Source organism: Thermobia domestica, chromosome 9 (assembly GCF_964235325.1).
Source record: "Thermobia domestica chromosome 9, izTheDome1.hap1.1, whole genome shotgun sequence".
In the NCBI taxonomy this organism is placed as follows: Eukaryota; Metazoa; Arthropoda; class Insecta; order Zygentoma; family Lepismatidae; genus Thermobia; species Thermobia domestica.
In genome coordinates, this window is record NC_137462.1 from 260,925,892 (window position 1) to 260,986,839 (window position 60,948).

Below are 60,948 nucleotides of genomic sequence, written 5' to 3' on the forward strand. Positions count from 1 at the left end.
TCTAACTCAAGAAAACTTTTCTTTACTTACAGCAAAGGACTCATACAACTTTTACTCTCAATATGCCAGACTTATTTGTCTGATAGATTTTATTTTCGAAAATTCGTGGAAACTGATCTTATTAAAGAAGGTTTGGAGCAGGTAATGTTCACTATACCGTAATAATATGTTTGTAAGTTAAATGCATAATAATATCTTTGTGGAGCGTAAGAATTAAAAGTTTGGCATGGAAGTAATATGATCATTGAAAATTTAATGGAGAAAGAAACAACATTAGTAGGAAAAATCTTTCTTGTTTGGGTTACCAATTATAAAACACTACTATTTAGCCATTTACGATTAGCTACCATTTGTTAAAAATAACTTTGATAGTCATGAAATTTAGTGTTTCCAAATCTCAAACGGTTGAAGATAAAAAGTTGAAAATGAGAAAGTAGAGAAGGAAACGGAATAGGACGCACTGCATGAAGCATGTAGTTTATCCCATAATGTCTCTTATCATGAGGCACTGGCATTACTCGAAAAATTTTATAAGGGAAGGTAAGCCATTTTATAGATCATTGAAAGATAATGAAAACAGAAAACAAAAACAACTTTTGTAGAAAAAATGTTCCTCTGCAGTATCATAAACCGAATTGACTTCATTCAGAATCCTTGCAGAACTGGAGAAAACGTCCAGTGTTTATAGACTACAAATGGTTAAAATAAAAACATTAAACAAAATTTGAGATACTGATATCTCAGAGAGCACATTTAATGAAGTATGCTATTTATCTCATAAGGATACATACCATAGGCTACTATTATAATTTTAATTGAAAAGTACGTCTTCGGTAAACCACTAAATTGAACATTAAAATGCAGAAGCAGTTGTAGGAAATGTTCTTTTCTGTGGGCACTGTTAATGAAATAAACATAATTTAAATGTGTGTTCTTGGATAGTCAGATCACATTTTCAATGCGTATAAATCACAAACTGCAAAAGACGGAAATATTAAACACAAAGTAAGGTAGGTAACCACCATAATGTGCATTGAATGGAGCGTGATTTTTTGTTCTAGAAGATCCTCTACCATGGGGCACTGGGGGATTGTTGAACATTCTCAATTGGAAGGTATGTGATTGAATACATCATCGAAGGGAACATTCAAAACAGAGAGCTTTCCTAAGATTTTCGTTTTCCTGTAAGTAATCTCTTATAAAATTACTAACACACAACTGTGAGCTCTTTAAATAAGCTATTAAATAAGCAAACAATAAATAAGCAAAACTTTTAAATAAGCCTTTAAATAAGCAAACCTAATCAGCCCTATCACAACAAAATTCAGACGATCAGACAGTCGTTCATTTTAAAAGTGTATTTTGCGAAATGGAACAGAAACACAATTTATAATATGGTATTTTCTCATTTGGAATTTTTGAGTAACCTCAGTATCACATGATAATAGACCTTTTTTGAGAAAAGCAGTACAATTCATTCTATGTGCCCTATGGACCCACTTTGGAATAATTTTGCTTCCATGGGCAAAAAAGTTAATTTTATAAATGTCCCTACAAAATTATGCGTATTAAGTTACTACATATGGCGAACAAACAATTGATGCTGACGTCCAAACGTGATCAATCAATTTACCTTAACGTGGATCAATTACACGTTCATGAAGGGCTAATAGGTAAAATTGTTAACTTCTTACAAATTGTGTGTATTACGTTACTACCTGTGATGATAAAACTATGGTTGTTGGCGATCAATCACGATCAAGTGATCTGAGATAAACACAATAAGGTTTACTTCCGTGAGGGCGAAAGGTTATTTTGTTGTCTTCCTACAAATTATGAGTATTACATCATGAAGCATGGCGATCAAATCCAAACGATCTATATAAAATTTGTGATTGATTTTGCTTGAGTGAGGCGAGAAGGTTAACTTGTTAACTCCCTCTATAAAATAGGAGGCGCGGTGGCTCCGTGGTAAACCGTTCCCCTCCGGTGCTTGGGGTCCCTGCTTCGATCCAGATCGAGCCATGTGGACTTTGTGGTGCACAAACACCATGCTATTGGGTTTTCTCGGGGTTCTCCCGTTTTCTCATACTTTCTTCATTCCACCATTTTACTCATTTCTCATAATCACCGTCTCCTTTAGCCTAACCGGCCTAACCATGGGACGTAAGACCCAAAGTTTTCATTTCAATTTCCCTCTGTAAAATATGAGTATTGCGTCACTACGTGTTGTGATCAAACTATGGTGGTTGACGATCAACAGCGACCCAACAATGATCGAATGATCCAGCATAATTCCGATCAATTTTGATTCCACGGGAGCATTCAGGTTAATTTGTTAATCACCAAAATGTACCCTTGTTATGTCCTTATCCATAGTGATTAAAATGACGACTGCTGGCGACGGTACGCGATCAAATGACGATCAAACTCAAATCCGATTAATTACAGTTACATAGAGAGTTAATAGATTAATTTGTTAACTCACTACAAATTAAGTGTATTTCCTCAGCATGCCAGGCCATATAACGCAGATTATTGGTGATAGTTCGCAATCAAACGACTATCAAACGAGCTGGCATAATTTCAATCAATTTACTATAAGTTCAGCGAAGAGTTTAACTCTCTAAAAATATGTGTATCACGTGACCATGCATGCCGATCAAATAGTTCTTGACGATGGAGCTCGATCAAACAACGATGAAACGTTCTGGCCCGATTCCGATCAATTTTGAATCCATAAAGGTACACAGATTTTCTCGTCAATCCCGTACAAATTTATACCTATTTACGTCACTATGGGTGGTGACACAACTATGATTGTAGGCAATGTAATGCGATCTACCAACGATAAAAATAATCTAATTCAATTCCAATAAATTACTCTTACATGGATGGACAATACTTTAACTTGTTAACCTTAAAACATTATGCGCATTACATCACTACGGGTGACGATAAAACTATAATTGTTGCCTAGGATCTGACTCAAGCGATCTCACTCAATTTCGATAAATTTTGCTTTCATTGGTCGAAGAGGTTAACATGTTTAGTTCCTCTACAAATATTGCATGTTATGTTACTACCCGTAGCGATCAAAAGATGGTCGTTGGAGATCAATTGCTACCATACAACAATTTAATGAACTGGCTCAACTCCGATTAATTTTGCTTCCATTGTGGAGATAGCATGTTGGTAACCTTGTTAGCCTTCGTGGACGAGCTCAAACGACGATAAAACATTTTGCCCCAAATGGGATAAAGTTTCTTTCCATGGCGTGTTAGGGGTAACTTATTAACTCTCCTTGCAAAAAATTATACGTACTTAGTGATGGGCAGTGGGAATATTCCCGGTGGGAAGGAATTTAAAAATGGGAATATTCCCGGGTTTTTCCCCTGGCCTATAAATTCCCGGGAAGGAATTTATTTCCATTTCTTAAATTTATCTTCCAAATTATAAGAACCATGTGACTAATTACTTTATTTTAATATATTATGATTTAATTCTAGGTTTTAAAGAATTTGGAGGTTAGAAAATTAAAATTATTTGACGGTACTTTATGTAACTAATAATATGATTTTTTAAGTTCCATTTCCATTTGCACTAAAAAGTAAGATATTTGTTTAGAAGTGGGGGGCCAAAACTAGCAAAAAGTAGGTTGATTTATGCAAGAAATGAGTTGATAGTGATGTTCAAGTAGTCAAGAAAGTATAGAACACATTTTTTTAGGGCAGTACCGGATTTATATAAAACGGAAAGATAAGTGGAAGTGATTTATGTGAGAAAAGAAAGTGAATTGTTGGTAACGAAGATAGAAAACAACGTGCCATGCGGGGCTCTAACCCGCCTTCATTCGCTAACGCTCGCTCTGCAACGCTGTCTGAATTTAATGTTGGTAACGTAATTTAACGCATGAAACCATAAAACAAACGCATCGGAATAGAATACCGCAACAAAGTAGGTGCAAAAGCTAACCCCAATGCTAAAGAACAGCCAAAATTAGCAAAGTACTAATTAGCAAATGATGAAAAGGAACCATTTTGTAAAGTAATTTAGAATTATGTAGAAATAGAGACGAAATACTATTAATAAACCCTGAATAACCATTACTGATAGACGTCGGTCTCTCCTCTCTCTTACTCGAATTTCTGAAGAAGTAATCGGACTTCTTTTACATGTGTCTTAACGTATGGAATTTCGAGATATAGGTAGAATGAAAGGTCGTGTATGATAGTACGTGCTAAAATATAAAGATAAGTAACTTCAAGTTTTGTGAACATAAATATGTATGCACAAATGTTGATAAATTGGTGAGACATGTATCTTCTAGCACTTACCCAATCTAATTGGTTTATAACATTTATAAATTTAATGTGTTTATAATATTAGTAATAGAGTCAAGTTGAGCAAATCCACTTACATATAAATTTAAACTGTTACTATATTATTTTCTACATGTTTTTTTCACACATATTTAATTGTTAGAACATATTGTAAATACATACGTTTATTCGTACTCTCTAAATATAATAAAGTGTTAATAAAGTAACATAGTACCGTTCAGAATATACATAATAAACAATCCCCTGTGGACAACAGTAATAATATGCTGTGATATAAAAATTAATTCAACTTTGAAATGATAATATAGTAATAGAATGGAATTTTCTTTCTGATTGAACATAAATTCCCAGAATAAATTCCCATTTTGGGAATCTTCCCGGGAATATTCCCAGGGAATATTCCCGAAAGATATCTTCCCGGGAATTTACCCATCACTATACGTACTACATCACTACACGAGGGGATCAAAGGGCAGTTCTAGACGATCAAACGTGATAAAAAAAAGATGAGGCAATCTGGTCCAATTCCGTTCAATTTTTATTCCATGGATGCTTGCAGGCTAACTTCTTAACCTTTTACAAACTTTGGCCTTGTTAATAAGTTTGGCCTGTTACGTCACTATACATGTTAATCAAACGATGGCTTAGGACCATCAAACGCAATTAAACGACTACCAGGCAATCTGGTCCAATTCCGCTCAATTTTTATTCTGTAGAAGCTTACAGATTAACTTGATAACTGTTCACAAATTTTGGCCTGTTACGTCATGATACGTGTTAATCAAACGATGGCTCTTGGCTATCAAACGCAATCTAACGACGATCAAACAATCTGGTTTAATTCCAGTCAATTACGCTTACATTGAGGCCTTATAGGTTAACTTGTCAACTGCTTACAAATTTTGCGTATTTTGTTAATACGAGTGGTGATCAAAGGCTAGTTGTTAGCAATTAAACGCGATCACGCGACCATAAACGATCTAGATCAATTGAGTAGAGGTGATTTAAATTACACTAACCAAGATTACTTTACCCTTCGAGAAAACTATATAAGCATTTGGACAAACTATATTAAATGTCCATGTATTACCTGAACGAAGGACCTATTTAACTAGAAACTACTTTTAAAAAATTGACATTCTTGCAAATGCTTCTGCTATTAGGGTTTTAAGATTGCTTTCTTGGCCAAATTAAGAAACAGAAACTTCTAACGTCTTTAGATTTCATGTAACCACATGAACCATAGCTTGTCTCAATTTGCGAGATCATACATGTTTGCGAAGTTTACCCAGAAAAGAAAGTATTTGACAGTTGACAAATTTTCTTTTGCCAATTACTCGGGAACAAATTAATTAATTTAGATCTTTTTGTTGTTATTCTTAGAACAGTTATAATTTGATAACTTGCCAAAATCAGTACTCTAATAGGTTAATTTATTGTTATGTTTTTAGGGAAAAACTGCCAACTGAAAAATCCTTTCTTTAGTGACTGTACAATGAAAAAACACAGGTTTGAAAATATACTAGCGTGGAATAAAGAACCATATTTGGATTCACATGAGAAACTAAATTATATAATAATACTACTTTCACAAAAAATAATAGTTTTGAAGCATTTAGACTACATGAGACATAGCCCTAATCCTACAGAGTAATGTGAAATCTAACTACGTAAGTCCTGACCAGAATTCGAACTCGATTTAGCTACTAGAATGGTATTGTAATAAAGAATAATGATACTGCTTACAGAAAAGTAGAATTATCTTTTCTGTCAGTTTCAACGTTACTCAAGATGGTAGCTTACGATTCGTGTTCTGCCTTTCATTGGTTACAAGTACTTTTATTGTGCATGCTCCTCATTACCATTACTTATCTATTTTTGAACTACTATTTGAGCCTACACCAAGGAAATGTTTAACGTGCACAGAAAATTATCAACAATTAATAAGAAGATATAATAAACAAGTAAACAAAAAAATATGGAACTATGACTCTTTCATCTTCATTTACTAACTTCTGGCCTCTCGAAGAGTGCATAAGAGATGTACGAAACGACTCCTTATACGGCTAGTTCTGATTTTGTCAATAGATATGTAACAATGTATAAGACTACCTTCTAGTAAGCAGTAACTGTGTAAACGTCTTCAATTTATCTTGAATTCTGCTAAGATCATCAATACTCTTAACTGAAATACATGACTGTGTATTATTTTAATTAATCCATCATTTCGTTACAGCTTTATTCATATAAAAGTAATCTGCATGTACCACTGTTACGCGGATATCAGTATTTTCATCATGAAGTTTTAACACCCTTAGGATTTTGCTATACTTATAATATGTTGGCATCTGAAGACATGTTTACGAATGAGACGTAAGTTTTAAGTATTTTTTTTTATTTTATAGAATTAACTTTGAGAGACACTTCAAAAGCAATGCTCTGTAGTTTTAACTATAGTAGACTCCCGACAATGCGTTCTATGTGTTAGAATAGCAGGACATTAAAAAGCGGCTAAAAAATCACAGTTCAATAATTATTCACTTCTCGCCCCACACGCACCAGTTGAAGCATGCTTTCAACTATAAAAGCCACTATCATTCACATTTTCTGATCTCTTCGTACACACCAATATTAATAAATGTTTGATATGTTCTATGATCAGAAACGTGCTGACCCACCGCGACATGTCCTGGTGCGCCCTCCGAAAAATCACATTATAAATAAAGGAATACGTTTTTCTATAATAAATTCTTACTGTTATCCATAACAAGTACAATGCGCTCTTTACAGAAGGCGCCCATTGCGAAACCACATCAAAGATAAATGGTTTTATTTATTTTTCTGTATGGCACAGTTCTGTAAAATGAATATATAATGTTGCAGTTGGTAAAGAACCCGTCAAGTGTACAGTGCGACCTTATACAGCAACGATAGTCTGCAAAATATCACATTATAAATGTTTTTCTTTAATTCTTCTGTATACCAGTTTTATGTTGTATATTCATACAGTTGTTACTGGCAGAGAACAGGTGGAATCACTTTTCAAAAAATATGTATGAATCCAGTAAAGCAATTAACATGTAGGTCTATTTGGTAAGATAATATAGGATTTTTCGTGTTACTACTCATTTATTGCCAAAAAGCTTTCAGAAGCTAAGCGCAATCGACATTCTGCAATTTAAACAATTCAAGTTTTTTGAAAAAGCTCTTTATTTACAAATTTTATTCTTCCTGTGTATTCTAGAGTAGTGTTCGAATAATCAGTTCCTATTGTATCTCTAAAATATAGCTATATTTATTTATTGGTATATATATAGCTTCGTTTTGTTTGACAAAAAAATTATTACAAGAGCTAAAATGTATTTATCTAGTAAAGACGTTTTCACAGTTTAGCTATTTACTTCACTTTGTTGGCTTTAATACATACCGTAAAATGGGGCCCGTATATATATACAGGGTGTAACTTAATTAATATAACAAATGTCAGGACATGATTCCTGATACCGAGATAAAACAAAAAGTATACACCAACATGGGTGTAAAAATACATCCTTTCGGCGCCTTGATCACCCGAAAATTTGTCGGAAAAATGTAAAAACATCTATAACTGAAGGAAAAACTTCGGAACGAAGTCCGGTAAAACAAAATGTCTATTATTTTTAGTCGTAGATTCCATTAGTGTACAATCGGATATAGTGCAGTGGCGGCGCAACGATGACTCCCACAGAAACTAGAGTGTTCCTTTGAGTATTTTGTCAAACATTGAATGAGGGAAATTAAAAAGAATTAAGTACAAGATTTCAACAATCACAAATAATAGTGCATTGTTCAAGTTAGATGAACACTTAGAATTCGAAAGAGAGATACACATGCGTGATTGATCTTTCTTGTGTCAGTACAGAATAAACTTTCGGAAGAAGGATTTAAATGAAACTAAGTCTTTAACGTATCACAGTTATATCTTCTAGGCTAATGGTAACGGATGATAAATGAATGGCATCTTGTCCAAGTTACGAGTGTGTGAAAATGAAAAAAAAAACTTTGACCCAGATTAGGTTTAAAACGATTGTGCATAGGACAGTCACGCGACATGTAAAGAAACATAACATGTATTATCCAAAAATGCAAAGATCATGTGTGATGAACGAGTATACAATTGATTCTCCACATGACACAGGGATTCATAAATATAGCGTGACTACATATTGGACCAAAGTAACATGCATTAAAGGGTTTACTCCTCGTAATATGTTATTACGTGGAATATGATACTTCTGTGCATAGAAGCACAAAAATAGACAAAACACGAGATGATGTACACGTTGTATAACGATACAAAGAAATACGCTGGGACACTATACTTCATTTACCTCTTAGGTGAATCTTCTTCGTGGGATACTTTCGAGGGGATTTCTTCCTTCCTTGGTGTTGGCAAACCGCCCCTTACCCTTGAGCTACGAAAAACTGCATTGCTTTTGTGAATATACCAAATTAGCGTCCTAGTATAGAACACTTACATTTTGATTTAATCGCTGCTGGAAAATTGTTCTAGAAGAAAGTTCGTTGAAATTACATTAAAAAAATGGAAGAAGTCTTTCTTCGACGTTCTTATGTACCTTGGAGTTGGATGGAATACGTACACAGAGGAAAGAATGTGCCACTTTTGGGTACACGTAGCTGCACGTACGTAGCTCATAGTGCTTTCACTAATGGCATGATGGTTTGGTCGCACGAACTATTTTCCCTTGTGTGTCAAATACGAGTGGCTCGCAGAAGGCTGTCTTGCTGTTTTGTTGTGAAATGGTGCCAATTAGCGTGGCAGTAAACATCCACGCAACTTGTGAATGACATACATAGTACGATGCTCTGGTGTTAGGTGTAGAATTGCTATATAACAGGATAGGAAGTGTTTTGTTCAAAGGTAGGGAGTTGTGTCCAGGTATTCACGGTCGTGTAAAAACGTAGACTTGGTGTATAAGTAAAATTCATTGTGTTAATCTGTACGTGCCTGCACAATGCAGATTACCCTGACCACGAGCTGGCAGATATGCACCTCATTTATGGAGTGTCAAGGAAAATAGCCCAGAGGCGAGGCATTTATATCGCGACCATAGCCCTGAAAGGAGAGTAACTTTCCCTGTATTTTTCCACGTCTCCATATTCGCCCTCGTGAGATAGAGTCTCTTCAATTTCCCCGACGTGAAATCGGAGGAAATCGCACCGTATGAACAGTTGAATTTGAAGACAGCGTACTGGGAATGATCAGAGACCGTCCTGAAACTAGCAGTAGCCATGTGTGTGTAGGGCGTAAAAGTGCACATTCAACTCTAGTGAACGATCAGCAGCAGAGATTTATTGTGAGCGTGTGGTGCAATATGGTGTATAATTTTGTGGTAGAACCTTATTTATTATCGGCCCGCCTGTGTGCGAGTACGTATCTTTTTTATTTTTAGGTAATCCTCTACCAAAATTATTAAAACATAAGAGAGCAAACCCGTGAACATAAGAGAGTAGAAGTAATCCCAGCATGACAGTGCGTCTGCACATTTTGACAGGAATATACATACCTACCTAAATGAAACATTCCCAAAACGTTTAGAGTGGGAGAGTAGGGCCTGTTTTATGACCACCTCGTTCGCTTTACCTCACTCCCCTTGATTTTTAAGGGTATGAAATGCCTTTTTTATGCAACACCGGCCACGAAAGCCGAACAAGTTGCTACTCGAGCTAATATAGCTGTCACAGTCAACTCCGAAATTTCAGTTGTGTTTGACTGCACGCGGAAAAATTTGCTTCGCCGATGTCAAGTTTGCAATGCGGTCACGGTCGACAATATCAGGCTGTGAACTCTTATTCTTCACAGCTGCGTACACATACTGCATTGCGCAAATGCTGTAGAAAGTACCTCAGAGTATTTCAAACTTATCCAACGAAAGATAATAAATCGGTAGTTTGAAACTGTATTTCTTTGTATCATTGTACGTACAACACGCGCAACAGCTTCTGTTTCGTCGAGTTTTATTGCTTCTATGCTCAGAATTATTATCTTCCATTGAATTACGTAAAACGAGGAGGAAATCTTTTAATACAGCTTACTTTTGCCCAAATTGTATTTCATATAATTTGTGGGAATTACTGTTGTCATGTGAGGAACACCTTTTACTTCGTTAATCACACATGATACTTGCCGTCTAACTGTCGTATGCACAGTTGTAATAAACGTAATTTAGATTTTTTCATTTGCACACACTCTTAACTTGAACAGGAACTCGTTCATTTATCGTACGTTACCATTAGCCTAGAATATATAACTGTGATACGTTAAAGACTTCTTTTCATTTAAACTCTTCTTTCGAGAGTTTATTCTATGCTGAGACAAAATATATCAATCACACATGTGACCCTCTGTGTCTTTCAAATTCTAAGTATTCTAATTTGAACGATGTATTGTTACTTTTGATCATTAAAATCTTGTACTTGATTGTTCATTTTCCTCATTCAACGTTTGATAAAGTACTCAAAGGAATACCCTAGTTTCTTTGGGAGTACCCTTGCACCGCCACTCCACTACATCCGATTGTACACTAATGGGATCTCCAACTAAAAATAATGGACATTACGGAATACGGACAAAATCTCGCGGCCGAAACATCGCCGCCCAAAATCTCGCCGGCCGAAACCTCGCGGGACAAAACCTCGCCGGGCCAAAACCTCGCGTAGCCAATACCTCGCCGCCCAAAACCTCGCGGGACAAAATCTTGCCGGGCGAAAACCTCGCGTGGCCAAAACCTCGCCGCCCAAAACCTCGCGGGACAAAATCTCGCCGGGCCAAAACCTCGCCTGGCCAAAACCTCGCCGCCCAAAATCTCGCCGGCCCCAAACCTCGCCACCCAAAACATCGCGTGGCCAAAACCTCGCCGCGAATGAAACTTTTCTTTAAAATTTACCCAATGAGTTTCTTAATATGCAATTCCACATTACAAATAATAATAATAATAATAATAAGAAGAAGAAGAAGAAGAAGAAGAAGAAAATATAAAACATCGTGTGCGTGGGTTTTCTCGGGTTATTCCCGTTTCCTCCCACTTTCTTTATTCGATCATTTCCTTCATCCTGGTCATCTACGTCTCCTTTAACCTACAGGACATAATAAAGAGGCGTCGTAAAAACTCATATATTATTTCATACTTTCATAAATATTATTAGATTTTTGTTGAAATTTTAAGTTTTTGGATGTTCCGAAGTTCACGAAACTAACCCCGTTAGTTGTCATTACTTTCCTTATGCAGACTTTCGTTCCCTATAGCCAGTTTAAAAGCATCCTGTCGCTCTACCTTCACATTGAAATCCTCTAATACAGAAATAGAATTTTCATATGGTATCGCGGGACTTGGTCAAATACCTGTGATACTTTTCCTGAAACAGCGTCTTTTACACCGTCATCCTTATCATCTGTTGGAACATTTACATTTTGGTCAGGCGAGATTTTGGGTATGTCGATATTTTGGGGCGCGAGGTTTTGGCCCGGCGAGATTTTGGCCCGCGAGGTTTTGGCCAGGCAAGGTTTTGCCCCGCGAGATTTTGGCCCGCGACGTTTTGGACGGCGAGGTTTTGGCCAGGCGGGGTTTTGGCCCGGCGAGATTTTGTCCCGCGAGGTTTTGGGCGGCGAGGTTTTGGCCAGGCGAGGTTTCGGCCCGGCGAGATTTTGGGCCGCGAGGTTTTGGGAGGCGAGGTTTTGGCCAGGCGAGGTTTTGGTCCGCGAGGTTGTCGCCGCGAGGTTCTGGCCGCGAGGTTTTGTACCCAAACCGGACATTACATATCGCTCGATTTCAATCTGACATTTTGTTCTCCAGCATGGTTGTTTTCCATATTTCCGAAAATTTACGGGTGGTCATAGCTCAAATGCATTTCTACAGCCAGGTTGATGTACAGGAATCACCTCTCAAAGTTTACTAGATTAAGTTAGTATATATATATATATATATATATATATATATATATATATATATATATATATATAATACGTATTAACGTTTATATGGGCGACGTTTTGGTAGGCTTGTCCACCGCCCTCGTTACTATCCCAGCACGGGCCTGACTATAATATGCATTTTGAATATGTACTTGTTGCAGAAAACAGAGGTCCAGGAATAAAAATTTCGTAGATATTTTAAGATAAATTTTACAATGTTTAACTTCATTGTAGGAAATAAAAAATAATAAAAATTTGCAATTTTAAAATGAAATAGAAACTTAAATTATAGGCCTAAATTATTGAAACTCGTTTCACTTCATTGGTAAATAATTAAACAAATGCAAGAAAATAAGCCTGGAAGGGAAAAAGTTTATAGTTCTTAGTTATTCAAAGTCCTTAATATAGGACTTTTTTTTTTTTTTTTTGCTAAGAGGCGTTTCTATAAAGGCAGCTACGAAAGAAGTTACATTAAAACACATTCTTACTTTATTAGGGAGTCTTTCCTTTTATTATTTCTTAAACTAAATCGGATAGTATGGAAGCATAAACGTCCCACGCTGAATAGTCCGGTGTCACTGCATATCAATATTTTGTTTTATGTGTTTACAATTTTTACATGTATCGAAACGTGCTTCAGTGACACAGAATTATTTTCAACGTAAACACCATACATTCGTACAATCTGTACACTATAGTTCTGGCCATACGTGTGTAAGACAATGTTCAAAATACGTCATAACAGGGCCATTAACGTATCGCTTTACTTCACGAAGGGAGTTCTTGGATACACTGAGAAAAATCCGTTCTCCGGACAGCGGAATAGTGTACAAATATATGGTATCCTCTTCCTTACTATAGAAATCAGTACGGAGCATACGTTATCCGTATGCTACATAGGCACTGCCCTTAGATGTTACATCATGCCGTTGCAGGATGTTTGCTGACATCTGTTTTCCGTATATCACATGCATATACTTATGTTACATTCCTCAGCTATATGTTATGTACGTCCATTTGTATGTGAGATCCTGACCGCTTATATTGTTTCATACGGAAAGTTCGTATAGATGAACATTTATAGAGAAAGTATTATAAAACATGCATTTTGAGTTATACGTCTGCTGTACGTTAAGTCCAAAAACTACAGGAATTACGTATGTAACGTATCTTTTTAAGTACGCCACCTACAATTTTTTCTCAGTGTGGCAATCATTAGGCACATATTTTTCAACTGAAACCAAGTCAATATCCTATTTACATTTGTTCAGTCTAAGCATCGATGAATCAATATTTATTTCAGAGTTACATGTTAGTTAGCCAATACCATATCGTTCAAACGATACAAGTCAGAGTAGTACAGACAACTCTTGAGGTCACTCATCTTAGAATTTGTGTAACCAATCAAAATTTAATCATTTATATAGATCAATGTCCTCGGGAGTTTGCAATGGGTTAGACCCCTATTGCTAATGGTCGAGAGGGAATTTTGTCTTTCTCATTAAATTTAGAAATTTACTGGAAACTAGAATTTTGAAGGAATCTATTGATAAGCACCTCGGTCTGTTTGAGGTTGTAACTTGTTCACTGGAATGGGCAAAACATTACTAAAAATGGATTTTTTAAATGGTTTTCGACGTTATATATCCTTATATTGTGTATTTACGATCCTATGGAGTGCCAAGTTGCTCTGTTTCATAGGTTTCTATGGTCACGTAGTAAATGTAAACATAAAAAGAAGAAATATAAGATTACAGTTTACAGTCTCATGATTATTGCGTTTAGAATAAGGAAGACAAATGATTGTGATAAATAAATGATAATGTAAAAGTTTGTGGAATGAGAATGGGGAGGAGACGAAATTACCCGAGAAAAGCTACGGACACGATATTGTTAACCAAAAACTTACTTCGGCGGGGATCGAACTTGGAACCCTCACAATCCAGAGGTAAGCGCTCTACACTCTAGATGCCATGCCCCCTAAATATTTTCATGGTCTTGTAAATGTATCCTCTGTGATGCGTGTTTATAATTGTATGGATAAGTATATCATTCTCATCGATGGTTGCCTAACACCAAGTGGATGTTTAAAGAAATGGAAATTTAAGACTTTCTCTGCCACACAAAAGAACTGGATCGACTTTGATATGTATCACAGAGGTTGCTTCTTCCGTTTTCGGCGTCAGTGCACGTGATAGCCACACCCAAGCGAATCTGGAATCTAGAAGACATATGTTGATGTTTCGAATAAAGTTGACCATAACGTCCAAGCAGAACATTAGAAGAAAGTCTTGGCCTAACCCTTAGTAAAATCATATTTGTCACCATAATTTGGGGTAGGTGGGTGGGTAATCTCAGAGTTCAGCCACTTCATGGCGAGCTCTGGGTATTTTCAAAGCATAATAAACTACGTAAATAAGCAAAGCGCTGAACAGTAATTGACGAGCTTTACCAATGACAAAGTCAACTCTTATTTGTTTTTTCTATATCGGAAAATTATCGAATAAAACTTAAAGTAAAAACCTATTGAAAAACAAAAATAGGAAAAGGTATCTTCAGTGTAAAGGTGGCAATTTTTAATCCAAAACATAACTAAATAGCATAGGAAACCGTCCGTGAAGCACGAATTTAATACATTTGTCATAAACGAAAGAAAGAACTACCCTAATGCAGAAAAATATATAAAATAGCCAAATAGTGACACTTTTGTGAAATTGTTACTTGTGTTGCATAACAAAATTATTATCTAAATATCAAGGTCGATGTACTCCACCTAAACGACCTCCAAAAAATCGAAAAACAATCAGATGCCATCTGCCTTCTCAGTCCCTCTCCCTCTTAACGATAACCATGTGCTGCATAAAGGGAGTAATGGATAATTGCATAATTTTCTTTTATCTTAATATTTCTTCAATGTATGTGATTTTAATGGAAAGAAACCATAAGTAAAACTTAGTAAGACTATTGAATAATACATATAAATTGTAAATGTGTAATTGTGAAATTCAAATTATTTCCTGGAGCAATGATGGTTTGCTATAGATGAATCGAAGTGCTTGTAGATTACAAACTGCTTGTAGAGTGGTAGCCGTTCTTTACTAATATTAGAGTAGTAATATTATTTTTGCATTGATCACAATCTCCTTCTGGAATGTTAAGAAAATGTCAATAGCAGAAATTGTTATTTAAATAATTCGAGCATAACTCTATACTGAGACTACAAGAGGTCACCTCTAGGTTTAATAGGGAAATCGTTACTCATGTAGTAACTTTGGGCCAAATTCATAAGATGCAATTGGGTTGCTTTAAATGCGTTAACACTATTATGTATGTAACTGAATGGGTACAAATTTGCTAGAAATTTTAAGATAAAATTTCATTTTTGGAATTGATTCTTGTTGACTCTCAATAATAAAGCAAAAGATGATCATTTCATAGTTTGGAGTTGGTCCGTCTTAGCTTTCAATAACAAATTGATTTTATTTTGCTTTAAATTTTCTAATCTTGACACATCAGTACGATATATTTATTAAAATATGACATTTTACAAGTGATAGATTCGTCAGAACATAGTAGTAGGTAAAGGTTCTTCTTGAGGTTTGGTCCCTCTAAATACTAATGTGACCACCATGAGAAACGTTCATAACTGAATTAAGCATAATAAATATTTCCAACGTGTAGATTCGTATCCTAATGTTAATATTTGAAATGTGAAATACACTATAAGAAATCTTTCTAAAACATATGTAATTTCGTACTCACTGTAATTTTGAACCTATCTCTTTCAGAGTAACATACCAACTGGATGAGCAACTGCCACGAGTAGTTAATTGGAGCCTCGAAGGTGGATATACTTATAACTTGCCTTTCATAGATTCAAGCCCTTACCCACGAACTGATGAAGGACCGAGATCCATATATCTCACCATCCAGCACTCAATAGATGAGTTAATTTGTATGGATTCCAACCCAAAGCATCAGGTTTAATGTTTAATATAATAATTTATTTTTATTTAATGAACATTATTCTGAAGAAACACTCTACAGAGTTGTTAGAACTTGGATTCTTATTGAAATTTCTAAATAAATGTAGTCGTATCCCCTTCTCCATGAAGAACGCTTTATACGTACAGTAGAGGGGTAGTAATTGTGTAAAAACTTAGTATTCTATGTATTCTGTATTCTTAGTATTCTATCATTGCTGACTTCTTTGGGTGTGTGTATCTATAGGTGAAGTCACGTGACATAAGATGGCGACCTAACTGACATTACATGAAGGAGGCAAAGCATTGGATAATAATCTTCTACCTATGACAGTCATAAAAGTGTTAATAAAGGCTAATATACCGTACGAATATAAAGTTCAATCAAGAAATGTTACATCTGTGTAGGTATGCAATGTTTCATACAATAAATATGAAACATATTGTAATAAGTCACAAAAGGAGCCCCACAAACATAGCATTGTTGTTGACATTCTGAAAGTGTAAACTTTTATCAAAATTGCAATAATAATTTTAGTATTTGGGGCTTCATGAACTATTACACTTCTTGTTTTCGTGAAGACTAGAGTTATTAAGCGTTCCGTAGTTAACTCTTTGCGGCATAGTGAAGCATTTTTTGCGTCACCGATTTATTAAGCGATGTTGCATAGTGATGCACTTATTGCATCAATTTGGTGAACGCTCAGCTGATACTTGCACAGTGCTACAGATTTTGAATCAGTTATTCGATGTAGTTACGATGTTTGTTACTAGATAGGTCGTCTGTTATTTTCAGTCAATTGTCATATTCTCGCGTTTTGTGGTTCTGTTATGGTTCTGAATGCATGCAGTAGGTTCGGTGATACAGTGAAACCTCCCTTAACGGACACCTCTCAAAAACGGACACCTATATAATAGGGACACAATTTTTTGTCTCGGCAAAATTATATGATCCCTTATGGAAAAAAAACTCCCTTTTACGAACACTCTCAGATACGGACACGGACAGTCCTTTTTCCCCAAACGTTTCAATAACCTCTTCATAACGGACAGTAATTATTCTCAGTTCTGCGATATATTATTCCTCACAAGTATATCAATCATGAAGTCTAGACCTGGTGAACCATCACACAGAACAGCTTCAAGCTGAATTTGAAATTATTCTTTTTCTGCCAGCAATAAACTGCTTTCTGGTGGAAATATTAGAAAAACTTCAATACGCGATAACACTCATGCAGGGTCAGTCGTATGGCCAAGAATTCTATGCGAACTATGTTCCCTTCCCTAACAAATTTAATCCTTTTGCCTCTGGGCCTTCCTTCTTCCGGACAATTTCATAGATAACAAAACAAACATTGTTTTACAATAACTTTTTCAACGAGCAATGTTTCCTCTCTTATTTTTTTTTTTTTTTGAAAAGCAACATTTTTCTTTTACTTATGATACGGGAACAAGTCTAGTTGGAGTTTTCCCGGCATCCTTTTTCACTTTCTCTAAGAAAGTATTCTTTGTGATTGGGGCTAAGCCTATTACTTAGTTCCTAACACATCTTTTCAGAAGGTTCTGAGATTTTAAAATAAATGAGAAACGCTTACAGGGTTATGACATGTACTTAAGAAAATTAACATACCCGCATTATATTTTGCAGTACCGGGATACGAATATATTAACACATCCCCCAGCAATAATATTATTTAAAAAAAAAAAGAATTTCTCCTTCATCCCTCCCAGTAATTCAAGTACGTACTAAATAGAGTATTTGCATACCGTTGTGAGATTAAATTTCTATAACCTCACTGTAACGGACACCTCTCAATAACAAAAATCCATGTCCCATTAGTGTCCGTTATTCAGTGGTTTCACTGTAATTAGATTGGTAATGTTATTGGTAATCATGCTAATTTGTGTATTTTGTCTATGAGTTCTTGTATTTTAGATTCTTGGGATGTAGTGCAGGTGAGGTAGAGGTCACCCGAATTAAATTCGTGATTTTTTTATGTTATTTATATGGTTTACCCAATATTGTTAGGGTCGTCAAGTCTAGGAGGCTTAGGTGGGCGGGTCATGTAGCTAGAATGGAAGAAAGTAGAAACGCTTTCAAAGTTTTGACTGGAAGACCAATCGGAAAACGACCATTAGGAAGACCTAGGCGCAGATGGGAGGACAATGTTAAGATGGATCTCGCAGAGATAGGAATACAAAGCAGGAACTGGATCCAATTAGCTAAGGATAGAAGTCAGTGGAGAGCTTTTGTGAACACGGCATTGAACCTCCGGGTTCCATAGGCCATAGAGTTAGTTAGTTAGTTAGTTTTTTTTATGTTATTTGTTGTGATGCAAAAGTTGCATTACTTTGCAAGAAGTCGAAAAAAACTATATTGGTTATTTGAACGTGTGTTTCTCATACGTCGCAAGTTACGTGTAATATATTCATTGATGGGATTAAGAAAATGATAGAATACAATAACACTAATAATGTAATCGTGGGGCAGCTCCGAGGACACAGTACTACCACAGAATATTTCGTTTCTAACAAAAGTCTTAAGTTTTCAGAGAAAATATTTTACGCGTATTTCATACATAGGTACTGCGGTCAAATGAGGGGGATCGCGGAGAAATGCCGTCCTTGCACTTCGTAAAATAACTTTGGCGTCCTTCCACTGCCAAAGAGAAATTGTGATGAACAAAGATAGCCCAGAGGCAACTATGTGACGTAATATGCGTTCTATTTATTTCATAATACATAATATTACATAATACATAATTTCATAATACATAATACATAATTTAGTTTTAGATAAAGTGCATCATATTTATGGAAAGGTATTAGTTTTGTTGCACACTGATGCAATAAATGCACCCCAGTTTGGCGCCAATAATTATAAACTATGATAAAATATATTATCGCTGTAATTTATAGGGTCTAATATATTCAAAAATACATGCGATTTATATTTACGAAAGAATTCTTTTTCGCGTGCAACATGGGGGTATGAAGAAAATATTTCTCCGTGCTGCATAGAGTTAACGCTTTGTTCTTTGATAGTACAAAGTATGAAGACTATCACAGTTTTATAACAATATTATATGTGTATTTATCAATTTCCAGCTACCTACTTGCTACTTTTCACTGAAAATAGCTCTTTTCAAAAATGTATTATCTTCAGAAAATCAGTGTAGACTAGCAAGACATGCAAATAAATGCAAGTAAAACCCTTATTCCTGGTTTCGTAGATTCCTAATTATACTCCAAGGTGTTTGCCGTTTCGTGTGCTCGTTTCAAATTTGCTGTCATACCCTATGCATCAGAAATGTGATTAAGGCTACGATTTATTACTACAATTACTACAGTTCTTTAAAAAATGTTAAATCGTTTTATGTATTGGAACACTTCCATGAATAACTTTTTGTCAATTTAGGTAATTGTCTGTTGAATAACTTGCGCAATTTTCTCTGGCAGTGACAACAAATGATGTTACTTTACGTATATAAGCAACACAATCTCTATTCGTAAGATATATTTCAGTTCCTTATGGTATTAGCATTCATTCGTTGCCGGGTAAATTACTTGTAAAATTTCTAACGCGTTACAAGTTACTTTACTTTCACTTAAAACGTAATGCGTTAAAGCGTTACTTGCTCCAGAATAGTAACCGTCGCCATATTTCGAAAGTAACACAAGTAACGTGTTACTTTTAGGCCCAATACTTTGAATATGAAGAAAAAATGTTCTTATTATTTGAATTTTTCCTACTATTAGTACCACGAGACCCACTATTATTATTATTATTATTATTATTATTATTATTATTATTATTATTATTATTATTATTATTATTATTGCACATCTAGAATTTCCCCAATCTTCGTAAATGTTTAGAATTGTAGGTTGATAATAGTAGCGTTGCTATATCCTTTCATCTGGATAGTTATTTTATTGGAGATTTGATGTGTTTCGGTAACTTCATAAACGCAATATTGCACGTCCTGAATCGCTTATGTAAAAACAAAAACAAATTCTTACTTTACAGCTATATAAACATTTTCTTATAATGTAACACTGACTAAAATACCATACTGCGTTAGAGAAAACGGATGCATATTACTACTCTGCTAAATTAATTGTATAATAGAATTAATAATAATAATAATAATAATAATAATAATAATAACAATAATAATAATAATAATATGGAAAATTTAAAATACAGAATATACAGAAGCATTACACTACAACCAATAAAATGAGAACACATGAACTGGAGATGAATCTAAACTTATCAGTAACGGAATAGTCAACCTAATTCTAGGATACGCAAACTGATCTGAAAGAATTCCAGTATCATATGACATCAACAAACTATTTTCTAGTAATGAAGTAGGTCTGCTCATCAGTCACAGTTTATTCTTATTAACACCTTACTGTACATCTTTAATTCTGGCACACATCAAACATATCCATAGTAATATATATCAACTATAGTATATATATCAACTATAAACAATGTTCTATTATTGAAATGTCACACTGCACTGTAAAAAATTGTTCACTTCTTGTACGCGTAAACTGCAACGACTTTTGATCACTTCTTTTTACATGTATATGCATACGTGTGCAGCAGGAGCACTGCGAAGAGTGTACAAAACGTGTTAGAAATGTTCATGACTTACACCCTTGGAAGTTTTGCACATTTCTCACACATTTTGTACACAATTTGCAGTCCTTATATACATGTAAAAGAAGTGATCAAAAGTCATTGCAATTTACGCGTACAAAAAGTGTAGGATTTTCTACAGTGCGTTGCAATATTTGTAGTTGCTGTAGCATAACGTGAACATGTTTGTTGATAAATAAAAGTATTTGAGAAGATATATATCTATCTATCTGTCTATCTATCTATATATATATAACCATAATTCTTAATTATTGATTTATAATCATATCCTGTAAAATAGTTTACAATACTTTTACATCGAAGTTTTGACGTTTCGGCGCTTACTACTTTCAAACTAAAAAGAGGACACCATAGAAAATCACTATATTATTGTCACTATAACCAATAAACACATTACAGCTAATATTTCACCTACACTCAATATACATTTCTTTATTTAATCTATTGAGAAAATGGAATTTTATCTTTTTCTTACTTTGTTACAATTTATATGGTTTACCCAACATTGTTAGGGTCGTCAAGTCTAGGAGGCTTAGATGGGCGGGTCATGTAGCTAGAATGGAAGAAAGTAGAGACGCTTTCAAAGTCTTGACTGGAAGACCAATCGGAAAACGACCATTAGGAAGACCTAGGCGCAGATGGGAGGACAATATTAAGATGGATCTCGCATAGATTGGAATACAGAGTAGAAAATGGATGCAGTTAGCTAAAGATAGAAGTCAGTGGAGAGCTTTTGTGAACGCGGCGTTGAACCTCCGGGTTCCATAGGCCATAAAGTTAGTTAGTTAGTTACAATTGAGACATTTTTCCAACTTTTAAACCTCCATAAGTATATTTATAAGTAGAATAACACTATACAAGAAAGCAGAATTGAAGAAAGCATTAAAAGTACGCGTAAACAAATTAACATTTGGACAATAGCTTAATCACAAACGTTTGTGTATGTGCTGTTTCGGTCTACTCTAGAAATTTAACCATTAAAATAATTTTAAAAAAAATAAAAAAACACATGCTCCCTCAAATTTGTGGACGAACTCGTTGTTAGGGGTATGAGGCTTTGTGTATGGAATGAGTCTTGAGTAATACCTTAGGGTGGAAAGTATTTTAGTATTAGAACTGTACTAGAAAAAGCGAGAGAGATAAGAAGAACTGAGAATGGTTGCTATGTAGGTATGAAAATATCAAGTTAGTTGTTTATGGAATTTAGAGATATATCATGTTAGTTGTTGTTATTTTGGAGCTTGTTGCAGAATAATGTTGTAAAGTGATGAACAGAGTTAGGTGAAAGAAAAGAGATATAATTAGTTAAGAGATGTGATGGTATTCAGAGAATATGTTATTGTAGAAGTGTGAAATAAAGAGTATTGTGAAAAGTACATATTCTTGTATATGAGCAGTGAACAGGAATGTCAGAAGCTTTAAAGAAGTTTATAGAGTACTATTTTAGGCAAGAGTTTACCTTAACAGATTCTATTAGAAATAGCTCCACACTCCTGGCTGTTGATAAATATTTCCCGCCGGGGCACTTCAGACACTATTATTTAAATTCTGTTCACCATCACCCTCAGCTTTTAACAAAAAGTATATTTTTTATCTTCGCACGTTAAATATTTTCGTTCTCCATGTTTATACAGACAATACCAATCAAAGTAAACTAGACCACCATTGCATTTGCACTTCACTCACTGAATGTATTTATTTCGAGTTGTCAAAATCTATGACAAAATCTTCCAAGTGCTTGCAATCAGTACACGTGATTTCCCCGACGCAGTTCTCATCTTCTAAAGACAGCAAGTGGCACTAAGATCTTGTCTGTTTTTCTGTGTGTCGGTGACTGACTGTCGGTCACTGACATAGTTCATGCTCCATTGGTCCGTTCTGAGAAATTTACTTGCAGGAAAGAAACATTTGTTTCCGAAAAATGTATACATATATTGTAGTTACTCATCCGAAATGTAACGTAAAAAAAGTAACGCAAACTAGGTACATTACTTAAAAATTTGTAACAAGTTACAGTTACGTTATTTGCAAAGAAAACGTAACAGTTTACTAAGGAACGTTACTTAAGAATTAACGCATTACTTCCGTTACGTTTGTTCCTAAGACTGCATTCAATTTAGTTTAGTATTAGATCACTGTTTCTGCGCTCGTGCCACTCTGCATAGCTCGTAACGGGAGATTAGCTGAACTTTTAACCGTTCTCAACTGCTTAATTCTGAACAAACAACACTCAATATTAATTTTGACCAGTTGGCAACCTAATCACTGACTCCTTTGCATGTAATGAATACACGACGAAAACAGGGGAAACTCGCTAAGCATTCATTACATACAATGGGTACAAACATATCTGGGATGAATAACGATAAAAATATTTCATCCTTTCAATTTACATTAACTATCACGTGAAAATCATCCCACTGTCATCTTAAGTACGACACATTGTTTCTAAAACCTGGAAATGAAAGCGTTATAATAAATTAAATCATGAATATGTTTGTATTCTTAATATTTACACTCGAACTTTTCAACTACAAGGATGTTACATGCAAAAGATTTACATGATTATCATTTGATATTAGAAATATATATTCTATTACTAGATACTATTTGACTCTATTTGACCATTCCAATTTTTATTTCAAAGAAATTGCTACTTTGAACATTCTAAAATGTGCGACGAGTGGGCTTTTCAACCGCCCTCATTTGCTGAATATGATCTGAATATCTCCAGATTCACCGCTGTGAAACTAAGTAACTCAAGTACAGCTCAGTACTTATATCACCTTGTTATCGCTACTGGCTCATCATCAATTTACCGCGAACTACCGAAAGATGTCTTCCATTTAATAATATGTTGAAAGTATACTTGTATACATTAACTTCAACGTACGTAAATCACTTAAATGATTTTTAATACAAGAGCTTAAATATATCAAAAACACAACTCGTTGTACATTTTGCTCCCTTTTACGATTTAAAAATTGCCAAAAGAAATTAGTAAGTTGCAATAAAATAAACGAAACCCGGATGGAACACCAAAGAATGAGTTTATTTAACAATGTGTATATCTGTAAAAACTATCTGGAATACATATCTTAAAAGTGTTTTAAAAATCACTAAAATGCACTCAAAAAGTAGTTGATAGGGATTGCTATCACAACGTTCAACATGTACCTGAACTTCTAATCTATCTGATGTGTATACGTTTAGAAACAATTGTCACACTTTAAAACTTTTTCACATAATCATCTTAGTAAATATTGGGTATGCTTAAAAATAGAACTGGTGTAATGTGTAGCTTTGGTATTACCATAATAATATATTTTTGTACTTTAACTATGACTTTTAACTTTTTTCCAATTGTACCATCGCTTACAACTATCAAACTTTTGTCACTTTTTATAGGATTAGTTTGCATTTACTAGGTATGATTAAATAGCAAAATGGGATACCTTTTTTACATAATCTTGCATTTTACATAATCTTGTTTTCTCTTGGTGTCAGGAATCACCTCCCAAACGTTGTCGGTGTTGTTTTGAAACACGGTGTATGAAGCTTTTAGCTACCTTTGAATGAGTTTTAAAAAACTGTGATCTCAATTGTAGCGAATGTGGTTTAGAAGTCTTCCATTGTTCATATGATAGATTAAATTGTTGATTTTCTTTTCCAGGTTATGTTTCACAGTCCATGGGAGTTTCCTACAATGGAAAATACTCTGGCGTTTGAAATAAATAAAAGCACGTACATAGCTATCACTCCTTCTATGACTGACACTGATAAGAAGATAATTAACTACTCGCAAGATATGCGTAATTGTTTTACACAAATTGAAAGAAAACTGAAGTTCTTTCGAGTTTACAGCTACAGAAACTGTCAGTATGAATGTTTAGTAAATGCAACTAAGCAACATTGTGGATGTGTACTATTTTATATGCCACGTAAGTTACAAACATTTACAAATGAACTCAGGGAATGAATTGGGTAGTTTTAACTTTTTTACCCCTAAATGCCGATAAACGAGTATATTTTGTGTCATAATATTGTATTTCATTCCTCTAAAAAGAACTAGGGTTAAAAAAATTGCTTTAGGCTTATCGCAATATATATGTATATGTTTTGTATCTCAGTGTTCCAGAGATGGATTTTGTTGCCTTTCTTATTCTTTTTCTTTAAATTTTGCATATAGTTCAACGAAGTTCCTATGTTGTACGCACAAAAGGCTTCTGGAAGTGTTATGATGATAAAGAAAACCAAAACTCAGATTGTGAAGTCGATATTTTCGATTTCTGGAAAAATTCCTTGATTATTCTTTTAAACTGGCAACTGTTTACCTTTGGTATCTTTATCATTTGGAAAATGTTACTGGGTGAAGGAATCTGCAATTTCTGTTGACACTCTATTATGTCATGTAAATACCACATTTCTACATGTTCTGCGTAGACTTCTTTGGAAAGATCATAGAAATATTAGGTCATATTTTACAAAAATAATCAATAGTTTCTTTCTATCCAGAATGGAAAGTGGTGTTTAGCTAAAACTTGGAAATCATATTCAATTACAATCGGAATTGTTTTCAGAATTGTCTTTTGATTTAAAGGTGAATTTTACTGCCATTGAAAAAAATTGATTGATCTTTTTCTTTTTCTGTTTTTCTGTTTTTTTTTTTTTTTTATCGAAAAGGAGATCATTCGTTTTATGTCTCACAATTATGCTGCATGCTAAACGAGAGAATGATTATTTGAATGAATGAAACAATCGAAAGGTGAAAGTAAAGAAAAACGTGAAATCAAGCAAATCCCTGCACGATATCCGTTAAAACGTCGCACCGCAATCCCACCTCTTCCGAATTTCACCAAAATAGACTCAAACGTTTGTGTACATTGTGTATTAACGTTTGTACACAAAGCTATTTTCAAACATTGAAAACACTAATTTGGAGATAATCTCAGCCATCACCCCTGTCGATTGCCTCGAAAATGGTCGCAATTTTTATTGCATTTTTTGTTCACAATTGTGCGACAAAACTCTTGTTTGAATATAAACGGAAGAGTGAGGTTTTGGTGTATCTCTTTTGGGTACCTCCTTCCGAAGAACGCCGATGGGTTTCGGTTAGGTTTTTTTCTCTTGTGTCTATCCTAGAAGGACTGGAACACTGGAAACAAACTTGCAGTTTCCGTACCTTTCTGGTCTTCGATTAAACCCGGGAACGGTCGACTGTTGATTTGTGACGCGAGCGGTCGACAGGTGAGCGCGGCGCTCACTTACAATAAAATCGTTTCTATAGCTGTTTATGACTTTATACGGGATTTATTTTCAACACATTTCTAAATGTTGACATTTTGTGATTTATTATTATTACTATAATCAAAATAAAATTGCAAATAAAATTATGATGCGTTTATATAAAACCATTTCTTATTACCATTTATTCTTAACATAAACCAGGGTGAGCGCTGCGCTCACCTGTCGACCGTTCCCGAGTTAAAAGCCAAAAAATGAACTGATCTGTTTACATATATAAAAGGAACAGGAGCCATACTCCATAAAATTTGTCATAATGAAACAAAATTAGCAGAACTTACTCTCCAAGAAACTCTGAAAAATAGTTTTTCATTTTCTTTTCCTATTTGGCGAAAGCAAAGAAGGCATATTCCTTCACGTAATAACATGATTCGGTTCTTCGTTCTACTATAGAAGGACTGGGACGTTTAGATTCAAAATTGTAGGAACAATATCTCTTCGTCCTATAACTTCAACCAAATAATACTAGTAATGCACTTATTTTGTTACATATATACGAATTGATAGGGGAATATATCTCATATATCCCATGAAACTTTCCCATATGGAACAAAATTTTCAGAATTTACTCTCCTTGACAGTCTGAAAAACAAAATGTTAAAATGCATTCTTAATAATCAAAATTTATTCTACAAATGATTTTAAATTTGGATCCTTCAAAAATTACTTATATATATATATATATATATATATATATATATATATATTGTATATAGTATATATTTTTCTATATTCGAATGTATTTTTCCAATTTGTGCTGCTAACATTTAATAATACTACATATATTAAAGGTCCAATATAGATTAGTTGTAAAGCTCCTGTATGTTTCTTTTTCTAGCTAAGCAAATATATTTTTATTTCCCTGTTTGTTACAAGCACTGGGAGCTTTCATGTAATGCCATGATCGTCCAATCTGACAAATTGTCCAAAATTGATTCAAATGATCATCCTATGGATAAGAAACGGGTTTTGTAAACCTTCCAAATATTTTTACAATCACCTCCTCATCTCATGCGAACAAAAGATATTTCTGCTATTAAGCGAATAAAATACCTGATATCAACTAATACTCCTCATTTCCTTACCCAGTCAAACGCAGATCAAAATACAAATTTGAAGTGCGTCTTTCATAAGTAGACTATGCTATTTCGTATTCCATCGTAGTTATATGTACTTTAGAGGTATATATATTGAATCCTATGTTATTGCTGCTAAACGAATTCTAAAATGATTCAGAAATGAGCGGATTGAAATGTATGATCCCTTGCTACGTTCCCTTGAGGCTAAATTGTATCCTCGTGAAAGAAGTGTGGAAATCTCGTATTCGATTCTCGTTGGATGTTCATTTGTTGCTGATTCCACTTTCGACTCTAGGCCCAGGTCTTTTAAAGTTTTGGCGTTGCAAGGACATGTTAAATTTCCATCTACTAATACATAAGTATGCTAGAATATAGTGTATGAATCTGAGGTAATAAAAAATAGGTGCTATTGCTAGTCCGAAAGTCCCGTAGGAAAATCAGTTTAATTACATTCAAATGAAAAGTAGGAAGAAAACATGCCTCTGCGATTTTTTCAGTGCAGTATTCAGTGTGAGAATCGCAGCGTTAAGAGCAGTAGGGAATCAAATCACATTACCAACATTGTGAGAACAATAGAGGTAGAGTTGTACGAAACGCTTAATTACATTGAAAAATTTGCATTGCTTCTTCATCTTATAAGAGTTATTAGCAATACCTGCACATGGATCTTATAAGCTCTGAAAGAAGATTAACATAAGAGATAACAAAGATTAATTACGTCAAAAATGACCAAAGACGTACTTGATTCTCTGCTTCCGCCACAAATGAAAATTAGATATCGGGAAGTTCATTTTTAGTGAGTGACGCATGACATAGGTGACCTCTTTAAATACATTCATCTATACTTGATTTGTGTGGTAAACACCGTGTTAAAAGCAACAATTTGTTTTATTACTCTTTCAATAAGACTATAGTCCTAAGCAAGCTGTATATACGTAAGCACGGCATACTAGCTAGAACTGGTAAGAGAACGTCAAGCAGATAACATATTTCTGGCTTGTCGTAGCAGTAGTAGTAGACGAAGAATTACTACAAATAAGCAAGAGCGTTGAGTATCTGAAAGGCAAAGAAACACCATATGTAAATTTGGGCCAATTGCCACAAACCACGTGTATACATATGACTGCAAATGATCGTATACAGCCCGCTAACAACAACTTCATGACGGAGACTATAAAATCACTGAGAATTATTGAAATGAAAAATGAAGTTACTTTTCTTAGTTTATGTTCTTTAGTTTAAAAGAGGAGGTGACTGGTGTAAGTAGCTGAATAAGAAATGAAGTTTTTATGCTCTTCCACTCGGAATAGAACCATGGACCATGTGCTCAAAACGCCCGCACACTTGTCACTAGATTAATGAGATAGGTTTCGAAATTAAATTTGCCTGAAAACATAAATATATATTCACATTTATTTGCAACAGTTTACTTACAATAAATAACTTACAGTTTTCTGATTTATCTGTATACACCTTCAAATATTTTCTAACTTTAGTTTCGCACTCAATCAGCTTTCAAGCCACACTAATTGTATTATACATAATGTGAAGTTTATTTATTTATAAAAATATTTCAGATGAAGAGAAAAGAACATTTTGCACTGGAACATCAGTATTAAAAGAACAAACTTTTACAGAAAGTTTTCCAAGTTCTATGTAGTAAAGTTATCCCGGCAGTCCCTGATGGAAATGGAAAATCATCAGCCGAGATGCTTGGTATCGAAAGTCGAACATTGAAAATCACAATTACGAAGTGATAGTGCTAACCACTAACCTATGTTTGCTTGAGAATTTGATCAACTATTTTTCTGTAATTATTTTTCTCAAAAGTTAATTATTTTCTTGAAGAAAAGGAGCACTTACTCCGTTTCAGTACTCTACTTGAGTTCGAAGACATTTTTCCCTTTTTAAATAGTAGAAACTGGATTAATTCCTTCTTGGACTCCATTGACTCGAATGTTCAAAATAATTTTAACAATGAATACATTTTGTTTCATGGTAAAATGTTCACAATACTTTAATACTAATAAGTGTTTAGTGTTTATACACTAATTCAAGGAAAGAAAATTAAAAACAGGTAGTGAAATATAAATAGCACGATATGATTTGACTACTAGGGTAGAGCGAAAAAATAATATTTTCGAGTATTGGATTCTAAAAGGTCTCAAAAGTTGCGTATTCGCGTGCTAAGTAATGAAAATATAACGACAAAGATCACATTTTCGTCTTTAGTTCGCGTAAAGGACCTAAAGTTTGAAAAAACACCACAATTTACCTTTATGCGAGAAAATCAGATTGTCGAGTATCGACTTGTAATACGGCTCAAAAGTTGTGTATTTGCGTGATAATTAATGGAAAATAACGAAAAATATCACATTTTGGATCTTCAGATACACTGACTTACTGTAATGAAATACTGTATTTGAATAATGTATAGCAGATTATCTCATAAGCCAACACTTATATCCAGTGTATTTGTATTGATTGAAGAAACACATAAAAACTTTAAAGAATACGATTGACCCTACAACACTAAATAAAACACACTACTGTATTCTATTATTGTCGTGTGTAAGTTTGTTATTGTTGTGGACTGCAGTGTGCAGTTGATAACGAAAATGACTTACTTGTTAAAAGAAAGGATCTTAAGGCGATGTGGATTTAAGAAAAGGTTCACTTTATGTATTACGACTGAAATAAACGTACTTGTCAGAAAATTAGATTAAAATCAGATACTATTTATAGTTCTTTACATAAGAACCGTCAAATATTGAAGGGTGGCTGGTAAAAGTTGTGTTTCCTATACTTGAACCTCTTGCACAATGTTGCATATCATATATTAATTAACACCTCAAAATGCAAATGTACTATTAGTTTTTTTCTCTCTTTCAGATGTCCAGAACACTTCCTATTGTGTAGATGCATTTTGCTACGTGCGGTTAGTAAAACGTAAGTAAGGAAAAGTGAAACGCATATTTCTAGATAGGAAATGTTGAAAATAGCAATAGATATTCATATAGTTACAGAATTTAAATAAGTGTGTTACGTCAGAAGGAAGTAATAGTTTGTAAGAGTTTGATAACGAAAATAGAGAACAAAAGTCAATACGGTCTAGGTTCCAACCTTCCATTACAAACTTATTGTGCTCAGTGGCGTATTAACGATTTTGTTTCGGGGAGGGCTTTGCTAACTTTCGGAGGAGGGGGGCTTTGCCCATAAATGTGAAAATTCTGCAAGATATTTCATATACTTTACTATAGTAAGTATGATTTCGGGGGGGCTTAAGCCCGGAAGCCCCCCTAAATACGCCATTGATTGTGCTATATTTAGAATAAACGCATTATGCTTCCTTCTATTCAAATCTTAAGATAACTTCGGCAAATAACTCCACCAATTCAATATATTGCTGTGGAATTCAAGTAGTTTTATTTCTAAAACAGTAAAATTTGCATGGTCAAAAGAGTGCTATAGTACAAAGACAAAATAGAAATATTGTGTACACAAGGATGACGAGAGTATGTCAAAAATTTGAGTGAATATGAGAAGGCGTTATAACTATAGATGTCAATAACCAGACATGTTGACAACATAAGTACATTTCCTAATTCAAATTGACAGTGTTATCTGCCACTATGTTATCTGGCTCGATATTACCCAAAATTCAGAACACGTGGCTGAGATTGCAATTCATACCAGAATTGCAATCCTTTCAACAAAACTGTCTCAGTCACAAGTAACACAAATTGTCACAGGCAAGCAACATTGCACAATTGGCATCACACGTACCAAACTATATTTCAGATTGCTTCCTGAAATCCATTTAAAAAACACGGAATCAAAATGTTACAACTCCTAATACCGTAGTAGTATCCCCCACTGTCACCACAAAACACGATTTTATCCATGTAATTTCAACTTTTTGCATTCCTCTGTGATGAAAAAACTCGAAACGTTAGCTCGCTTCAAACATGTTATATGTTACCAATACTTCTTGGTAGTTGGAGAACGAATAGCGACAGGTCTTCTTCTAATTCTTTAGATGTCCGCACCAGATCGTGAATAATGTGGGCACTTGATGATGTTGAGGAAGATATAGAAATCAATCGTGTGTCTTTAGGTATTATTGTTGGTTTCTCTTACTCTGAAATATTATTTGGGGTGGAGGTGACATCAAGAATGGCGTTTCTTTTGAAAGAATATTTACCTCTAGTGATGACACTGTAAATGCGTTCTCTTATGTTGCTGAACAAAAACCAATACTGTGATAATAGTTTTGTAAAATGGAGTTTTCCGATAGTTGTTAACTGCTTCATTTCAGTAGACGTTTTTAAAAAGTTCTTAATAAACTTCGATCGAGCGCTTGGTGCAATGCACACAACCAAAATAGATGAAGCGCATACTCGCAGCAGCATTCACAAAGATAATATCAGAATGACTCCGATGGCGAAGTGATTTGGTCTCTATTGAAATGTACGAAATATATGTTTTATGGTATAGACTTTACGTGCCATTAGGTAGATTCTATCTGGAGGAAAATATTCACTAACTTCATTCTTTCCATATTTTCGTTTGTATAAAATCATCCGACGAATCCAATTTAAGCTTGATGCCTTGGTGCGGCACGCAACTATACTAACAATTTCGCACCCTTTGACCAGTTTAGCATTACGTACATGTTTGATACTTTCTGTGGCAGAATGGTTTGGTTGTTTTACGTCATTTGGAGTGCAATTTCATCTCTGTTGTAAATTGTTGTATGTTGTCACTATGTTCAAAGGAATACATGTATTCTGTTCTAAAATGTAAAAGATAGTCATCGTTCCTTTGTGAAATATCGTGAATCTTCCATAGTTCAAATTTTAGCTGCAGTCAGGTGACTTAAAATAAATGCATTAAAACATTTTTTAGTTCTACCAGAACAAATTTTATTGGTTATGGTGACGTTTGAATAAATGTCTTAATTATATTTTGAGTTTTATACAATAAATGCATAAAATGTTTCCTTTCTAGCTCTGATATATTGATAATAGCGTCCATTTGACACATTGCGTAGACGATCTCATAAATGTCTTTCCTGCTTACACCAAATCTAAATCTGTAAATGTAATTCTTTGTCTTAATTCTATTTCGAGTTCCAGGGGCAATACAGAACTGCGATCATGCTCTTGTATGAGCTTTGCTGTTTACGTTTTAATTAGTTTCTCAAAGTTGTGGGGTCATGTTCTGAGCTGTATATGCGGAAAGTGTGACTTTCACACCTTGTGGATGCAACGTGAAAATTTAAACATGCCACAGTCAGTTTAGCACAAAAGAACACTTTTTCAGACGAATTTGTTATTTTATATTAGCGATTAAATGGATGGACGTTATTTCTCGACAAGAAGTGGACGCTATTTTTTGCAACAGTGCACTTGTGTTTCAAATACACATTTTAAGTCTAAAACAGCGATAATGCACATACAATTTATGCTTTAGTGTTTCCTAACAATCATTATATTGATAATTATATTATAATGTTATACAAATCAGACACTGGCTTCTTTCGAGGCGGCGAAGATCTGCTTACTTTTTCCACTGATACATGGCTACACTCTTTAATTTCTTTCATTCATCTGACGCGTGACTAGCCACTCTTTCTTTTATACACGACAAAAGTATTACTGTCAGAATTGTGAACGATTGACTTACGAAACATGTATTCATGCTAGAAAAGTGCAAAATTTCAAATGGAGTTATTCGGTTCGGATTATTTGCCGAACTCACTTTGCTATTATCTTGAAGACTCCAACCTGTATTTCAGTACTGAAAGTAGAGGGGTTGCAAAATAAGTGTCACAACTCTTGGGAGGTGACCCCTGCCACTAAGACAAGAAAAAAAGTTCTCTTGAACTTTCGGCTATTGGACATAGTTTCGGATCTACAAGGTGCCTAAAGCGTGGGAAATGACTTTCGGACGCCAATAGTTCGGAAACTATACAACGTAAAGAGGGCGGATAAAAAATTCACTGAAGAAGTCATACCTGCTGTATTGAATTTTGCATATTTCACAATCCTACCATGCACGCGCAAGAGATTCCCCAAAGGAACGTAGGGAGTCTCGGATAATCTGCCAAATGAAAATTAGTCTAAATCGATATGAATTGATGGGGATTCTACCAGGTAACAATAATTCGTTTGTATTAAGTCGATATCTGGAACAAATACAAAATGGCGGACACCTTCATACCCGTTGTGTGTGGTTGCATAATCGCCAGGTACAGATGCTGGCCAACAGTGAGTATTAAGTGTAGCGAATTTGTACTCAAATGCTCTAGAAAGACATTTGGAGTGTCGGTAGAGCACAACAGATAAAGCAGGGTGATTCACATGTGTGGAAACACTTAATGAAAAATGTCCAGAAATACACTCATACTAAGTAAATATGAGTTCAAAGCGTTGGAAATGTAAGGATCTTCGAACCATCTTCGAACATCGATATGTCACCTAAGACATACCTGAAAGATCTAAAAATAGTCCCCATCAGCATCAGCGATCTTCTACCAACGTTCTGGAAGGCCATGGATTCCATCGCGGGAGAACTTGGTTCGCCGTGAAGCGAAGAAGGTATCAAGTGCATTTTGCACCTATACTAGGGATTTGAACTGGTGTTCTCTAAGGTGATTATCTAAGGAATAGAACAGGGCATGATCGTACGGTACAATGTCCGGGGAGTATGGCAGATGCAATAGTGTTTCCCACTCAAGCAACAGAATGGTGTCCCAGGTCATCCTAGCCAGGTACGGCTAAGCGTTGTACTGTAACAGGAGAACACCTTTGAAATTCAGAGGTGCTGGCTCCAGAGTCTTGAGTTTTTCTTGCACACTGCTCAACTGCTAATAGTACACAATTGCATTGATGCTCTGACCAGCTGGTAAGAGTTCCCGATGCACGATGGCGCGAGCAACCCATCAAACGCACAGGAGGACCTTCTTCTAGTGCAGTGCTGGTTTCCACTGTTTTGGAAGCGGTTTATGGGATGCTAACCAATGATTACGACGCCGAGGAGCTTTCTATAGGACCCACACCTCATCACATGTCAACATTCTTTCCAGGAATGGCTCCTTCCTTAGACGAGACAGCAAAGAAACACATGTGTCTACTCACATTGCATTCTGGCCCGGAGTCAGAGCCAACGACTCAACTTGTAGTGCTTGCCAAGTTGATGGAGATGCTGCCGAGTGGTTTCTTCACTCACACTGAATTTTAGTTCCAATTCCTCAGAAGTCTGGCACACATGTCCACGAAAAATATCATCTACAGAACCCAAGATTTTAACTTAGATGCTAGCGATGATCCAACCGGTGCCATGACGAAACATCAATACACAAAGCCTCAATCCACGATAAACATGTCCACAAGACAACGTCTGTTCGTATCAATAAATTTTCCACAGTACAGCTACTTTTTTGTTGGACAGCACGGAGGGATAAAAGTAGCAGGGTGACTTTCCTTGAGAGAGTGACGCAATGAGCTGCCTCAAGCAGTAAAATCTTCAATGCCAGACATCTAAAATTAGGCTTGACTTTCTGCTCCTTCCCCCTCCTAAAGCTTGGAATGCAGCGCAGGACAAGGAAATTTCTCGAAACTTCCAGTAACATTTCTGCAAGTTGTTTGTATTCCTTATAACATCCACAAGTAGAGAATGGTCAGGAATTACAAGAAACTGCCAAAATATTTGATTTTATGTAAAATGCCTGAAAATATGTAATATTGAGTCAATTATGGACAGAAGATACATTACACTAATTCTTTTGTTTGAAATGTAAAATCTAGAAACTAGGCTATTCATAATTGAGAAGAGCGAATAAGTACATCTTCATCATCTTTGGAAGTAGCATGAGAAATATCATGTAGCTAACAAAACTTAAATAGTTTACAAAATTTTCAGTCCAAAATGTTCATAATTTCTAGTTCAAATTATGTATGTAATATTGAGTAAATATGTAATAATATGTAAAATGAAACCAAGGTATAATGATCTTGTTCACGTGACACGTGAAGATTTGAACTTTTTTCGGAACTACATGCAAGGGGAAAAACATGTAATTACATATAATCCGGGCTCTATTTATAAGCATTAGAGCAGCAGACGATGCACAAAACCAGGAAGACTCAAAGAGCAGCACGATGGAAATCAGGAAAGAAAGAGGCACCAAGAAATTTCCTATAAAAGTGAATCCAAAGAAGACGGAGGCATCAGTTGACCACTGATCGCTTAACCTACATCTGCTACGGAGTTCGGCTTAGACGAAGGAGTATTACCCAGCCTAAAATTCTTGGAGTCTACTCTGACCGAAAAGGATTCCTAATCACAAACCGAACCTCACGAGGCTGCCATGACCTAAGGAGGTTACCAAAAGAATCAGATCCTAAAGTCACTCCAAGACGCGCAGGAGGCTGCTATGAGCTAAAGGGGTTCCCGCATAAAAAATTCCTTCCTTCACCTCTCTGGTCATAAGAAAGATTCGAGATGTTAACTTTGTAGACGCTAAGACTATTTTATAATATTTTCTAAAACAAATTCAGTATAGGGCTAGAATCCCGAACTGTCATTGTCTCCACCCACACAAATATTACAATATAAATAATAGGTGAAAAGTAAATATGTAATATATTTAAGACATTTATCTACTGTTTCTAAATAAAAGTAATTTCAAGTTCTCATGCCTTTCTTTTCCAGAATTGAATTTTGTTTATAATTTGGATAATATCGTACAAAGGGATATGACTTGAACCAACGAAACATACTTTGTATATAATGAGCAATATTTATACAGGGTGTTTCAAAACAACACTGACAACGTTTGGGAGGTGATTCCTGACACCAAGATAGACAAAAATTGTAGACCAACCTGAGTGCACAAATGCTTCCTTTCGGAGTTATAGACTGACGAAAACATAAAAAAATGAATTTTAAAGGCACATAGCTCCAAAACTACCGTAGTCGAGTCAAGACTTCTCTTATGAACTAATATGTAATCTATCTAAATATCCATATTTCAGAATCATGCGGTACTCACACAACAATTTTTATAGAGGGAATTTGGCTTTGGTCATATAATTTGAAGTATTGACAACTACCTCTATATAAATTGTTGCGGAAGTACCGCAGGATTCTGAAACATGGATATTTGGATATATCACATATTAGTTCCTAAGTGAAATCTTGACCGGGCAACGGTTGGTCCTATAGCATTGGAGCTATGGACCTTCAAAGTTCACTTTTTCATATTGTCGGTAGCCTATAACTCCGAAACGAAGGGTTTGTGCACCCAGGTTGGTCTATACTTTTCGTCTTATCTTGGTGTCAGGAATCACCTCCCAAACGTTGTCGGTGTTGTTTTGAAACACCCTGTATAATCTTATGAATAGAGGCCTATATCTAGTTTTAAAACGAAGATGCCTAATTCATTGCACGTTCCTTCAACAAATGATCTGATAGAACGATTACTACATTTTTTTAAACGCATATTATGCCTATTGTTACTTAAGTTACTTTGCGAGCAAAAATTTCAATTCTAATTTGAAACAGGAAATAGTAGGCTATGATTTTATAATACAATTTTTATCTTTTTTGGTATCGATTAAATTAGTTGCTGAAAACAATCACTTAAATTAGTCGCTGAAAATAATCAATTGTCACTGTACTTAAAGCTGTTCTTATGGCTGTCTCTTCGCAGCATAGATATTACATGTAATCCCTTGACACGTGCCAAGGAACAAAGTTATCTCCTCGGTAAAACTTCCTCTGATACGCATCTCATCGATACAATCTGTTTCTCACTTTTACACTATAAGGCTGAAGTATGAAGCTATTAGGAACATTTTTCTGTTAGTCTTGCACAAATATACCCACTTCTGTAAAGCAAATTATTAAAAAAGTGCTGAGATCTATGTATATACAATTCAAGTTGTTAAAAATGAAATGATCTCATTGATTCTTAGAAATGACCTCCTCTCATTTTCTGAGATATTTAAGTTGCAGTACTTAGATTTTATTTCTTAATGTGTCTGATGAAGGTAATAATACATTGCTGCAACTGTAAAATTATGATTTATTAAAACCCATTTGCTTCAGTCAGATTTTATTTCTTGATTTTTGAAAAACTAAAAAGTGTATCTCGGGTCAACTTTCCCTGTTATTAATAACACTTCATTAACTGGGTTCCCTCCGTAGGAAGTTAATTTAAATTAGGTCTTTAAGAAGCTTGTGTATCAAGTACAGGCATAAAATTAAAACTTTATACTGTAACAATTTTCATGTGCTAAATTTATTAAAAACTACTGAAAGTTTGTTCCTATACCAAAAGACGTTTTTTAAGATGAAGTATCGAAGTGCGTGTATTTTATTTAAAATGCAGAAAATTTGTTTAAAATCGGAATCTAACGAAACTTTAATTCTCTCTTAAGGAATTATGGTAGTGAATTTGTAAAAACAAAAGATTGTGAAGTATAAATAAGTGGAAAATACAACAGTTTGTTCACTAATGGCTAATCATAAACGAAATGTGTATATGAATAACACAATCACAAACTGAAACTCATGTTTTGCATTGTGATATCACAAAATAGGTATGTATGGGGGCAACTGCATAAAATATGCAAGAAAATAAACTTTCGTTTCAGACATTATTATTCTAAAAATCCTCCTTTGCTCTTAAATCGTTACTGAAAATGATATTCAGAATATAAACCAGGTGAGAGAGGTGTAACAGCATTTCCAGAACAAACTTAAAAAGAAGTAATTCTTCTTAACTTCTACAGACTTTATACCAATTGTTCTATGCACTTCAATACGATATATATTCATTAAACAATTCTTGGAATATATCTCTCCATTTCCTTGAGTGCTTAATTTTTTTCCACAGGTCTTCTTTAAGAGTTCTGTTGAAACGTTCTAAGATATGTTGTTTCAAGAAAACGCATGCTCAAACCGGAGGATGGAAATTTTTTTTAAAATCCAAGATATCATCTTTCTATAAGCCATGGTTCGCGATATATGACTCTTTAAATCTCCCGCAATCTGAACTTTTTGGACCAATATCTCGGGAACGGTAAGAGTGACGCGAAAACTTGCATCACTTTGTCAGATAGTTTTTATGTTCTGTCGAATGGATGGGTCAAAGATGAAAAATTCGTAAATAACAGACAGACAGTCACACAGGCATAGAGCATTCAGCATGGATTTTAAGTTCGTTGATAAATATACCCCTTCTAAGATTAAGGAAAAGCATTTTGTCCAAACATAAAGCGTTGTTATAACAGTCTTAATTTCAACAATAATCTGGACGCTTATATTCAGCCAGAAAATAATTTGTACCCTTCTCTTCACTTTGGAATATGAGCGACAAATAATAGTAAGATAAGAAGACAGTAATCCTACCCTATTGTATTTAGACATACGTATTTTATTTAAGAACAATCGATTTTCGATGTAAATATTCCACTTTCATTTCTTTGGGTACGTTCAACTATGCAGAACTTAATAGGTTAGTGGGTTTACTTATAATGCTATTTAACATTTTGAGTGAATCCTATGTGTTACTTTTATTAAAGTACGAAACTGGATTATTGTGACTAACCAAGAAATATTTATTAGATTTGTTTTAGATAACCTATCCCTTTCTCGCCACAATCAACAATTTTATATTCAAACCTTTCTGCATTTTAATTAAAAAAATAAACCTGTAACAATTGAAATTGATATCCGGTGCCAACATAAGAAGCTTATTTTTCAGACATTTACATATTCCTAGTTTTCATGATACAAAAATTCAACCAGCAATGTTCACACTCTTGCAACAACCTTCGATGCGTTTTGCAAACTAATAGAAATCCCTGCAAAATTAAAAACATCACTTAACTTATCATTGAATTGTTACAGCTACCGGTGGTGAAATTCACACCTTTCGTCATGTTGTAGCTATACAAAAACATTCAGTTTCACATACTTAATGTTATTAGGACATTTTTATAACATTTGAATCAATCATATCTAGTTAATATGTTCTTTTAACAGGAGTACAATCAACCATACTGAAGAAATGCAACTGTAAATATGCATGTAAGGAAATTCAATATGAAGCCTCAATACAAGGTGCTTACATTAATAAAGCTAAAAGTATGCAAATGGAATTGAAGAGGTAAGTATTCACTTTAAAGCAAAGATTTTCATAAATTTTATTATTTATTTATTCCAATAATATTGGTACCTCTTAATAACGTTTCTCAAGAGATTTCCACTACAGAAAACTTTAACATCAATAAACTAAAAATCCGAGCATTTTTTCAAAATGAGAGGGGTATTAGTAGCGAGACTTGGACGCAGTTTTGCGCCCCTGGCTCACGGGTCATGGTCCAGAAGTCATAATCCAGTGCTATCACCTAAAAGGCAATGGGTACCTTGCCCTTCCCCCACGAGGATACGGGATTGGAACATTTACCTCTAGATGTCTGGAGCAGACATGTTCACTTTCTTGAGGGTGTCCTCTTGAGGACATCCTCACTCTCAAATTCCCTCACCCACAATGACGCGAGGGCGAGGACAAGCTTCGACAGCGAGGGCGAGGAGAAATTCTCAACACGAGGGCGAGGGCGATGTACTACTACCTTTACGAGGGCGAGGGTCAACTGTCACTGCGAAGGCGAGGACAAGTTTCGACAGCGATGGCGAGGGTGCTCGAGGACAAGATGAAATTCCCAACACGAAGGCGAGGGCGATGTACAACTCAGCTCGCGAGGGTAAATGTGAACGAGTGCGATGACCAACTCTCACTGCAAGAGTGAGGGTGCGCGAGAATGAGAGTGAACGAGGGCGAGGGTCAACTTCAACTGCGATGGCCAGGGTGCGTGAGGAAGAGGAACAATTTCATTCGTGAAAACGAGGGCGCGCGCGAGGGAGAAGAACAACTTCGTTAACAACGAATATTTTGAATTTTCTGTTTGACCATTTTTGGACAAATTTAAGATTTAAAATAACATCTGTCATGTCCCCTAGATGAAAAGTTGATGTCATGGCAAGATTATAGATTGGCCATATTCTTCCTTTCGTTTAATTGCAGTAGACAATTTTTCTTGTGTACTTCTACATAATTATTAAAAATAGTAATGGAAATGAATATAATGTTTGCATGTTTCTCATGAAAGTTTCCGGCTAGAAATAGCGCTACATTTAGAAGCTAGTGTGCTTCATTGTTGCCCTGCCTATGCTAGAGACTTTTTATATAAAAAGTGTCTACACTTCATGTTTAAAGAGTATTGGTAGACAAACAGTCACTCACGTCATTCAGCAGTAAACAACATAATCTTAAGAGTGCTGATGTCTGAACAAACACAATCAAGCAGAGAACCAACAGAATGAAGCAGATCAGATGAAAAAAGACTTAATGCACTGACTTTTATTCATAGATGGCAATTTAGCACTGGGCCCGCTCGGGATCGCGCTCGCTTCTCTCAACTGGGCTCGCGTTCACTTGGGCTCCAGCTCATTTCTTTCAACTGGGCTCGTGCTCTCACTTAATTGTTAAATGAATAGTTTGTATTAAGTTTCTGGGAACAAGAAATATGTTCTGAAGTTGATTGAGCAGTAGTTCATTTCTTTATGTAGATATTAAGCGATATGATACGTGCATGAACACCAGAATGGTATAGCGATTTCTTTGTGTTATATATTTGGTCTAGGAATTAATTCGTGCGGGTGGACAAGAGATGGCGCAACGAACGGAGCGTCCCACAGTTCCGTGTATCCACATATGTGTTGCAAACCCCTGTCATCGCGTATCGTTCGTAGTATAGGGCAGTGGATTAAAGCGTCAACAACACCAGTTTGTAGTTAAGTGAACATGGCGCAATTTGTGCCTGATAAAGTGTTTTTGCGGGGTGTCCTGCTGCATTACTTTAACATGCAGAAAAGTGCGACTGAAAGTCATCGTATTTTGGTGGAAGTGTATGGTGACCATGCTCTAGCTGAGCGAACGTGTCAGAAGTGGTTTTCACGGTTTAGAAGTGGTGATTTCGGCTTGGCAGACCAAGAGCGAGCTGGACAGCCAAAAAAATTTCAAGACGAAGAATTGACAGCATTGCTCGAGCAGGATTCGTGTCAAACGCAGGAACAACTTGCAGCAGCATTAGGCGTTGATCAAACAACAGTCTCCAAACGCTTGAAAGCCATGGGAATGATTCAAAAGATGTCACATTGGGTTCCACATGAATTGAAAGACAGAGACGTTGAAAGACGAAAAACCATTTGCGAATTGCTGCTTCAACGACAGAGCAGAAAGGGGTTTCTGCATCAAATTATTACGGGTGATGAGAAGTGGATCCATTACGAGAACCCTAAACGAAAAAAGGCCTGGGTGAAACCAGGTGAACCAGGTCCATCACAACCAAAACGAGATATTCACTGTGCAAAGGTTATGCTGTGCATATGGTGGGATATGAAAGGTGTGGTGTACTATGAGCTGCTGTAACCGGGTGAAACTATGAATGGAGAACGTTATCGACGACAATTAATGCGTTTGAAGCAAGCTCTGGCCAGAACACGACCAGAATGGGAGAACAGACATGATAAACTTATTGTTCAACATGATAACGCTCGCCCACATGTCGCAAAACCGGTCAAAACCTATTTAGAAAATGTCGGATGGGAAGTTTTACCCCACCCGCCGTATTCACCAGACGTTGCTCCTTCGGACTACTACTTGTTCGATTGCATGAACAACGATTTGATTGGACAGCGGTTTACTTCTTCAGAAGATATCGAAACATGGGTCTCTGACTGGATCGCTTCCAAGGATGAGGACTTCTTTCGCCACGGAATCCGTACATTGCCTGACAGATGGGCGAAAGTGGTGGCTAGCGATGGACAATATCTTTCTTAAGGTATTTATGTATTTTGTGTTTGTATTTGGTATAGGAATTAATTCGTGCGGTTGGTACGCACACATTGAAGCTGTAGTACAAACACAAAATACATAAATACCTTAAGAAAAATATTGTCCATCGCTAGCCACCACTTTCGCCCATCTGTCAGGCAATGTACGGATTCCGTGGCGAAAGAAGTCCTCATCCTTGGAAGCGATCCAGTCAGAGACCCATGTTTCGATATCTTCTGAAGAAGTAAACCGCTGTCCAATCAAATCGTTGTTCATGCAATCGAACAAGTAGTAGTCCGAAGGAGCAACGTCTGGTGAATACGGCGGGTGGGGTAAAAAGGTTTTGACCGGTTTTGCGACATGTGGGCGAGCGTTATCATGTTGAACAATAAGTTTATCATGTCTGTTCTCCCATTCTGGTCGTGTTCTGGCCAGAGCTTGCTTCAAACGCATTAATTGTCGTCGATAACGTTCTCCATTCATAGTTTCACCCGGTTGCAGCAGCTCATAGTACACCACACCTTTCATATCCCACCATATGCACAGTATAACCTTTGCACAGTGAATATCTCGTTTTGGTTGTGATGGACCTGGTTCACCTGGTTTCACCCAGGCCTTTTTTCGTTTAGGGTTCTCGTAATGGATCCACTTCTCATCACTCGTAATAATTCGATGCAGAAACCCCTTTCTGCTCTGTCGTTGAAGCAGCAATTCGCAAATGGTTTTTCGTCTTTCAACGTCTCTGTCTTTCAATTCATGTGGAACCCAATGTGACATCTTTTGAATCATTCCCATGGCTTTCAAGCGTTTGGAGACTGTTGTTTGATCAACGCCTAATGCTGCTGCAAGTTGTTCCTGCGTTTGACACGAATCCTGCTCGAGCAATGCTGTCAATTCTTCGTCTTGAAATTTTTTTGGCTGTCCAGCTCGCTCTTGGTCTGCCAAGCCGAAATCACCACTTCTAAACCGTGAAAACCACTTCTGACACGTTCGCTCAGCTAGAGCATGGTCACCATACACTTCCACCAAAATACGATGACTTTCAGTCGCACTTTTCTGCATGTTAAAGTAATGCAGCAGGACACCCCGCAAAAACACTTTATCAGGCACAAATTGCGCCTTGTTCACTTAACTACAAACTGGTGTTGTTGACGCTTTAATCCACTGCCCTATACTACGAACGATACGCGATGACAGGGGTTTGCAACACATGTGTGGATACACGGAACTGTGGGACGCTCCGTTCGTTGCGCCATCTCTTGTCCACCCGCACGAATTAATTCCTAGACCAAATATATATATATATATATATATATATATATATATATATATGTGTGTGTGTGTGTGTGTGTGTGTGTGTGTGTGTGTCTGTGTGTGTCTGTCTGTGTGTGTGTGTGTAAGTGTGTGTGTGTGTGTGTGTGTGTCTTGGGGCAATATAGTATAATATGCATGCAAGTTAGTTGGGAACCTGGGGTGGGGCAATAGTGTTCCCAATCGGACCCTGCAACTTATAAGTCCATTAGATTACCTTTTTCCCTTTACTTTGAAGCAAGAAAGGTTCAATTTTTTAACTATATAACTTCCCTCAGTAACAGCCTCTACTATTAATTATGTGCTTGAAGACATATTGTCCTGGTAAAATACATTAAATATGATAATTTCTTAATTGGTTCTTAGGCAGTAGTAATAAAGTTCGATCGGACATATGTTCTTATCTTATTTTATTATTATTACTAGACAAAAGACAATATTGCCTACTTAGCAGCCAATACACATTTCTTGGAAAAGACGTCAGAACGAACCTTCAATTTACGGCGGTAACCGGAGAAAAGTCTTTACCTGCATCTATAACGCATACAGGTAATCTAGAACTGGAATCCAGGGTTGGAGTCACGACGGGGTCCTGGGAGGAAGCAGTGAAAGGTTTCTCCGATAATCTGAAGCTGCTGCAATATGGTGTCGCTAGGAGAGGGCAAACGAAGCATCGTCCTGTGCAGACGCAGATATTTCTTTGAATTTAGTACAGGTGTCCTCCTCATCACCTGGTAAAAATAGAAACTAACTTCTGCACACAAAAGTAACGCGGTGGCTCAGTGGTAGAGCGTTCACCTCCGGTGCTTGGGGTCCCTGGTTCGATCCCAGCTCTCGCCGTGTGGACTTTGTGATGGACAAACACCGTGCTCGTGGGTTTTCTCGGGGTTCTCCCGTTTCGTCTCACTTTCTTCATTCCACCATTTCACTCATCTCTCATCATCACCGTCTCCTTTAGCCTAACCGGCATAATCGTGGGACGTAAAACTTAAAGATTTCATTTCCAAACTTATAGAGGCGCATTCTATAATTCTATAATACAATATTAAATATTAAAATTTGGCAATTTCCAAATCTTAAGAAGGCCATAAATCATCTTCCCGAAATCTTGGAAAAGAAGCGTTTAGATTACCCTGTTTTACGAAATACAATGAAGCCTGTACAGATTCATAACGTAATAAAACATGATCAAACGGATACAGTAGGTCAAAACTTGATAATTTTCATTTTATTTGGTAATTTTATAACTATAGAAAGGAATGAGAAGAACCTACAAACATCTAGTGGTACATGACCCAGTCTTATACATTCCTCTTGAATGGGCCAAGGTACGCATTGCATTGAAAGTGATCCTATGCATCCCTCCTTGATAGGCCAAGGCACGCATTGCATTGATTGTGATCCTATGTACCCCTGGGCCGAGGACTATGACTTCTGTGACAGGGACCCAAGTACACAAAATTTGTGGCCAAGTCTGGCTAGTAGGACCTACTACTGTACTAAATTAACTCTGAATGCGTTCCCAGTGTCATAATCTAACACACGTGGGTAACATCTATCATGTCAGGGATTAAGCATTGAATATTATCAACATTATTTTTATTATTGTTATTTACTGTTTTGAAAGTATGATATGTCATTAATGGTGTGAAACCCTCTGAACCTTACGTACGATCGCCCATAATTCATGAAAATGTGTCGTGATTTACTGAAAAAGGACCATATGTGCTCAGTAAATAAGTAAACCAATGTAAGCTATCGAAATGGAGAACAAGAAGAACTATATAAGGCACCACCAAGTGTTTATTAGCTCCTATCGTGTCACGCACCCATCCAGATTTTAATATAGTTCTAGGTACCACGTACAATAACGGTAAAGTTCAAACCTGAGGTCCCCCAGTATATGTATCATTGCCGAGACGTATTTGCACTGGAATTCCATGAGAAAACATCACCATTGATTTAAAATCAAGAGCACTACTCCTCCATTTCAGTAATGCAAAGCAGTCCACAGTGCACACAGACGCCATAGGAGAACATCCTTTGGAATAAGGAATCATGCTATGTATTGTGGCTAGCTGGACGTAAGAGGGTATTGCAAATACAAGGTAAAAGGTACTTACCGAAGTTTCCTGCAGAAGCTATGAAATTTAGAAAAAGAATGGAATGGGGAAGGAAGGAAGCGGTCTGAGACCTGTGTGTTAAGTACTATCTCAGCATTTGCCTGGTGTAAATAAGGAAAACCCAGAAATAAATCCTTCTGAATGGCTGGCCTGAAACATGTTACATCCTTTCGACCGAGTGTCCCTCATAACTAGTACTCACATACGTAGGTATCTATCCCCCTTCTGACTAAATGTATAATTAATTCTATTCACAAACACTATTGGAAACTCATTCAGGTACGGCTCGTATAGACCGAACGATTTCAACGAAATGCAAAGTACACAATATGTGTGTGAAGAACGAAGAACTTAAACTGGAGGTCAGAGGGCAGTGGCTACAATACTATTCATCATTCTGACGATCATACTGATTATGGAGAGAATGCTCTTGGTATCTGAAGGATGTCTGATATGATAAGTGTAGTTGCCATGGCGACTGTACCTGTAATGCCATGGGAACGCAATCATATGACTTTCAGAATTGAGTGTCAAAATTGCCAGTCGCTTGTAAGTGTGGGTGGTCAATTGGTGGTACATGATGAGAAACAGGTGGTTCCATAAGCCCTCCCCCCCAGTGTATGCAGGACTTAATGGAGGCCTCTGGACAAATATACAGATAGATCGTACTCGATAGATTTGACGTCAACCTACACGTACTTCATTTCATCAATTTCGACATTGATTCATTGAACCAGGAATTGAAGAATCCATGCCTTAGGACAAAAATCCAAGAGAATACTTCGCGCAAGAGAGTTGGCCAACGGCGACAATATAGATAGAAACTTCCGGCGGCTAGACTTTACTCACGTTGAAAGAGCATAATATTAAAGCAAATAAGTCTCATATTCTTGTGTAAACGGAAGCGATGATTTTGTAATTTGCAAAACTATGTATTAAAAGTCCTTTCGCGCTAAGAGTTAATTTTAATTATGTGCCTCAATGTAGAGTTTTACACGATGCTGTCTGATCGTCCATAGTCCAGACTCCATGATCGAAAGGATAGATGACAATACACCAAGACGATAATCAATTACAATCGCCGAGTATCTCAGGCAAGTGCTCTATATCCTAAGTTTATTCTCTCTCATTTACCCTTTTCTCACTCTCTTACATCACAATTTGTTTTCAACTGAAAAGTGCTCAATTTTATTTGATTTACCAGCCCAGATCTCTCAATCCCATGGTTTACAATATCCTGGAATAGTCTAATCAGTTCTAAATTCACAAATTGATTTCAAAATGAGAATAAATTGCATTTGAAATCCAGAATTTTTATTATCTTCGAAAAATGGACAATTGTAACAGTTGCTTTGACTCCTAACACGTTCAAAGGAATTCAAATAATTGCGGAAGATCGTTAGAGCAGCGTGGAAGACAACTCATAAACTATATGAGTGTTTCCAACTTTGTAGCACCTCTTCGTTGAAACATAACATATTTGTATTTTCTAATAGTATGGTAGACTAGTATAAGAATAATGTACTTTGAAACAATATAAACTAAACTATTTTTGACCAGCAAAAAGTAATCTTTGTCAGAATCTAGATGCTGATAATCTATACAGTATAGTTCTCCTTGCTTGGATTATTATTATTATAATCTTACTAATCATATTGATGCGCACGTTTTGTATTTTCCTTTACAGTGTAGGATATGCAAATTTCTATTATGAAAAAGAAGAGTTTGTTGGGAAAATTCGAACTGAAGCTTACAGTTTGACAGACTTCTTAGGTAAGCATCTAGATTATTACAAAATGTAAAACTTTTGCGCACGATATGGTGTTAGTGTTCAAAATCTTAATGTACAAATCGCAGCAGGTCAGAAATAACGCCATTTGACAGCTGAGCAACATTTACGTCCACACATTCCTGAAGTCTTTTCGGAAATCCAAGAATGGCATTTCACAAAACTCACTTCTTATGTCACAGTCTTCTTCCGTCAATTGCTGTACAAGTTTCAACTTGTAAGGCTTTGCCTTTATTTTCTTACGAACGATATTGTGTAGCGTTGTCATTGCCACTCGCAGCTCCAAGGATCTGCGTTTCAACGATTTCTTTGGACTTCGCAACACGCTTTCCTGCACGGACTGAATCACATCAACACTAGTTGTTGGCCTTCCGCTATGAGGCAAGTCCAAGACACTTCCGGTAGCTAGGAACTTATCGTACCACCTCTTGATACTTGAACCTCCAGGTGGTTGTTTCTGATATTTTTGTCGGAGTTTTCTTCTCACCAAAACACTAGACTTTAACTCACAAAACCACGCCACACACTGCGCTTTCTCTTCAGTAGACGGCATCTTTGCCACATGATTTGCGGTTGTGACGTCAACGTTTACATCCGCTCATTGTTGCCAACAAAAATTTTAATATTTCCACTAAACATTACAAACAAAATACAAAATTCTAAGTAGTACTTTCAAAGTTACAAGTTTTTACTTTTTTGCAGGACTTTTGGAAGACTCTTTATATAAGAACATGCAATGCAGGATTCTTTCTGCCGACGATTATGACAAATGAGCTCTTCTAAAGAAAAATTATTGTCCTTCACACCTTGAAATAGAACGTATGAATCAAAACCCGCTTTTCTTGTTTAACTTCCCGAATTGCGAGCATCGAATGACAAGGTTCCGGCAATTGGGAAGTATTATGATGGGAGAATACAAAGCCCCTGCCAGCCTCTGGTAAGCAAATAAACATCATAGATAACAACTACCCCTCCATAGATAGAACAGGCTGTATAGCATACGAATACGTGCGAGTATTTAACTGCGAAACTAATGCACCTGTGTGCGATAATGTGCATGTCGATAGTAAAGTATAATTAAATGTAAATTGGTCGATATTCAAAATCTGGTTTGGACCAAAGTTTGGATAAATGGTATTCACAAAATCAAGATGAAATGCAATGTGTGCAATGTCTTCTGTTTAGAGAGAGGTCTTTGTAGGTGTGAAAATATTTTAGCATGATTTTACAGTAGAACATGCTGCCTGTTTACTGTAAACATCACCTGCCTCTAAGTCATGTGTAATATTTACATATGTCTGTTCTCTACATGTTTTTACACGTTTTGTCTGCCATATACTAGATATGTCATAATGGACATTTTGCGCTTTTAACATTGGATCTGTACTCTTCGACCACAAAACCTCTACCTACCTATGAAAACCTTCCCCTCTTTCAGTTCCATAGCAGTGTTTTGCATTTCGATCTTGGATCTGGCATTTTAATTTTGCACTTTCGGTATACGATTCATACATAGCGACCTCGAATATCTGTATATGCCCAATTTCAGATCCATGGCTTGTTTTCCGTAATTTGTGTCTGTCATGTTGAATCTGACATTTTGATTTGTAAACATTTCATGTTATATTCGTCTTCAGCTACCTTTTAAAACTATATAGGCTATATGACGTCTCAAAACAATTACACCATAATTTCCTATTTTGTCCACGCTTTTTGGTGTTTCGGAGCGTACCTTTTTCGGATTTTCAAATGGTCGCTACGCCCCCTAGTGACACCATTCAAGCGAGATATTTCGCATGTGATGTGTATTTGTTGGCACCTTTCCAACGATATATAACACATGCAAACCCCTGAGTATTTCGTTTTTCGCTTGATCCAGCTTATTCTATTCATTTTTCTTCATACCAACATTTCGAAACCTTCTAGTCGTTTTTCGTCATTTTCTGTAATGTTCATGTTTCTGTCTCTCTCCATACGAAGCATTTTAAGAGTCTTTTTCTCAGCTGTTTATTCAAAATCCCACAAAATAGATTTTTCTTCCTACATAAGGTTTCCTTCGCGTTCCTACCATCCAAAAGTCCTCCTATCCTATCTAGAAGGTAAAAACTTGGGGGCTAGCCAGAAGCCAGACTAGAATATATTATAAGTTTACTATAAACTTTCGAAAATATGTAAACAGTAGCTTGAATTAGTATTGTCAGTCAAAAACTGGAGAGTTTAAGCTCCCTGGTCCCCGGCTAGATCCTACTCTGCCTTCTATATGATACGTATTAATGCATTCGAAGGCGTTCCTTGCTGTATATCACAACTGAGCTCATTTGTGATAAAACTTGAAGCAAGCATCCCCGAGCTAGTTCTTGACTGGCGTTACGTAGAAATGTAGTCCTATTGCAGAAGATGGTTAATCATAAACAAAGTGACATCTACACACGCAGCTGGAAAGAAGTACCTATAATTTGGGATTCTAAGATTACCTGTGTAAAGAATGGAATAATACAGTTGCATAAAGCACACCTGCTTTTATTGATTGAAAGTATGATATCACTCTACGTAAAGACATGAAAATGACCACGAACGAGAAAAGAGTGAGAGAATGCTGAGAGGTGATAGCAATCCGAAAAATCTCGTTGTCAAAGTTTATACAATAAAGAATGCTCAAAACTATTGTTGGATTTTGATAGTTATTTGTCCAGTAATACAGGACAGAGATTGAAGTAAAACATATGTTATTTGAACGAATGGTATTTTTACATTATGTTTGTCAAATTTTAAATTTTTAATAATGTCCAGTCTGTGCTTCCATTCTGCTAACCTAAGTCCAGGACTGGATCTAGAAGCTAAAAACTTGGGGGTCAACCAGACCCAGACTATGATCTGTAATTAACTCATAAGTTTACAATAAACTTTCAAATATTTATAAATAATAGCTTCAATTATTTTTGTCACTCAAAAAACTGGGTAGTTTTTCGATACAGCTAATATCCACTCCATAAATTATAGTTCATTCCATAAGTCTTACGGTAATTTTCACTAAACACAGGGGTGTACAAAATTATTTTAAAGAGGTACAAAATTCTACTCGATATACGTCACTTAGATCTTCGATATTTTGATTATGCATTCCAAGATAATGGTCAATGTGCAACTTGAAAGTCTTTTTGAAAGGTGGCAAAAATGTAAAAAAAAATTCATAGATTGGTTTTTAGCTACTTAGCTTTTGCTTTTATTGATTAAGACTAAACAAGACACACTGAAACGTCCACTTGTGTGTGTCTTTTATGCTCAATAGTTTAAAAGTAAAAGGTAATATTGATAAAAAATATTACACATGAACGTAATGGCCAGTTGTATCTAATAATCGTATCTATTCATATTATATAGCACAGTATATTACTCAATTGGAACATTACAGATTAAAATATTTGCAGCTTTCCTTTTTTAATTTTGAGTTTTAAAGTGCCAAAGTTGCAGAAGGTATAAAGGAATGTGCAAAGCGAAGTAAAAAGTTTAGAAATTGACTACTGTTTTGTTATTTTTTCAGCTAACTGTGGAGGAGTCTTAGGTTTATGTCTTGGATTCAGCGTTGTCAGTCTTATGGAGCTATTCTACTTTGTGGTAATAAAAGTAGTTTGTAACACAAAGACTGTAAGATGGAGAAAACGAACTTGAATTTCAGTATTACGGATGAACTTTTTAAAGAAACTGAACAAGATCATACATTCTAAATCTTACATATACACTTAGTATATTGTGTAAGTTCATAGCCTCGAAACGCGAATTAAATAAACTGAAATATTTCCAATGCTCTTTGAAACTGAATAGCTATGTCAAGTATATACCTAAAATATGTTAATGATAGTCACTATTCTTTCAATTTTGTAAAATTTAATCAATCATTCGAGCTATTAGGTAGTGATAAACAAAGAACTGAGAAACAACAGATTCTACGTATTATCCACTACCAAGATTATATTTCTACTCAAGTTTATTTTGTGATTATATTGAAGAAATTTGAAAACAAATCAATGTGAGTCATCTTTCTTTAGTTCTGTTGTTTCAATAAGTGTTAAATAGACAGAGTCGATATGAAAATCCATATGACAGAGCGTTTTAAAAGCATTGTTAAATTGAATGTAAGAGCATCGAGTATATTATAATTATATTCAGCTGAGAAATATGTCACCGTTTGAGAGAATTTCCTAATCATGACATATTCATATATTGTAAATCTTTTATTTCTGTTTCATTAGTAGGTTCTTAAGTTCTAAGGTACTACGTTACCCAAATCTAAATGTTGCTTGTTGTTCCTATTATTTGAAAAGATAACAAAACTGGCTCTAACTTCATTTAACAGGCTTTGAAGATTTAAAAAAACTGACTTGAAATGGGTTTATAAATACTGTAACGAACATCTTCTATGCAACCAAATATGTGAGCATCAAATATGATCCTATTTTGGTCCAGTTTAGGCATCAAATAACATTTGAAACTATTAAATCATAATTTCTCCTTGTCTATACTTTATACGGTACGTTAATGCTTCCTAATTCACAGTAAATTTTTTAATATTTGTCGTTTCCAGAAATAATGACAATATTTCACATAGTGAAACATTTATTCACTTATGATATATGTTCTTTAAATAATATTGTACCTACATTTAACAGTATGATTGATGAAATGTGCATTTCCTAATATTTGTGTAATTTCATAATTCAAAAGACGAGTGAACAGAATAGCATCATACACTCTCTGAGAATGTCGTAATTAGGTGTAAACTATTTGTATGGCTGTTAAATAAACAACTATTAATATTAAATTCTTATATTAAATTACTTGTAAGTGATAAATACATTAATCTACATATTCTTTTGTGCGTGAGTGTGTTCTTTTGTTTTAAGTTTCACTTGCTGTTTCTAGCCATCCCGTGACTTATTCTGAGGGATAAAAGTGACCTGAGAGGTTACAAGTTATATTTGCAAGATAAAAACAGGAATAGAGAGGCTGATTCGTTTCCATACAGGCATAATGTAAAGCACGCAGTACGCCACTGGCACAGTGTACAAATGTGAAAGTTGCACCACTGAAGCAGTAGTATGTGATATGTCTTCTAACAAAGTAGTTTTGTTAGGCGGTGTCTGAAAGTGGAATTTATTTAGGAAAGCTCATTTGCAGCACTCTCTGAAACACACTTTAGTTCCTAGCATATTAAAATAGTACCTCAAACATATATTTGATCTCGAACGCTCTACTGTGAATGCTGTAGTTTAGCGGAATACAAGATAACTTCTTCCACGCTGTATCAAAGTCTAAACTGTATTTGAAACAAGTTTTAATAAAACTGACACCGCTAGTGTTTCGCAATATTAAGACATTGGCGGAGTAGAAAAAAACACCAGCATATCATCCCATGACCCCCAATTTTGGTATGTCGCAACCAATCATCCACTATGCCATTCCCGAAAACGTTACTTTCCAAAGTATTTTATAAGCTCAGTGTAGACTGACCGTACGTCCTGATAGATACCGACTTTTTCGTTTCAACAACACAAAATATTGTCCCGATTTTTGAGAAGAAATGACTTATTTTGTCCCGATCTTTTTCATCACATGCGTAACCTTTATAATTTACTTTCACAAGATGATAAACTGATCAGTAAACAACTTTCGAGACCAGTTTATTTCAGAAACAACGTTCCGGGGAGTCACACTTAGTACTCCGGGGGAAGGGGGCACTGCTGACACTATTCTATTTATTATTATATTATAGACATATCATTTTCGTCTCCTCCGGGGAAGCACTCTCAGACCTCCGTGGGGCAATGCCACCAAAAACAGGTCTGGAAGAAACACTGTTCCAGACAGTGCCTAGATTTTGTTAAAAGTTTAGCATTCCTTTCTAGCGCTGAAACTATAGGAGAGGGATCCTACAGTAAAATTGAATCCAAACCACTGTTGTACGACAAAATTTGTAATATTTTCCATGCCAATTTATAAAATTTATGTATCATGTGTTCATTATAGACAGATGAGTAACTAGTAAGACCATTGTGTTTTAGGTTACATAATAAGCACTGAGTTTGTTATATTAAAATTATGGAAATATTTCAAAAATAATTTATGCGTCAAATGATAACGCAAGAAATTGAATTTATTTGAACTACTGGATTTTTCGTGGATTTTCTGCATTAAACTTATTACTTTTATAATTAGTCTTCTTTATAAAGAACTTACGTACGTCCACTACGATTTCCTCACGAACTATATATATATACAACTATCCAGAAAGAACACGTTTCTACACATAGAGTAAGGGTATAGTATAAGAGGTTTCAGCTGCACTTCCTGCTGAAACTAAGTTACGTGATTGGAGATTGTGGCTCCGCCAATCAAAGGAATTGGGTAGCATGAACTACTAAAAGCAAGAACGAATCAACTCTTTTAGAGCGCATGAATCTGATAGAATTAGCCAATGATACAATTGGCTGCTGCCAGTAGCAGACGATGCAGTTAGTTACGACTCTAGCCGGCAGTATCGATGATATCACTTTCGTTGCATTGTAGGAAAGATTTGAAATTCTATTGGGTGCATCAGGGTGATGAGTGTGTCTCAAGGATGTTATAAAATAGAGGATCTGCCTATATGTATCTTCATCCTATTAAATTAATGAAGCCAAAAACAACCGAGCCTCGGCAAGTCTGATTGGCTACTCTCGTTTTCGCCATCGTCTGATTGACTACTTTCGTCTCCGCCATGATTGTTGGCTCAAAACATTGCGATCTTACTGGGCGGAGTGGGCGAAGTAGGGGTGGTGAAATTGTGACGTATGGCTTCAAGATTTTGTTGTAAGGGCAGATCCTCTATTTTATAAGATCCTAGATGTTTCTACATATTTTACCACAAAAAGGAAACGATACACATCATAGTAAACGAGATCATTAGATACAGACGAGGGACCTTAATGACATATACAAATTTCTGCAATTTAACGTTACAGTTTTCATCACCTATTTCAATTTTAAGAAATATTGTTACAGCGACTTTCATAGTTACTTAGTTAACATGACCCTGTGAAAGTAATGCGGATTTCAACCAAGTGTAATTGAAAGATTTTCAGTTTCAATCAATAATGAAAGAGATAATGAGAATATTTTGGCAAAGATTTTGTCACTAGGAAACACCATTATTAACTTTTATTGTAACATAATTATACGTTCATTGTGTAACATTACTTCATTATACTTCGAACATCACAATAAATAACATTTTGTTTCATATTTTCATGTTATAGTATTGATTTACTGTAAACTTATCCATTTATTTAAAAAAAACTTCAGATTTTACCTTATTTATTTATTTATTTATTTTTGTGCGTATGTCCTACTTTTAGCGGCTGAAATTATGATAAACCTAATTCAATATCCATGCACTAAAAACCAGCAATGTTGTGCAATGGGAACACAATGCAGAAAGGTATACGAGGGCCATCTGGCGAAAAAAAATATGGAAGTTTGTAGTTGCCAAGGATAGACGTGGAGTCACTGCCGATGTTTCCGATTATTGTGGATTTGTTCAAGCAATAAAGCCTACGCGGCGTTCAAGCTGTTACAAATTAATCTGGAAACACACCCTGCGGTCACCGGCGATTCCACGTGTGTTGATTTACGCATCTGCGCCTGCGCTAAGTAACCTAAATAGTTCATGATTTGTCTACCTTCAGTCCTTGAGTAGAGGTCAAACTAAGAACATTTAATTGTTAGTTCTGCACTATTTGTGTTTATTTGGTGTAGCGGGGTCACATACAACCCCAGGGCGTTCTTTGTGTTATGAAAATAGCATTGTTAAACATTTTTATTTTTTTCTTTCGAACTCCTTGCTGCTGAAGTACAACATGGTGTCTATAAGTAAGGAACTCACAGTGCGAGAAAGATCTGCAATACTGACTGAAGAGACATCAACTCCAAACTGTGAAATAATAACAAAGTTGAAGACCTGGTCGATGTTGTTTTTGTCCCCGTAATAAGTCAGAACGGGACTAACAACATGTGTGTATTGCTTATTCTGCTTATGTACTGAATATCGCCTTGGAATTCGTGACGACTGTAAAGATGTGATGTGATATTCACTAATGTTGTGAACAAATCAGAATTTTCAAAACTTGTGTAGCTGTTTCAAATAATTTGGTTTGGTAAAGAATATTAACAGTTGTTGACTATTCAAATGATGTAACTAATGAATAGAAAATTCGGTATTCTTCTGGCTGATAACCTACCGGGCTATAACAATAACCTAACCAAACCTAAGCTAACTTAATAAGTTGCAAAAATACATGCTAGGTTAGGTTATAGTATTAGATATACGTCGGCAGGTCACCAGTTAGAAGATTACCGAAAATTTAATAGAAAACCATTAACCTAATATTTGTGTTCAATAATCAAAGCTGTTGTCAGACTATGAGAATTTTCATATGTATAGGTATGAGGTACACAAGTTGTAATCTAATCTAAAATAAATTAGCACATGGAACTAACTTACTCGACTGGTGTTTTCTAAATCTATACGTTTTGTAATGGGTCGTATATGACCCTACGGTGTACTTTGCATCATGATAATGCTATGGTGTCCTTCCAGGTTTAAAGCTACGTTGCGTTGCCAGTAATAATAAAAATCAATATTGTGTTGCCAGTAATGTGAAAATCAATGTATGCATTATCTATAACATGTTTCGTACGATATTTACAAGAGTGAAATTTACAAATTGAAGGAAGTGAACACCAAATAAATGGAGCTATATCAAAACATTACCTAGAAAGGGATGACAGCCGAAGCTAGAACACATGCTGTTACTGATAACCCAGTGAGAATTTGTATGTACGTCAAATAAACTGCTATGCCTTTATACTTCTGAAACACCGTCTTTCTTCCTGTAATGTGCGTATAATTTTCTCCTTCTGAATTTCGATCCAACAGAAATGTAATAAAACACTCTTTTCACACTTTCAAAGAAACGTTCTCCAGTAAAAGGTACTGTGTCGAGCAACTGTTAAGAGTGAGATGGTTGTCCTTCAGATTGCAGTTGGTTCTGGAAGAGCTGACTATCGTGAGTGAGTGAGTGTACACTTGAATGTCTTCTTTATGGAAATATATGTCAGAGTTTGTAAAATAGAAAAAATCTAGAACATTTGCTGAATTTGTTAGCAACCGTGTTTTAATGAAAGAAAAATATTCTCAACGAATCTATATAACAGTTCCTTTCGTACAACAATAGACAGGATCTATTTGGCGAATAAACGAAAGTGTACTGTGAAACTGAACTGTGATGCTGATTACAAGTCATAATGTGTGTGTACGACGTAAATTCATGAACTCATATGCCAATCCAGGCGTCCACAGAATGAAATGCACATAATCACTGTTACTAAGCCTTATTTTATTCTCTAAAAGAACAAAACCTAATTATTTTTCCATATACAATCACAATCGGGATAATCGTATTAAGCCATTACCGATTATATTTACAAGTATTTTCTAGAATACGGTAAAATATCATTATTCATTATATTCAGTGTGTTACACGAATAACACTAAGACCCGTCACCTGAAGAAACCAAGGAAGATTGAAACATGACAATTTTTGTAGCCTTCAAGTGACATAAAATACATCATTACGTTGATATTGAGAATCCCCCATGAGGTGCGCTCAAGGAGATTACGGGAGTAACTATAAAATTTTAAATATCAACCCACATCGTGTGGTATCTCGTTTGAAAAGATATCACGTATAGAGACCAGTTTTGGAAACTACATGTCGCTAGTGTGTCCCTATCCAACATGGCAGCCATCCGTAAAGTATGGTCGAAGTACGTTCCATGCATAACACTAAGGCCCATCTCCTGAAGAAAACAAGGCAGATAGAAATATGAAATTTTTCGTATCCTTCAAGGGACATAAAATACAACATTATACTGATAAGGAGACCTAAGGGAGTTACGGTAACTATAAAATTTTAAATAGCAACCCCCACAATGTCGTGCTTCGTTTGAAAGCTAATGAAGTGTAGAGACCGGTTTTGGAAACTGCTTGTCGCTAGAGTGTCTCTATCCATCATGGCACCCATCCGTAAGTACGGCCGAAATACTCGTAGTTACCTCTCGTAACGACTTAAGCGCCCTCATGGTGGATTTTTCTTATAAGCTTAATGTTGTCTTTTATGCCTCTTCAAGGTTAGAAAGGATTTCATGCTTCTATCTGCCTTGGTTTCTTCAGGAGGCGTGCGTTAGTGTTAAGCGTGGAACGTACTTCGACCGTACTTACGGATGGCCGCCATGTTTGATAGGGACATGCTTGCGACATATAGTTTCCAAAACTGGTCTCTACACGTCATTAGCTTTCAAACGAAGTACGACATTGTGGGGGTTGCTATTTAACCTTTTGTAGTTGCCTCACGTAACTCCCTTAGGACCCCTCTTGGGGGATTCTCCTTAACAGCATAATTTCGTCTTTTATGTCCCTTGAAGGTTGCAACAGTTTAATGTTTCTATCTGCCTTGGTTTCATTTTTTTTTATATAGTACTATGTCAGGTTATTATAGACGTGTTCAAATTATTAGACTCACGCTCGAAAAATGCTGCATTTATTTATTTATTTATTTATTTATTTATTTACTGTACAGTTGAAATGGTTATATCACCGTTGAACAGCAGATGGTATTAGAGAGAGGGAGGGGGATTCTGAAAGTGATGTTTAAGTTGTAGATAGCTATTGTGGTTCCTATCAACAAGTTACAGTTTGAAGTGTTGTGGTTGCTGTCGTAAGAAGTTGACGACATTCAAAATGTTCAACAGTTGGAATGACCAGTTTAAAATGATCGTGAGGTTTTCCGTGTATCAATCTTTTATTCTATGTAGTCCTGTAATTGCAGCATAATGGAAAAATCAAAATACCTTTCTCCGCGTAAAATGGAAGTTAACAAAATACTTCTGGTGGAAATAAGATATACAGGGCAATACATTGCTAGTAGAGTTGAGATAGAACAAAAATCTGTTAGTAGAATCTCTGTTGAAATGCACAAGAGCCAAAATAGGGTTGGGCAGTGTGGGCGAAAACCAAAGCTATCGCTAAGAAGTATCAGAAATCTAAAAAAGATTGGCTCTGAGAACCAGAAGTGCAACTTCTAATAGACTTAAGCATAAAAATGGCTTAGTGTGGCGCAGACATTTGGTCTGAAAGTGTTCGATGGATTCTTTGTGCCGAGGGAATAAAAGCACACGGTCAAGAAAGAAAACAAAAATTAGAGTCTACTCCAATCATGGCAAAGAAGCGCCTCGAATGGGCACGAGACCTAGAATATTGGACTGCTGACGATTGGAGAATAATGTGTTTCAGTGATGAATCATGTATCTTTGTGTCTGATGAATGTTCACAATATGTGCGACGTTGACCTGGGACGAATTTAAGTTGGAATGTCTTTAATAAACCGTGAAGCATCCTACTTCAGTCATGGTTTGGGGCATGATCTCTGTCTTAGGACCTGGAAGACTGTATATAGTAGTGAGGACAATGAAGCACGATCAATACCTACAAGGTTTTCAAGAAGAACTGCTTTTCCAGACTGCACTCTGGTTTGATGTCGTACAATTCATCTTTATGCATGATGGAGCCCCATGCCACCGGGCCAAAGCTGTGACAAAATTCTTCTAGAACAACGAAATTAATGTTCTTCCTTGGCCAGGTACTAGGCCTGACGTGAACCCGATTGAAAACTTTTGGGGCTTCATGAAAGAAAAGCTAGAGAAAAAGCACATTAGAACGAAACTTCAATTGATCAAGGAGATCAACAATTTGTGGTATCACGATGCTGAATTGAAGGCAAAATGTGCTAAACTCGTACATAGGATACAACAAAGGATAAAAGACTCAATAAAGAATAAGGGATTTCATAAGAAATATTAATCTTTGTGTGAGAGATAATTTTCTTGAAGTATTCCATTTCATTTTTGTTTCTAATTTGGATGTTCACACTTTATAGTAATTATATTTGAATGTTACGTACGCATTTATTTTATTGATATTGAAAAACATATGCCACACCCACTAGAAATTAGCTCAGAGTTACAAAGTAGTAATTTGAACTAAGTTCGAATGTATTTTCTCGCGTAATATTGTAAGAACAGTAAAATATTCAGAAACTGAATGTTGAGTCTAATAATTTGAACACATGTGTACATATTTCAGATTTAAATGTAAAAGGAAGACATACAAAACACACTTCTCATTCAGTGTAGCAAACTAAAGAGGCTACAGTGTCACAAGCATCCTAATTTTGGTAGCGTCTACAGCAGTAATAACGTGAATGAGACAGGCGGAGCATACTTTAGTGCCTAACATTATAAGTACGATATGACTAATTTCGAGTGAACACGAATCGAGTTACAAGGAATTGAAAATTTGACTGTTTCCAAAAGCTTCAATTTTGAAAAACTGCTTAGAAGCTTTTCAATATATGTGAAAATCACAATGCCCTCAATTTAATATTTCAAACCATTCTGAAGGTACGGTAAAAAGCGTTAAAGTTTGTTACACTTCTTGAAATTATATAATCCCGAGAACTTATTGTAATTACACCTAGCGAAAAGCAATGTTGTAATATTATGGAAGCAAAGTAAACCAAAAATTGTTTTAAAAGTTTTCATAGATTCCAGTTCTCTTGTACGTCAAGTATTTGATAAATTTAGATTGGACTTTTTCCAGTTGATGTCTGTAATAATGTTGTGATGGGTTCCAGATCACAGCAGCATATTCCAGTTTTGATCGCACATAGGCATAATACATTTTTGTTAGTGTAGTACTATTGTTAAATTCCTTTCCAATTCTAATTATGAACCCTAACATCTTGAAAGATTCGTTAACTATGTTCTCTATATGGTTATTAAATGTCAGTTTGGTATCAAATATAACTCCAAGATCTTTGACTGAATTTAATCTATTTAGTGTAAGATTTGATTCATTGAGTAATCAAACTCTATTTGACTTCTGTTTCTGGTAAACGATAAAATGTTACATTTGTGTATGTTTACATTCAGTTTGTTAAGAGAACACCAATTAGTAATATTTTCCATGTCACATTGTAAATTGGGACAGTCATGGATGGTCTTTATCCTACTATACTAATTAACGATCTCCCTGATCATATATTATTAAGTAACAAATTGCTCTTTGCTTTTGACCTCAAAATATACGGTAGGATAAAGACAACAGCAATACAGACATCAACTGGAAAAAGTCCAATCTAAATTTATCAAATACTTGACGTACAAGAGAACTGGAATCTATCCATATTATGAAAATTATCTAACATTAATAGACTGTATCCCTATTCTATATCCCTACTCATTCTATCTAACATTATCTAATTATCTAACATTAATAGACTATATCCCTATTCTATATCCCTACTA

At 35.7% G+C, this 60,948-nt stretch overlaps 1 protein-coding gene across 1 annotated transcript; it reads left to right on the forward strand.

Moving 5' to 3' along the window:
- Nucleotides 1-39,421: 39,421 nt before the first annotated feature.
- Nucleotides 39,422-51,179, forward strand: LOC145694255 (pickpocket protein 28-like). The gene is made up of 3 exons (XM_081770353.1): nucleotides 39,422-39,537; nucleotides 47,389-47,474; nucleotides 51,032-51,179. Exons 1-3 carry the CDS (start codon nucleotides 39,518-39,520, stop codon nucleotides 51,157-51,159), a joined length of 234 nt encoding a protein of 77 aa, XP_081626479.1. The 5' UTR covers nucleotides 39,422-39,517; the 3' UTR covers nucleotides 51,160-51,179.
- Nucleotides 51,180-60,948: the final 9,769 nt, after the last annotated feature.

Excerpts from the sequence above, each read along its gene's own strand:
- LOC145694255 (XM_081770353.1), top strand. The coding sequence starts at position 39,518 with ATGCAAATGGAATTGAAGAG. Across the intron at positions 39,538-47,388 it reads ATGCAAATGGAATTGAAGAG|TGTAGGATATGCAAATTTCT; the intron begins GTAAGTATTCAC and ends TTTCCTTTACAG. Across the intron at positions 47,475-51,031 it reads CAGTTTGACAGACTTCTTAG|CTAACTGTGGAGGAGTCTTA; the intron begins GTAAGCATCTAG and ends TTATTTTTTCAG.